Source organism: Saccoglossus kowalevskii, chromosome 3 (assembly GCF_978046115.1).
Source record: "Saccoglossus kowalevskii chromosome 3, keSacKowa6.1, whole genome shotgun sequence".
Classification (NCBI taxonomy): domain Eukaryota; kingdom Metazoa; phylum Hemichordata; class Enteropneusta; family Harrimaniidae; genus Saccoglossus; species Saccoglossus kowalevskii.
The window spans coordinates 7296997-7369085 of NC_140643.1; the positions used below are offsets into that span (position 1 = coordinate 7296997).

The following is a 72089-nucleotide window of genomic DNA, read 5'->3' on the forward strand; positions in this document are numbered from 1 at the left end:
TTGTACCATCTATTGACAAAGCACCTATGTGACATCATAATTACTGTAGGGCAGGAAATGTTTGCGCAATGAAATTTTCATGTGAAAGCAAATTTCGACTAATTCGCACATTTTATTATTTGCGTTCTCCTTGCAGACAAATTACTAGTATTCAACTTTGACCTTTCATTTATACGTGTTTGTCAATAAACTTAAAACAGAATTTTAACAAATAAGAACAAAGAGCATTTATTATTCAATTTCTGTTATAAATTCACACATTAAAAACGAGTGTTACCCTTCCACATTTGTTTTTATAAACTTCTGGTGCTGTCACGCTAAGGGATCAGATTTCAGAACAGTATTTTTCAATTTTTTAACAATGAAATAAAACATTAAATGAATACTACAAAATTAAAATAAATATCCTTGAAATTTTAGCGCAGAGAGCTACCTCCACAAATTACATGAAAATTTAACTGTGCTAATAATTTAAGTGGGTGAAAGCAGTGTGACAACTGTATTTGATTGCAAATTTGTTTATCATCTAGAATATTGTAAATTTCTTGTATTTAGTCATTTTTAGTGACTGACAACTGCAGATAAAACATTATCAATGCTGACTCCTGCCTTTCTTTTTAGCTCCGCTGTCATCGCAGATGACCCAGCGAAGCTGTTGGTATGGGGGTCTCTCCGGCGTCCGTCCCGCGTCCCTTGTCCTGCGTGAAGTTTTCCTTTAAACGACTTCTTCTTCAAAAGTACTTGACAAATTACATTCATATTTGTACCAAATGTACTTGGGGTGGTCCTTTATCAGATTTGTAAAATTCGTGTCAAAATACTGAAATTTGGATTTTTAGTGAATATTTTTGTCATTTTTGGTAAAAAATATTATTTTCAACAAAACAATTTTTTTTTTTTCTCTACTATTTCTCAGGTTTTTGCACACCCACAATTTCTTAAGTTTAGCCTCAATGATGTTTGTCCAATGAAATGCTCTATCCTTATGAACACTATAAAAGTTCATAATTGCAACTGCAAGCAACTGTAACTCAAGTGCAATGTTCTCTAAATGACTGACTATGAATTTTACAACCATAATGCCACTTTACTGATTCGTGTTCCATGATAATGAAGACAGCAGAGCTATTTCAATCGTCAGGTCGCTTGTTAGTCCCCGTACGGATGCAGTCCGAAAACGGGGACTTATGTTTTGACCTCCGTGCGTACGTATCTTAGAAATGCCTGGACCAATCACAATCAAACTTCACACATACATCATACATGATATCATACATATGCACGTCAATTTGTTTCATAATCTGATTCAAGATGGCCGAATGGCGGCCATTTTTGTGCTAAAAAATCATAAAAAGCAACCATTTCTCGGCTGTTTACAGATGGATTTTGCTCAAACTTGGTATATACATTAGACATTATGGGACCTTGATGCAAATAGTTTTGTTTTTCAGATAACATTTAAAAAAGGCCGACTGGCGGCCATTTTGTATTAATCAATGTTGCCATAACTCCAGCTTGCTTTGACTGATTATGTTCAAATTATAAATATTCATTATACATCATGTCATAGATATATTAGTTTGACGATCCTATTCAAAATGGCCGAATGGTTGTCATTTTTGTACTAAAAAATCATCAAATATTAAGCATTTTTGGCATTTATGGATGGATTTCGTTCAAACTTGGTACATACATTAGACATTACGGGTTCCTGATGCAAAATGGCTGTCTGGCGGCCATTTTGTTTTAATGAATGGGTTTCCAGACGCATATGTCTGACTTATTTTGTCTGATTATGTTCAAATTTTTAATATTCATTATACATCATGTCACAGATATACGGATATATTGGTTTGATGATCTTTTTCAAAGTGTGCTATTTTTGTGCTGAAAAAATCCTCGAATATCAAACATTTCTTGCATTTATGGATGGATTTTGTTCAAACTTATAACACACGTTAGACATTACAGGTTCCTGATGCATGTCATTTTATTTTTCAGATTGGATTCAAAATAGCTGACTGGCGGCCATTTTGTTTTAATGATTGGGGTTCTAGAGCCGTAACTCTTAAATGCTTTGACTGATTACCATATATTCAAATTTTATATATTCATTATACATCATGTTATATATATATATATATATATATATATATATATATATATATATACATGTATTCAAAATGGCTGATTTTGAATGCTGTTCCAGAGCAATATCTCTCAATATGGACAAGTACTTGTTTGACGATCAGATACAAATGTCAATCATTTTAATGTTAAAAAAATCATATTCCTGACATGGTTATATTCCAGCTATATTACTATAAACATAACTATATATCTTAAATTTGATAACTAACGGGGACTGTGCCATGCATGGCTTGTTTTTATTTTTATTTTCTTCTGAATGTATATCAAAACGCATATACATTGTTTAACATGTATTTTAGAGGCAGGTGTCTTAAAGGGAGACATGGAATATAAATGGGTGTGGACGGAGTCTATTATTCAAATGAAATTGCCCTCACCCACAGCAACAACAACAGTGACTAAAATCTCCACAAAAACACGAGAAACAGTGATTCATTGCATGATATTTTCTATTTTTCAAACGTGAATGGCACCATGAATGTTCAGGGAAGGCGTAAATAAAAATAGAAATCGACAGCTGGACCATTTACTTTTGCCAAAAACATTGGTGTCAAATTTGCCAGCACAGTAAGCTCCGCCCACCTCGTTTTCAAAATGCCTACCAGGTACTTTGCATATGAGGTTAAATAAACGCCAATAGTGCATTGTTTATATTACGGTTTACAAAGAAATGAATTACAGGAAAGAAAACTCAGTCGAGCTTCTTTGCAGTGTGGAGCAGGAGGTTGTCAAAACCAGGCAGAATATAAATTGTCTGTCTGAAAACACGGACAGTGGTTGAAATCAACTTGTTGAAGCTTTCCACATGGCTGGTATCGAGGGCGGAGGCGTAGTATTTAGCATTTTTCTAAATAACAGAATTCTGAATAAATGAGCGAAAGAGATTCGCTGCCGCCGTGCTGATTGGTAATATGTTTTGTTTCCGGCTTGTAGCGAGGATGATTATTTTTATAATGATCCACGATCTTATTTGACATGAAGCGTGAAACATGACATTCATGTACCATTTCGTATTGCATATGCCAAATGAGTATGGACATGTTGTCGTGTAATTGCTCTGCCAAATTTTGCCATGAATGTGTTTCGGGCCTGCTTTTTTTTAATGGCCTTTTCAGTAGTAGTGTGGCATGTATCATTCTGATTTCCTGCCTCTCTTATCTCAGGTACACATTGACACACAAGTTTCTGTGAATTGTTATTGTCACTGGGCCAATACATTTGTACAGTCAATTTATAGCGTGTCGTTCATTTCATGATGGTGCAAAACAAGATCATCTTCGTTGGTAACTGCATTGGCAATAACTTTGTGTGTTTCATTGCCAATAGCACTTAGACAGGTAGACAGGAAGCTGAATTCCATCAAAATGCATGTCCTGGTTAAAACGAAATTTCCTAAGTTGCGCCATGACCTAAATAATCCGGGTCGTCCAGTAGCAGAAGAATGTTGCAGTTGTCACTGTAAAATTTTGCTATATGAACAAGGAAAGATTGTGTCCCCAATTTTTATGAATGAAATAAAAAAATGAACACCAACGCACGCATGTCAATGTTGTGAATTTTTAGGTCAAATATTTTATTCCTGGCTCAAAACACCAATATCCACAGTCCCGTTGGTGTGGAGGGTCTGTGATATATCCGATAAAAATGCACATTTACGCATTCTTGTTTAATTAGACCGATTAGATTCTTTTTAGTAACCTGTAGTCGTAAGAAGAAATAAATCATTGGCAATGGTAGCAACACATGAATATGAGACTTGAAATTAACCATTTCCTGTATGATAAAAAAAATAGTACGACCCAGTGATCGATTCAAGTCGCTGTTGCCTGTGAGGTCATGTTTCATTTTACCTCGGTCTGAATATTCAGGACAATCAACATGTATATTACTTGAATATACATGTAATCTCAATTATTACAGTTCTCTTAGTTGAGGTAGAAAGTAATCTTGAAGAAACATTGCAATACAGAATGGAAAATAACTAATCTTTCAAAGACCAGGTTTAGAATTATTATTTACTCTACACAACATGGTTTATGTCTGTGAAGATATTCAGTGTACATTGCAGCATAGACCACATCACTCTAGAAGAAACTGTGCATATACCCAACTTGAATTTGGATCGCACAAACTGCCACGTCACCAGAAATTAATTATTTATTTTACTTTACACAGCACAGTCCAGTAACGATACACACAAACAAGAGATTAGCAGAGACGTCAACTATCTGCATACAAGAAACAATTGACAGTTGTTGTTGTTGAATAATCAGTCAAATTAGAATACTAAGCTCCACCCATCCCATGGTACATTAATGTCGGCTTTTAAGTTCTAACAAACATACTCAATAACTCTGTGATTCTGCACTATGCCAGGCATACTGTGATTCTGCACTATGCCAGGCATACTGTGATTCTGCACTATGCCAGACATACTGTGATTCTGCACTATGCCAGACATACTGTGATTCTGCACTATGCCAGACCACAGTCCCTGTGGCCAGACATACTGTGATTCTGCACTATGCCAGGCATACTGTGATTCTGCACTATGCCAAGCATACTGTGATTCTGCACTATGCCAAGCATACTGTGATTCTGCACTATGCCAGACATACTGTGATTCTGCACTATGCCAGACATACTGTGATTCTGCACTATGCCAGACATACTGTGATTCTGCACTATGCCAGACATACTGTGATTCTGCACTATGCCAGGCATACTGTGATTCTGCACTATGCCCGGCATACTGTGATTCTGCACTATGCCCGGCATACTGTGATTCTGCACTATGCCAGACATACTGTGATTCTGCACTATGCCAGGCATACTGTGATTCTGCACTATGCCAGGCATACTGTGATTCTGCACTATGCCAGGCATACTGTGATTCTGCACTATGCCAGGCATACTGTGATTCTGCACTATGCCAGGCATACTGTGATTCTGCACTATGCCAGGCATACTGTGATTCTGCACTATGCCCGGCATACTGTGATTCTGCACTATGCCAGGCATACTGTGATTCTGCACTATGCCAGGCATACTGTGATTCTGCACTATGCCAGGCATAGTGTGATTCTGCACTATGCCAGGCATACTGTGATTCTGCACTATGCCAGGCATACTGTGATTCTGCACTATGCCAGACATACTGTGATTCTGCACTATGCCAGACATACTGTGATTCTGCACTATGCCAGGCATACTGTGATTCTGCACTATGCCAGGCATACTGTGATTCTGCACTATGCCAGACATACTGTGATTCTGCACTATGCCAGACATACTGTGATTCTGCACTATGCCAGGCCACAGTCCGTGATAGAGGGACTGTGGCCAGACATACTGTGATTCTGCACTATGCCAGACATACTGTGATTCTGCACTATGCCAGGCATACTGTGATTCTGCACTATGCCAGGCATACTGTGATTCTGCACTATGCCAGGCATACTGTGATTCTGCACTATGCCAGACATACTGTAATTGTGATATATAGTAGGTAATATTAGGTATTCAAAATAGCTTGACATTTCAGGCAATGGCTCTTTATCAATCACTTTTACATTGTATACTATGATAAATATATTTCTGTGAGTGATTATTTTGTATTATTTGTTTCAGGTCCACTCCATTCTCATTTGGAGAAACACAATGTTGAGTACTTACAGTTTTCATTTCGATGGATGAATAACTTAATAATGAGGGAAATCCCTCTCAAATGTACAATCAGGCTCTGGGATACTTATATGGTAAGTGATAAATTAGTAATAAATTCCTTTCATGTAAGTCTTCTATGACACACAGATATTTTGTAGATCTGTGACAGCAATGTCATGCAAGGCAACTTTATTTGGTTGAGTTCATCATTTATAATATAGCAGATTGCCCAATATCTGTTGCTGATTTATGACCACAGGTCAATATGATAGTGACGCTGTGAAGTATATACCGTATTTATCCGGCTAAGAGCCCATGCCACCACTTTTGATAAAATAAAGGAGTTGAGGTCATATCCTAGCAAACGCCCAGGGGTGTTTTTTCTACACCTGTAATCATAAAATAAAAAAACAAAAACCTATTTTTGTTCGTTGTATTAACAGTTTACTTCCTTGCAGTCTGTTGTGATTCTGATTCAAAATTTAAAAAATAAATGTCAATTGTGTAAAACAAGAAGTGAACGCGAAATAGCTGTGACATAAATAGAGCAGCGCGTTCACCACTGTTTACGTGGTTACATTTATTTTTTCAAGATTTGTTATCAGAAACATAACAGCCAGTGAGTAAAAAAAAACGGAGTGTCTCGTGCCACGCCCGTGGCAGGAGACAATATGGCTACTGCCACGGGCGTGGCAGGAGACAATGTGGCTATTGCCACGTCCCGGAAGTAAATGTACCGACGTTCTATGTGTAGTTTCGGCCGTCATATACAGATTTTTCACTTGTTTTACCATCGGTGTTTGAATAAAATACTTTCACAGTGGTGTCGTTGTCAGAAATAATTTCAATTCGTGCATTTTATACGAAATTGTGAAGTCCAACCATTGACGGAACCTTTGTACGCCCTCCGGTGTTGGGAACTTGGAACACTACGTTTACCTAAAGCCAACCTCGGCGTTTATCAATCTAGTAAAACAAGTGAAAAATCTGTATATGACGGCCGAAACTACACATAGAACGTCGGTACATTTACTTCCGGGACGTGGGAACTTGGAACACTACGTTTACCTAAAGCCAACCTTGGAGTTTATCAATCTAATAAAACTCGCAAATCACGGCGTCGTTATATAACGAAAATACACTATTAAAATAATTTTCTTCAGGAGATACGTTACTTGGTTTCTCTGGAAACTAGTAAATCAAATTACTTCAGAAATGACTAGGTAGTGCCTGCATGAACATGTATTGAGCAATCATTACATAGCCTTGTAATTTAACATGCACTGGTTTAATTTTCCCATTTAGGCGGGGACATTGAATTGTGTAATTGCGTCGATTAACGACTTGTATAACAGCGAAATAGTGTGAAGGTACCACACAGTCAGTTGTAAAAGTAAATGTGGAAATATTGTGGAAATTTACTATGCTAAGTTGCAAGGTTTTTTCTCTAAAAAAAAACAACAGGTCGCAATGACAATGAATACACTATTGATATTAGTCGTGCTACAAGTGTGTTCATGCTCTCTGTTATAAACTCACTTTCAATTATAAAACCTGTTTTATTATTCAGATAAAATAACTTGGGTTTTCATTCGTACAGTCGATGGCCTCGTCGTCATAATTCAAAGTATCACCTGTTGCATATTATTGAATATTGGTAATTCCCAGTTACATTTAACATTAACCATATCTCTGACTGTAAAAAAGAGGAAATAATATATTATTGGTACTATATTAATTTTATTTAAAACTTTAAAAATACGGTAACGACGCCATAATTTGCGAGTTTTACTAGATTGATAAACGCCGAGGTTGGCTTTAGGTAAACGTAGTGTTCCAAGTTCCCAACACCGGAGGGCGTACAAAGTTTCCGTCAATGGTTGGACTTCGCATTTTCGTATAAAATGCGCGAATTGAAATTATTTCTGACAACGACACCACTGTGAAAGTATTTTATTCAAACACCGATGGTAAAACAAGTGAAAAATCTGTATATGACGACCGAAACTACACATAGAACGTTGATACGTTTACTTCCGGGACGTGGCAATAGCCACATTGTCTCCTGCCACGCCCGTGGCAGTAGCCATATTGTCTCCTGCCACGGGCGTGGCACGAGACTCGGCCAAAAAAAAATGTATATTAAAGGAGAAACGGTACCGTTAAAGTCCTAATATAAACCGCATACGTAATAGTAACCGCACCCCCAATTCCCAGCTTCGGGGTTAAAGAGTTCTTAACAAAAATTGAAAACTTGAAAAGTACCTATTACTAACCGCACCCCCAATTCATCAAGACCGTGACTGTCTTCATTGTTTCAACCAGCTGTTCCAAAACGGCATTGTTCCTAATCCTATTCTTTGTTTCGACAACATGCCTAAAATTATTCACACCTATTTATTGTTCAGCGGTGATAAGATGTCAGACAGGCAATGAAACTGCTTTTGTTCTGGCGGCGACCTCTGTCAATACTCTTTCTGAATACGTCTGTGTTTCGTAAGTTTTAGACAATGAGCTTTTATCACCGTAAAAGTGTTAAACTGAGCATTGAAGAATAATTTATCTTTCGAAAACATATAATTTCTTGATTTAAAAAAAAAATCATGCCGTTTTCCCATGGAAATCAAAGGCAAAAGATCGCACTACATTATCGGTAAATCTCTTCCGTGTTGCGTTCACCATGAGGTCGCTGAACTGTCATTAACATATTTAAATGAGCTATGTAATTTAGACACGTGGGCACCATCCAGCATTTTGATTGGTTAATTAGCGACTTGACCTATCCGGTCAATAATACGTCACGTGAGCATTCAAAAGCATGGCGGATATCGTATCGGCTGTTTACATGTGACTGAAATCATTCGCTTACGGGGAAACTAAGTTGAATTTTACTTGCATTTTATAACAATTCAACGAATTTATTTTTCGTGCGTTATTGTAATCACCAATATCAACACTTCGAAAACAAGTAAGTTATTCACTTGAGACCAGCAGCATGGCCGGATCGAGCTACCGCTATGTGATCATTTGCTACTAAGCAGTGCATTCGTGTTTTTATTTGAAACTTTTGTTAGAATATACTTTTCGTTACCAAGAAAATTAAAAAAAAAAAATGCATATTACATTAAAAATACTGAGTATTTTTTGTATCATGTAGAATTTTTTTTTGATTGTAATTTTTCAACATTTCGTAACGCCTATTTTAGAACCAAAATAAGGCCTTTCACTCTTCCCTGACGCCTATTCAAGTTATTGTACGGTGTATTGTTTGTTTTGTGCATGTGTTGTGGACAAAAAATGACCACGCCCATTTAGTGATTGCAATATGTACGTAATAGAAACCGCACCCCGAACTTGAGCTTTTGATCCCAATTTTTAAATTGATACATTGTAATATAAACCGCGGTTTATAATAGGACTTTAACGGTAGTTCTTTTTTTGAAATATGTCGTGGCCCTGAAAGCAAATCTTACAGTATATAGAGAGCCGCGAAGCAAGTGTTGCACTCGTTCGGCTATAGCGTCGTCGACAATGAAACCAATGTTTCAATATTGTAGCAACCCGTATCTGGGAGAGTGGTTTAAAGCACATTGTTTTGCCTTCATAAAATATTTGCGAATCCATAACTTTTTTGCAATGTCACGCCACTGTCCCTCAACACAGTTTTTTTCAATTAGTGGCGATACGACCTGCCTGTCAAGTATGGACAAAATTAGCCAAACCAAACAAAATCAGAGCAGTTAAAAGCCGTTGCTGGTGAAAAACTACCCCAACTTTCAGGTCAATTTTCTCTGTAATGAAAATAGACATAAAAACAGTAAATTTATGCCCACACTCTAGCTGAGTAGAATGAGCTATGTCAGTTCTTTTTAATTGTAGAAATGTAGGGTGAGATGCATTTGGCGCAAATGTATTAAAAAATTAATTTTTGTGGCTGTTACCATAGAAACGGTGGGCCAGAAATTGTTTTCAGATTTTACTTACTACCGGTAACTTGGGTGAAGGTATGACCTGCCTGCCAAGTTTGAGCGAAATTGGCCAAGCCGAAAAAATCACAGAAGAATTAATATGTCAAAACGCTGGAAATCACACACACAGACATACACGCAATAGTGATTTTAAGGGCAATCCTGGCGAAGCGGATCACCAACAAATCGCATAGATTAATAAATATATAGAAATTATCAACATCGAAACACACTTATGGCTTATTATGGTTTCAATGATAATTGCTTAGCAATATTTAATATTCATTCTAATTAGACCTGCACAGATTGCAAATGTGGAACTGTGTCTGTAGCTGTTACTGTTAATACATTATAAATACTATCCATCCAACTTGTGACTTGTCACTGATCTGACAATATATTATATAATTTGCCACAGTATCAAAGTATCACTGCATAAATTAATGACTTTATGACCATATTTTGTTTCTTACAGAGTGAAGGTGATGGATTTGCAAACTTTCATTTATATGTATGTGCATCACTACTAGTTCATTGGTCGGATAAGATACGTAGAAACAGAGATTTCCATGTAAGGAACAAGCTTTGTTGAAGTATTTGTTTGTTTGTTTTTGGCGGGGGTGATAGTATATGGCAAATTTAGGTTGATATATATAAAGATGAATGGAGATATCTGGCCAGCTCTGTTATATGGATTTCAATAAAATCTATGAAATTTAACCGATATGACAATATATAATAGCACTTATTTGATTGCATTGTCCATTATGCTCAGCGTGCAACAAATGTGATACTCCACCTATAGTAAAGTAGATTCCCAATCAGATTAACATAATACAGGTATAATAATCTGTTTGTAAAGTCCTGTTATATCCCACTAGTGGAAACATGTGCTGGTACTCTCCATAGTGAAATATATTTTTTTCTCTTTTTCCCTACAGAGTATTTTATTATTTCTTCAGAATCTTCCAACCAAAGACTGGGACAATGAACAGATAGGAGTCTTAGTGGCCGAGGCATACAGGTGGAAATTTATGTTTGCTGATGCTCCAAATCACCTGAACTTAATTAAGAAATAACTCTATGCCACCGTCTCTTATACAGTCATTGCAAATATTGTATATTTTTTATAGCCTAGGCCCTGAAATAAGTAGTTTTCTTAAAGAGAGTATCATGACATGTGTTGTGTAACCAATGGTGATATTCTGTTGGCTTCGACTGTGACTGACTGGAGAATTAGAACATTCAGTTATGTGTGTATAGTATGTATTTTCTACAGGAAAGGCTACTGTGTTATCCCTGTAATAATGGATATTATCACTGCCTCATTTTTATTTTGAATATTTCTTCAATCTGAAGCATACATTTAGACAAAATGTTTCATTTTGAGTCAGCTGAAGATAGTTCCCAGTATGTGTATGTACTTCCTTGATACAGAGGGAAGATCTTCTCAAAAATCATTTTTTGTGTGTTTTTATTCACAACTGCTACTTCAGGCCACTAAGATGAAATTTTAACACTTTGAATGCCTAAGTAAACTTTTGTCATCTTTCCAAATTTGTTTACATGTTTTGTCCAACATTATGGAAAGATGATGGAATGCATGTGTACTGCATATTTGGTCATACATGAATGAATATGTCTCTAGAAGCACCGCATTACTGGGGCTACTGATGGTGTGAAATGTATGTACTTTCCTGGTCTGCTGGTGATATACAGGTCGCTATGGTAACAACTTGCTGCTAATCTCTGTAATTCACAACCAATCCATATGATTAACACATTGATATTTAAATAACACTATCATAACTATGTATGAACATGGAGGAAGCTTACAAAAACATGAATGTTTCATAGCAATCAGTTTTTAGCCAGCTGTTGGTATGTATTTACAGACAAGCTAGTGAATACAAACTAGTTGAGCTGACTTTGGTCATAGTTCAACTACAACCATGATGTAGATTAGTAGCTTCACAGCCATGTGCATTTGAATCGTAGTGTGCATAGCGTACATGAAGATTGATCGGAGAACAGAATGATGTAATAGAACTGTAGAATGTTCACACATGTAGTTCTGACCAATGTCCAATAAGACTCAATTCATCCTAATGCCTATTTGATCATAGACTATTCTGTATGGTTTTATCTACTGTTTGTAATTGAAGTATGAAACTATGTTTATAAATTGTAAAAATATGTAATTTTGTACATATTTACATTCATGTATACACTACCGTACTTGCTCTATTAGTAGCACATGTGTAAATTACAGGTATTTCTGTAGTCAAAATAAGTAATAATTCTGTGTATAACATATGCAAATTTTGATTTATATGCATTCCTATTGGATATGCGCTTCTAATAGACAAATACAATATCTACTTGTACTGTCTTGAGAACTATCAACTCAATTGTAACAGTGTCTTAGCAGCCAATGCTGTATATTGCTGTCATTTTCCATATGTGGCATCATTCTTACTCGCAAGTGCACTCACTGGGTCTTAGCAGATTTATTCTAATATCCCTAACTCATTTTTAAAGATTACATTTTCCTTTGGGAAGGAAGGAGAATATATACAGTGTATTGTATATGTCAGTTGCGGAGACCATTGTAAGTTAAAGTTGTTTGTATGTTTGTGATGTCAACAAACACAATTATCTATTGTACTTTGTAACATATTATCTTGTAAATAGAATTTCAATTTAACCTTGCCATTAATTTACAGAATCACTTTGTTCATATAAATGTTTTAATTCTTGCCTCCTAGACACATTATGTTAGCTTTCTTTATCAATTCATGAATTTATTTGTCAGTATGATTCTTCTGTGTTGGATTACAATGATAGAATTGTTGGTCTTTAATCTGAAATTATGTTCCATTTCACCACTAAAACACCCATTATAGATCATCAATGGCTAGAGTTGAGCAGTGTTAAATTGAAAAGTGTTGCTTGAGTTGGGAAGTAGCAATGAGTGAAATTGACTAGTGCTAAAGTGAGCAATGTTGTTAGTGCATGAGTTAGGGGGGGACAATAGGTGAAATTGAGCCATGTTTTGGTGCACAAGTTACGGGGTACAATGGGTGAAGTGAGGGCTATTCATGTGCGCTTTCAGAAATTGAATTAGTGTGGGTGACATTTGGTGCCAGCTGTAAACAAAGAGCATTAGTAGACTGTGGGAAGATGGGTTTATTAGCAGGCAGCATTCATGTTCTGGAATGCAAATGAATATATGGTTTAAGAGAAACAAGACAAGGTACTAAACGTATGCTTGCTCGCACTAGCTGTACTATCATTATCCAGAATTCTAGTAGGTGTACATCCATTATAATATCAGTATACTAAGTATGCAGTTATGACACATATTAATGCTGGAGACAGTGGTGCAAGATCTACAACTACTTGAATTAATCTTGATTTTCACTATATTTGTTTGAAAGCTTCATCTTATGTATTTACTTAATAATTTGTATAGACACTGTAGTTTGCATACAATGTTGTATACAGACAGTATTTTACTTGTACAAATGGTCACAGTCATCAGGGTGCTTTAACCCATGTGTGGGTGAAATCTTTGATTGGACATGATTTATATTGGTTTATCAGAATAAACACGATGTACCGGTATAATGGAGAAAGGCATGCATGTCATGGCTGTATGTGCTTTTATCATTCTACTAAAGTTTCATATTATCTATGATTAGTATCAAGCCTATACTGCAATTGTAACTTTCCCACTTTCTTTTAGAAACAAATTTAGATACCTTATTATGTGTGGCTACTGAATTAGCTAAGTAGGTAGTTTATGGTGGAATGCAACATGTATCTACTCATATTAGTTGAATGTAGTAAATTTTGGCCACCATTTGGCACAGAGGTTTTGGCCACACATATACTGTATTTATAAATGCAAGTTCAAACTAAATTAGAAATACGCTGTTCTTGCAACATACAAGTTAATAGTAAATAAATGTAACCATTACCCGGTAAGTATAAAACATTTGTGTAGCCAGAATGGCAAACTGTGGTCGAAACTTCCATCCACTCATCAGGCGTAATATCTACAGGTCATTGGCTTGTGTTTTTCTATAAAGGATTTGGGCAACGCTGTGCACCCAAACAGTGATGGGGCTACAGAAATCCCTCTAAAACACATCAAATTTGCGGTATAACTTATTTTATTCTTTGTACATGAATTAGCTGTCAGGCAAAATGTATCAACACCAAAAGTTAATACCAGTTAACATACTGATATTCTTTGGTTTAAATCTAGGGTGTTGCTCATAAGATTATTTTCTTCTTGCTAGTTATTATTTTAATTCTTATTTAATTCTTTTTTTATACGTCCAATAAAACTTGATGCACAAGAGGCTGATTACACACATTTGAAAAAGCAACTATCAATAGATCAGAAGGATTGATGTCATCAGAGCCAACGCAAAGGCATGATAAACGCTCATGCTTACCACATTTTGAGTACAAGTCTATTACTTCAGTTCTCCTGTCATTCATATCAACCCATTTGATACCATCTTTTTGACTCCCGTGTGCGAAGCACAAAAGGGAGTCTTTGCAGTTACCCTGTCTGTATGTATGTATGTCACTTTTTTTGTTCCACAGTTATCTCAAGAACCACTAATCAAATTTTCGTGAAACTTGGTACATAGATGCTCTGGGATGATGCGCAGAGTTGATTAGGTTTTGGTAAAAATCTATGAATATTAATTACCTAATTTGCATGATAATTAGCTGATTTTTAGCTGTTCCAAGACTGTTTCACTGATTTTTGAAGAACCACTCATTGGATTTCAATGAAACTTGGCACATAGATGCTCTGAACTAATGCGCAGATTTGATTATTTTTGGGTAAAAATCTGTTAATATTATTAATTACCTAATTTACATAATGATTAATCAATTTTCGGCTTTTCCACTCGTATCTAAAGTACTAATAATAACATGTCAATAAAACTTGGTACATATGTCATATGACACTGCACACACCTGATAGTTTTTAGGGTAATATCAGTACATATTAATCACCTTATTAGCATAATTAGTTAATTTTCAGCTTTTCACCTGATATCTCAAGTACTAATCATCACATTTCAATCAGTCTTGCGACATAGATATTCTAGGACTGTGCAGAGACCTGATTAATTTTGGGATAAATAATTGTGCCTATTAATTACCTAATTTGCATAATAAGTTAATTTTTTGCTGTTCTATGGCTGTTGCACTGATGTCTAAAAGCCACTCATTGGATTTCAATGAAACTTTTAAAGAGTACCCATCACATTTCAATGAACCTAGGACTACGCCATATTAGTTTTTGGTAAATATTTATGCTTCTTAATCACCTTATTAATATAATTAATTAATACTGATATCTCAAGTATTGATCATCCCATTTGAATAAAACTTGGTACATATAAGTGCTCTAGAACAATAGACAGCCTGATTAATTTTGGGTTAAAATCTGTTCATATTAATTCTCTAATTAGCATAATAATTAATATTATTTTGGTTCTAATCACATTTCAATGAAACTTAGTACATTGTGCAGACCTTATTAGTTTTACACTTAAATCTGTTCATATTAGTTACCTAATTTGCATAATTAGTTTTCTGCGTTTCCACCAACATCTCAAGTTCAAGTAATTTTGAATTAATTTTCAATGTGTCTCCAATATTCTCAGCACACGGGAGTTCTTTCTAAGCTTTCTTTGATTTCAATTGTCATCAATGCACGCCTCAATCACAGGTCTAGACATTTCAGTGTTTTTACTTTTTGTGTATCATCAGAATACATCGTGAAATTTAACAAATGTTATCGTCCAAGGGAACACAACAGTGAAAAGAATTGGGCCTAATACACTGCCCTGTAGCACACCATACAACAGTTGAAGTGGTTCCGATGATAAACCATCAACACAAACACGCCGGTTGGTATGTTGCGGTAGTATTTTTTCACCGATCATATTATCAATGTTGTATACAAACTGCAGTGTGTTCAGAACACAGCCATTCACTTGTGGCAAGCCAAAAAGTCTAATCATGTGGACCTCTCTAATCCTTGTGCATTTGGCAGAACTCAATTGACAGTACCAGGCCACAATATATAACACAACTTTACCAGCTATATAATCCAGCAAGACAACTTTGGTCATCGTTGTGTGCTACTATTTGGAATAATTCCATCTAGTATGTATCATGCATGTACTGGCGACTCCTTATTGCAACAAAACTTTTTAGCTCCGCTCTTGACAAAGCGAAGCTTTTCATATTACTGATTGTCTGTCGTCATCAACTTTACAATTTCAACTTCTCTTTCAAAACCGCAAGTCAGAATGTTTTCAAATTTGATATGCAAGTACCTTGGATGGTTCTTTCTCGTCAAAATCTCAAATTCTTGGTGAATATTTTTGGTAAAAAGTGGTATTTTCGACTTCTTGTTAAAAACCGAAAGTCTGATTGCTTTGCTATTATATATATACAGTACAGTTCTCGCGGAAGCTTTGGCTTCACTTCAGCTTCACCTTCGCTTCAGCATCGCATCATTATGGCATTGTTATGGCTTCAGCATCGCTTCAATGTCGCGACATTAAAAAGTTAGGCGATTATCGCTTCGCTTCATTGTGGCCTCATTATGGCGACAATGTGGCATCAGCATCGCTTCATCAAACAAAGAAGTACATGTACTGTACTCATTTCCCCCAAACCTCTTGACCGCTTCCGCTTTTGATCGGTCAATTTCCGTTTTATTTTCGACCGTGCAACAATTCGGACTACTAAAAATTTTCTGGTTTTCATAGATCACGGTTACTAGTTTAGTAACCGTGCATAGATGTTGAACAACCGTCAAAAGTTCAAATAATTTTTGTTTTAACTATCTATAATTATATGCACGCAATCTGACCCTTTGACCTAGATTTGGCTGGGATTGAATATTTTATTTTAGACAATATTCCGACGTGACTCACTGCTACAAAATGTATTCAACAGAAGTACAACATGGTTGTCTGGGTTTCTTTTCCTGATTGTGTTGAGTTTACGATTTGTATAATTATTGTTGTTTCCCCCCAAGCAGAAGACAAGCCGAAGGACCATGAAGCTAAATAGAATTCCCACGCATGGACGTGGACTGAGTGAAAGAAAATATTTCTAAGGCTAAAATAAAAATCACCTACTATTACACATCTTTGTGTATTTGTCAATTTTGTATATATTTGGTATGACCGAATGATCGTAAATACCTAGAAAAATCTCGTCTTTCGTTAATAATTTCATTTGTTTGAAATGTCTACCGACCGTAATTTGTTTCCCCAAACGGTCCCGACGTTCGTCATTCAACACAATCAGCATTTATTTATCGCAATTCATGGGGATCATGTCCCGTAATTTGTCGCGGTTAAATAGTCGCCTTGAAATCGATGGAACTTCAACTACTAGTATCCATTTCTCACCTTGAAATAAAAAAATCGAAGAGCATCGGGGGATATATTATTAACCAGTCTTACGAATCGCTAGCTTTATTTTATTCGAATTTATACAATTCACGAGTTTTCGACATTTGTTGGCAACTTCCGCGCTAAAATGGTTGAAAATGTGGGTGTGGTTTTCTCGCAAAGTCCTGTTGATAATACGGACTAATATGGTTCTGTGACCCAGGTCATGCTCCGATCAGGTGACTCTCAGCCAATCAATGATGTTGTAACAAAACATATTTAACGCAAATTGAAGGGTCGTCGTACCATCCAATCTCCATCGTCGATTCACAAAGTTTTTTTGTGTGCTGTGACAGGCTTCGCAATTATTCACTGGAAAACATCGGTATATTTTGACAAACGGATGGGATTTTACCTCAGTTCAAAAAAAAGAAAAAACAAAACAAACAGGGCTGAGATACAAATCAGTTTTGCAAGTTGGGAAATAAGGTAAACCAGACTGGGGTCGATGATTTTCAGTATCGAAGGACTTCCGTGTGAATCATGATTTTCAAATTGTTCATCGGCTGGTGACCAAATATTTACGGCCACACTAAATGGACACGTTTTTTTTCTGAAGCCCAATAAATTATTCCTGCATGTCAAGCGCTATTCGATTTTTTACAGGGCATGGCTCGTTTTCATTCGAAAATATGTTTGTGAGAATACTTTTAAAGTACGTATAGATCGAGCTCAGATCACTGATCGTGACTTAATTTTGAGAATTGGTTGTCAAATTTTACCAGACCGACGCCACCACAACCATCCAATCATATGTTGGAAATGTACGCACTTGTTTTGGAACTTTGTATCAAGATGACTGGCGACTACGCCGACGCACTCGGCGGCGTACGTGTGTGTTGCATGTTTTAGTAGTGGGCATGGGGTCGGACTCGGCTAAAACTAAACGAAACACAGAAAAATACCACCGAAATGAGGAATCTGAATCTGCTCTTCTAGCAGCAAATAAAATGAGCGAAAAAAAGTAAATTTTATAACAAGAACAGTTTCACTTCGTATACAGCAAATTGTGTTGTATCAGAACGACGATTGCATCGTGTGATTTGAATTTATCACGATTTTCCTTCCAGTCAATATGAAACTCGTCACCTTGCCTATTGTAATGTACTTCGCAAAGTTTTTGGTGCCCAATACTCGCAACACTAAAATAATTAAACAAGATATCTTTTTAAAATGTCATTTTACTCTTGACCATATTATTTTATTCGCCTTGAATTTCAAATCGATTACATATCGAACTTCTGTACATGTTTTTGTATACTGCCCTTCTGCGTGCAAATAATGAGGTCATACTCATGTCACAATACTTTGAAGCTGATGCCATGTTGATGCCATGAGACTGCGAAGCTGAGGCCACGATGATGCCACAAAATAGCGAGGCGAACACAGCTTCAATTTTCAATGACGCGAAGCTGATGCCACAATGATGCGATGCTGAGGCGACAATGAAGCCATGCGTAGGCGACAATGATGCCACAAAAGCCAAAGCTTCCGCGAGAACTGTACTGTAGGTACTACAGGTAGACCTCTCTCAGATTTGTTAATTTGATATCTCCAATTCTCTAATTTTAATGATTATTTTTGACTTTTTCAGTAAAAAGTGATAAAATTTCCAACTTCTCGTTCAAAACAGCAAGTCTGATTGCTATACATACTATACATATTGTTGATTTTCTAATATCTTCAGTTCTTTAATGAAATGTGCTTTTCTATCAACGGAGCTATCTCGGTCGACAGGCTGCTTGTTTTTATATCTCACCTAATTTGTGATGTGCGTAGAGTTCATCCAAGGATAAGCACACTTAAAATATTATCATGAAGAAATTGACTCAGAATCCTAAATGATTAGCAAATGCTAAATGATTTCTGTGGACATTTGTAGCCAGTAACAGAATAGGCATATCCACAGCTGTGAACTAATATATGTAACTTTAAAATCTGTGAAATATGGCGATATTTACTCCCTCAACTTGGTATGCAACAGTCCAATTGCAAAAGGGTTTGGTACCATCTTTCATTTTAAAGTCTTTGTAAAGTATGGTATCAACAGTCTCAAAGTCACTTTGGTTAGTCAGTCTATGTCCCTTAGAGCTGGTAGGATAACCATAAGCAATGCCAATATTTTGGGATAGACCTGCTTTCACACAGACAATTGCTGTATCTGTGGAAACCCCAGTACCACGATATTCATCTAACACACATGTTAGGTACATTTCTAAAACTGTTTTTCCACTCGCTAAAGCTGCTTTCGTCTCATTCAGTTTGAAGACCCTTTTACGAACTTCACCTACAATTGCAATATTTGGTTGCATGACTTGTAATTCAGGGAAATCATCAACATTATCAACCAGATCACTATCGCTAGTAATGACAAACCCTAAAGTAACCCCAACCACTTTGTTGGAGTTAGTGTCAACAGCGATTCCCGTCACTCCATGTTCAACCGCTCTACTGACGAGAATTTGGTAGAATTGATGAAGTATACTTGGTGAGACATTGAGATATTGTTTTAATGGAGTGTCAATCATAGTGGTAGTCATCAACTCAGCAGTTCTTTCGGCATATATCTCATCTAATAATTTATATTCCACTCTATGAGCACTATTGTTAGTTGCCCTGAAAATAACAGAAGAACACACATAAGATACTATTCTGGACCAGTTCATTTACTTTAATTTTTTGTCCTAGACAGGCCCAGTCATTGCAATTTTATTGTTTTATATGATAATCCCTTTAGAATCTTCCACATTTATGCGAAATTACCGCGACTGTCTGTTCTTCCTCGCCCTCTATAGTTTTTGTGGTGATAAATATGCTAATGATAGCATGACTTGTAAGCTGCCAACCAATAAGAAATACAGTTTTTGACTCTCGTGTGCGAAGCACAAAAGGGAGTCTTTGCAGTTACCCTGTCTGTATGTATGTATGTATGTCACTTTTTTGTTCCACCGTTATCTCAAGAACCACTAATCAAATTTTGATGTAACTTGGTACATAGATGCTCTGGGATAATGCGCAGAGTTGATTAGGTTTTGGTAAAAATCTATGAATATTAATTACCTAATTTGCATGATAATTAGCTGATTTTTAGCTGTTCCAAGACTGTTCCACTGATATCTGAAGAACCACTCATTGGATTTTGATGAAATTTGGCACATGGATGCTCTGAACTAGTGCGCAGATTTGATTAGTTTTGGGTAAAAATCTGTTAATATTATTAATTACCTAATTTACATAATGATTAATCAATTTTCGGCTTTTCCACTGATATCTCAAGTACTAATCATAACATTTCAATAAAACTTGGGACACTGCACATACCTGATAGTTTTTAGGCTAATATCAGTACATATTAATTACCTAATTTGCATAATTAATTAATTTTCAGCTTTTGATATTTTGAGTAGTAATGATCACGTTTCAATGAAACTTGGTACATAGTTACTTGAGGACTGTGCAGAGACCTAATTAGTTTTTGGGTAAATATTTGTGCGTATTAATCACCTCATTAGCATAATTTGTTAATTTTCAGCTTTTCACCTGATATCTCAAGTACTAATCATCACATTTCAATGAGACTTGCGACATAGATATTCTAGGACTATGCAGAGACCTGATTAATTTTGGGATAAATAATTGTGCCTATTAAGTACCTAATTTGCATAACTAGTTAATTTTTTGCTGTTCTATGATGTCTAAAAACCACTCATTGGATTTCAATGAAACTTTTAAAGAGTACCCATCACATTTCAATGAACCTAAGACTATGCACCATATTAGTTTTTGGTAAATATTTATGCTTCTTAATCACCTAATTAACATAATTATTTAATACTGATATCTCAAGTATTGATCATCACATTTGAATAAAACTTGGTACATAAATTCTCTAGCACAATAGACAGCGATTAATTTTGGGTTAAAATCTGTTCATATTAATTCTCTAATTAGTATAATAATTAATATTTTTTTGGTTCTAATCACATTTCAATGAAACTTGGTACATTGTGCAGACCTTATTAGTTTTACACTTAAATCTGTTCATATTAGTTACCTTATTTGCATAATTAGTTTTCAACTATTCCATCAATATCTCAAGTATAAGTAATTTTGAATTAATTTGTAATGTGTCTCCAAAACTCTCAGCACACGGGAGTTCTTTCTTAGCTTTCTTTGATTGTTTTTCTGTTCGACATTCCGGGTTCCATAACGTCACTGTATATCATGAATAATTAATAGCAATGTATACGCCAGTCATGATAATTTCACATCGAACCACGATTTAAGACAAAACAAATATAAAATTGCCACAGCTGAGCCAGTCTAGTTTTTTCCTACAAAATTAGAGATTATTTTCATGACATCATACTTAAATTTAACAAAGGAGATTTGCGTCAAAATCAAGATTATATGTCATACTTTCATTATTAGGTTACCAAAAACGAAAACAAAAAATGGAGTCATCGTTTAATTTTTTTAAATAACAAATATCATGAAAAATGGTCAAAATTGGCATTTTTTTTACACTGGTTTCCATGGTAATATTATTTATTCATATCTTCACAATTTTGCTTGGTGTCATGTATTATCAATATGAAACCTAATACTTGGGAAATAATTGAGAAAACATTTCAAAAAATATATAAAACATAATATGATATAATTTAGAAAGTTTCCAGGGTGATATAGTTTTCCATTATATGCAATTGGAGGTTCTCTCCCAGAATGCATTGCTTATGTGTAGTGACAGGCTCAGTAGATTGAAATTATAATATCTATCCCATAATGCAATGGTTATATGTGCAGTGACATGCTCAGTAGTGAAATTAAAATTTCTATCCCATAATGCATTGCTTATATGTGCAGTGACATGCTCAGTAGAGTGAAATTAGAATTTCTATCCCATAATGCATTGCTTATATGTGCAGTGACATGCTCAGTAGATTGAAATTTGAATTTCTATCCCATAATGCATTGCTTATATGTGCAGTGACATGCTCAGTAGTTAAATTAGAATTTCTATCCCATAATGCATTGCTTATATGTGCAGTGACATGCACAGTAGATTGAAATTTGAATTGCTATCCCATAATGCAATGCTTATATGTAGAGTGAAATTAGAATTTCTATCCCATAATGCAATGCATTGCTTATATGTGCAGTGACATGCTCAGTAGAGTTAAATTAGAATTTCTATCCCATAATGCATTGCTTATATGTGCAGTGACATGCTCAGTAGATTGAAATTAGAATTTCTATCCCATAATGCAATGCTTATATGTAGAGTGAAATTAGAATTTCTATCCCATAATGCATTGCTTATATGTGCAGTGACATGCTCAGTAGATTGAAATTTGAATTTCTATCCCATAATGCATTGCTTATATGTGCAGTGACATGCTCAGTAGATTGAAATTAGAATTTCTATCCCATAATGCATTGCTTATATGTGCAGTGACATGCTCAGTAGATTGAAATTAGAATTTCTATTCCATAATGCATTGCTTATATGTGCAGTGACATGCTCAGTAGATTGAAATTAGAATTTCTATCCCATAATGCAATGCTTATATGTGCAGTGACATGCTCAGTAGATTGAAATTAAAATTTCTATCCCATAATGCATTGCTTATATGTGCAGTGACATGCTCAGTAGATTGAAATTTGAATTTCTATCCCATAATGCATTGCTTATATGTGCAGTGACATGCTCAGTAGATTGAAATTTGAATTTCTATCCCATAATGCATTGCTTATATGTGCAGTGACATGCTCAGTAGATTGAAATTTGAATTTCTATCCCATAATGCATTGCTTATATGTGCAGTGACATGCTCAGTAGAGGGAAATTAAAATTTCTATCCCATAATGCATTGCTTATATGTGCAGTGACATGCTCAGTAGAGTGAAATTAGAATTTCTATCCCATAATGCATTGCTTATATGTGCAGTGACATGCTCAGTAGATTGAAATTTGAATTTCTATCCCATAATGCATTGCTTATATGTGCAGTGACATGCTCAGTAGTTAAATTAGAATTTCTATCCCATAATGCATTGCTTATATGTGCAGTGACATGCACAGTAGATTGAAATTTGAATTTCTATCCCATAATGCAATGCTTATATGTAGAGTGAAATTAGAATTTCTATCCCATAATGCAATGCATTGCTTATATGTGCAGTGACATGCTCAGTAGAGTTAAATTAGAATTTCTATCCCATAATGCATTGCTTATATGTGCAGTGACATGCTCAGTAGATTGAAATTAGAATTTCTATCCCATAATGCAATGCTTATATGTAGAGTGAAATTAGAATTTCTATCCCATAATGCATTGCTTATATGTGCAGTGACATGCTCAGTAGATTGAAATTTGAATTTCTATCCCATAATGCATTGCTTATATGTGCAGTGACATGCTCAGTAGATTGAAATTAGAATTTCTATCCCATAATGCATTGCTTATATGTGCAGTGACATGCTCAGTAGATTGAAATTAGAATTTCTATCCCATAATGCATTGCTTATATGTGCAGTGACATGCTCAGTAGATTGAAATTAAAATTTCTATCCCATAATGCATTGCTTTTATGTGCAGTGACATGCTCAGTAGATTGAAATTTGAATTTCTATCCCATAATGCATTGCTTATATGTGCAGTGACATGCTCAGTAGATTGAAATTTGAATTTCTATCCCATAATGCATTGCTTATATGTGCAGTGACATGCTCAGTAGATTGAAATTTGAATTTCTATCCCATAATGCATTGCTTATATGTGCAGTGACATGCTCAGTAGATTGAAATTAGAATTCAGCTTAAAATAAATCTAGTAGATATTAAATGTGGTCATTCAGTTGAGTATAATGTATATATGCCCTATTACAGTATGCTATGATATAACTGCATACATACTTGCTTTTTATGTTCAAGTTGATAAAACCAGGGTTGGCATGAACTGTGTGCAATATTTGTCTTAAACGACGAGCTGGGTTGGAACTTCTTGCAAACATTCTGTATGTACACCTGAGAAAACCGGAAGATGATATAAAATGTTAACAAACATAACTGTAAAAAGTAAAAGAAAAACAAAGACAAAAAGTAAACATACTACTGTCCTTATTGGCTAGGTCAATGAGACTTATTGATGTACAAGATACTCATAATTAAATAAACTACGTGTACTGATCAATAATGTCACTAAAATAAGTTACCCATTGGCTGGTTGTGGCACTTGGCAGGGAGAAGTTCTAGCTCCAACAGTATCAACTGTCTACATTTGTTATTTAGGATATTGCTGAGCATGACAAGGGTGGTGGTCCTCACACCATGCATGCACAAAATATGGTAACCATAGGAACAAAGATGGTGACTTGAGTGTTGTGCAGATCCATAGGTACCAACAAGAGATGTTACTATGGCAATACATTGAATGAATCGAAAACTTTGACAAATATTCCAATAAGTCAAAGTCAATAATCAGTACACCTCCTGTCAAGATCAAAATTTGTGATCATGCTTGCCATTGATAGAGCCCATATTGAATTGTGGGAAAACCAGTGCTGTAATGGACATTACATGGATTGAGTTCTCAAAATTTGCCACTATGTTAGTGGTATTACATGTAATGTGTTTTGAAATAATAAATGATTTGTGGATATTCTGGTGGCTATGAAGGGCTATGTTCACTTTAGTGCTGTAATAGACATTACATTATTTTGTTCAAGACTAGGGAATGCAATAATAACTATTGATGTGATTCCTACCCAGCATATCATCAACAGAGAGCAAGTGTACAACAGTTACTATACTGAGTGTAATATAAATGAATATTAAAATTTTTCAGCCATCTTCTGCCACACCAGACTTTTCAGCCACACACATGATTTTTTGGATTGAGTTCTCAAAATTTGTCACTATGTTAATTAACTCATTAACTTGTCCATTACAAGCACAGTTTATTTATATTTATTTACTTATTTACATATAAAACATTAGTGGTCAAAAGGTCCAGTACTGAAAAGTTTGGGTGACAAATGGTGGGCTAAACTTTCGGGACCGAAACTTTGGATTCGTTCACTGTTCCACAATATAAGTACATAAACAAGGACACTACAGGAAGTGATACATACAAGAGTACACAGGTTGAAGAAAATTCCAACCATTATCTCACCATAAACAAACAAGTCATTGACTGTCAAGTCAGCAAGCTACACACGTGGAGCTCCATGCTGCACAGAACCCCCCCCCCCTTTAACTTACCTAACATACATAATTCAAAGCACATATTTCATTCATAAAACAAAATTTTATAGTTTGGGTGTGTTTGAAGTTTTAGTTTTTTGTCATTATTAAAATGAGAATTTATTTGATATTTGAGCTTAACATGACAATTTTGGATTTAGAGATATTTATATTGAGTTTCCATTTCTGACAATATGTTGATAGCATTTTGTGAACTCAAATGGAATTGGGACTATAAAACTAAGTGGTTTGCAGATAGCAGACATGGGAGACTTGTGTTTAAAAGACTTGGTGGTCATTGTGACCTGAATCCAATGATATTTTACTGTCATAGATAACATAGATATTGAATAGAATTGGGACAGAGTCCATCTCCTTGTCTAATTCCTCTACTGATTGTGAAACTGACATTTTGAGCCTGAGTGAGTTCAATGCACCCTGTTGAATTCATTTATATTGATTTAATGATGTTTTACAATGTCCCTGTAATGCCACTTTGAACAAGTTTCATAAAATAAAATGCCATCTGGAAGTCAATGAAACAAACAAACAAAGTTTCTTTGCTGCTTAGATATTTTGTGATTAGTTGTTTTTGTACAAAAATATGGTCCCAGGTGTTGCATTTGGGCATAAATCCAGTTTGTTCTCTGACTATTGTATTGTTTTCTTTTAAAATGTTTCAAAGGCAGTTGCTTAAAAACATGTGTGAAAAATTTACTGACACTAAGACATGTAAATGCCTCTGTAGTTATTTGGGTGATTGGGCATGTAGCTGCTCAGCAGGATTAGATTGAATAACTTTTGTAATTGTTCAATTAACAGGTTCCTGCTGCCTTGATCATTTCGTTGGTAATTTTATCTATACACTTGGAGCTTGTTTTTTCAGTTTAGTTATTGCATTTTGAAAGTCTAATTGTGAAATTCATTTGTTCAAGTTGGATCTTGGTATAGAAAGTAATTCATGATTTTCAAGTTGTAGTTTCAGTGAGTTGTGGGTCGTTCAATTGCTTGTATATTTACTCAGGTTGCTGAAATGTTCAAACCACATTTTCCTATCAACATCATCTGAGTCATTGTTAACTTGGGTGTTTTTAGTTCCTTTAATAGATTCCAATACACACTGAGGTTTCATTTACTAAATTTGTCAAGTTTATTTAATATATCATTTTGCTCTGTCAGATTCCTGCATTTTTCTCTCAGTTTGAAGTTATACAGATTTACTACAGACGATTAATATTTCTCTATTGTGCATTATCAAAATGTTTACTGTTAAAATTGTTCATTAAATGTTGAATATAGAAACTTTTACTCAATACTCCTACCCTAATTTATCACTGTGTGAATGTGTGTTATTTTTATTTTGTTAATTGTTTGAAGATAAAAAGAAATTTGGCAATAGAATAGAATAGATTAATTTATTACTAACAAGAGGGGGCAAGGAGGGATAGCTGGTACAGGTTAGAGGAAATGAAAAATGGCTGTTTACATTTTACACCTTGCCCATTTCTACGAATTTACGTGTATTATTCAAATTACATTATTACAAAAATAAAAACAATTGAGTACAGCTTACGAAAATACCTCTTGTCGACATCCTACTAACAATAGTGTAATCACATTCCCTCGATAAGGACTGTGGTGTAATCAACCACACAACTGCCTTTAGTTTGATGACAAGTGAACTTTCCAGTCTTATCTTCAATATATCTACCATTGGGGGTGATTACGTCAGTAGATAGACATACATTTAATTCTATAAGCGTCCGGCCCTGAGAATACTATCTGAATTAATTTACATTGGCTGGGGGTGTCAATGCTGACACTATCAAATATGTCACTAGAGTCTACTTACGTACGTCACGGACCCAACACACTACGTGATGTAACAGCGATAAATATATCAAAATCCAGATCAGTGAAACGTCAATATATTGTACAAATCACAGGGTCTTGTAACGTTTCTAAGTCAGTATTACCAGGGCGACAAAGTGTCGTGCCGATACACAGGCGGCGTGGGGTTAAATGTCATTACAATGGGTCATAGTAAAGGTCACGGTATCGCTGGTATCATGTGATATACTCAGTACTGTAAAATACTTTATTTTAGCTGGAATTAATTTTCGCTGAAAAGACTTTTTGGGTGTTTTATATGGAATTTATTTTCACTGAAATCTGACCAGTTGAATGTAAAATAAAAGAGAAAAGTATATTCGCTGGATTTTATTTTCCCTGAACTTCATACCTTCAGCGAAAATAGTGATAATTAATTCCAAGCGAAAAAAAAGTATTTTACAGTAATATATTTTATTTGACTCAAATTAATGAATTAATGAATTAACCATGGACAATAATCATACACAAAAAACGAAACACAAATATGAAAAAAAAATGTTAAAACGTATAACACTAGTCAGGGAGCATGTGCATCAATTCTGAAGCCCGTGGGACTTGGGTGGTGAAAGCAAATCACTTATCTATATGGCTTCAGGTGACCCTAATTGATGATAAAAAACATGTTGACAGTCTGGAAACTTGTTGTGTTAGCGGTTTTTAACAAAAGAAGGCAATGCCTATTTTTGCACACTTTTGTTTACGACTGTTGCACATGTACCCCTTGCGTATTTCCTGCCATTAGTTCAAATGGCTCTGTGTGTTGGCAGGTTGGTGGTTAAAGTGAACCATATGTTTTAATTACACTGAGGAATCTCTAAATAACATTGAAAATAAGTTTACACTCTAAGTTCCTGTCCTGCAGATTTTTTTTAACCAGAAAGATCGCCTTATTTTCATTGCTCATTATTAAAGTTAATTGTTAGCACTTGCCAATATATCTCTATATATGAAACCTGTCAATTATTATAATTCTCAGTGTTTTTTTTTTTTCAGAAGACATGTCTATTTATTTATCAAATATATAACTATATATAGCTGGGTTATTAAACGTAACTACTCATAAGGGTCAGACCATTCGATTGGAGGGGGGTCAAATTAAAAAACATTGACATTTCCCCAAAAATCATATGTCTGTTTGGTTTTATGTTGGAAAGCGCTAAAAAAAATAGGTCAATACCTAGTGAACATTAATTTACTTGCCATGATGACCTCATCCCTCAAATATTGAATGGTCTAACCCTGTATACATATAATACACTTTTATTGTAGCCTATAATGACCAATTTTTCTTATGTATGTTTCAGATCATCTATCAGTAGACCGAGCTGTAGATTATAAACCTGAACTTTGTAGAACACACAGCTCCGCTGGGAGTTCCAGTGTCAAAACGTGCACGATATGTAACAGACTTTTCGATGTGCATCATTTGCCAGAAAGCTGGTGGTGCCCTTGTTGGAAAACCTAGTACCTATGAAAAAGTCCTGCAATTTGTTCATGAAAGAGCAAAGTATGGTGATGGTGAATATCCGGAAGTGAGCAGGCGTCTTGGTGATTTGACTGATCAAGATCTTGGATCAATAAATGCTACATGGCACAGAAAATGTTACCAGAACACAGTGCACGTACAGTTAACCAAAAGAGCTAGGGAAAAATTTGAAAAGCAGATGGCAGCAAGAGGCAGTAGAGCACCGGATAGTTCCTCCTCAGACAGCAGTAGCACCTTCACACGTTCCCAGTCTGTTCCGTTTGAGAAAGATGCATGCTTCTTCTGTGAACAAGGAGCATTATATAATAAGCCTCTACATAAAGTTGTTACTGGCAAATTTATGCAGGCCAAGCTCTCAAACGTGCAGTAGAAAAGAGTAGAAATGAGAAGTTTCGAGTCAAACTCAGCACTGCAATAAATCCTGAAGATGCACACGCTATTGACATCAGGTATCATAAGCATTGCTGGGCCATTCATGTGACACATGTGCTACGTCGATCTGAAGAAACAACTAGTCAGCACAGTGCCTTTAATGATTATGCTGCAGAAGTGGAGTTTCTAAGTCTTGTTCAAGGGGAGCTTCTTGATGGTCATATCATCAGCATGGCAACACTTCAGGATGCATATATTAAAATTTGCACAGAAAATAATGTGATGAATCCCATGTTCAGTCGCAAGATGCTGAAGAAACTTCTGCAGAGGGAAATAATGTAAATAGAATTCCACAGACCAAAGCGAGTGAATGAGTCTGAATGTGTAAGCATAAAGTGTGGAAGGGATGCAACTATTCATCTTGCAGAAGATGACACAGAAGAAGGCGATGTAGACATGAAGTGCCTATTTACTGCTGCATCAATTATCAGAAAAGCAATAAGCAAGGCCAGACCATGGACATTTGCTGGGTCGCTAAGTGATGTCGAGAAGGAGAATATACCAACCCAGCTATACAGTTTCTATCGTTGGATAATCCAAGGACCAAAGACATCACTCTCTACTGAGTCCAAATCAACAGCTGTAAACAGGAATGCCATGAGTCTTGCACAAAGTACAATGTCCATGTTCTTGTCCAAGCATCAGGTTAACAGGAAAGAGACACAGAGTCTAAGAGCAGTCAGAGAAATGCCGCAGCAGTTGGCTATTGGCTTAGCCATTCGCCAGGCCATCAGAAGCAAGAAAGTTATCAACATTTTGCATGGTCTGGGTGTATCAGTTGAGTATAATAGACTTCTAAGGATAGAATCACAGATAGCCAACAGTGTTCTTCATACCATGTTGGAAAATGACATGGTCTACCTGCCTCCTGATGTCATTAAGGGAAGATTTATCTTCTTTGCCATTGACAATGTTGACTTTGCAGAGGACACAGCTGATGGGAAGCACACACTCCATGCCACTGCAATGGCCAGCTACCAAAGATGTCAACCAGGTGATGAGGCCAGAAAATTGAAGCTATTGCAGTCAACCACCCATCGCTCAATGAGTGAATTCCCAGACACTCCTTTACTTCAATGCTCTAAGCCACTGAGTCAAACGTCAAGTCCCACATATCCTACATTCACACTTGCTGAAGATCAGGTACAAGAAACATGCTCCCCAGATGCTGCCTGGCTTATGGGACGAATAATTGTAGGATTTCAGTCAAGGCTAACTGAAATCACTGACAATCAACCAGATGACTCCTCAAACTCTGAAGAGAATGGAAGTCATGACAACATTCCTTCCTGGTCAGGTTATAACTCACTGGTGAGCAAACAGTTACCCGTGACAAGAGTGGGTGCACCACCACTACTTCCTGCACCTGCCCATGAATGGACAACTCTGTTGACTATCTTAAAAAATTAAAGCAAGCTCAGCATATAAATGCAAAAGTTGTGGGTCCTGATCGAAAAACAGTTATTTCTTTAGATATGGGTCTATACAAACCAGCCAAGCAGCTTCAGATGGCTTGTGATGATATGGATCATCTAGTACTTCGCACAGGTGAGCTGCATTTTGTTATGGCACAGCTGCGTACTCTTGGAGCATATATTGAAAACAGTGGATTGGACTTCTGCTGGACAGAAGCTGATATGTATGGACCAGCCACTGTAAAACAGATCTTGGAAGGAAGACATGTGAGGAGAGGAGTTGAGGCACATCTGCTGACATTACAAGCCCTGTCCATCATGTACCATGAGGCATTCTTTGAACAGCACCCATACATGGTAGAAGGTCTCACAAGAGCTGCTCAAAACCTCAGACAAGCATGTCATGATGACAATGATATACAACAAGCACATGACAACATGATTACAGAGATGCAGTCACTAAATGTACTAGAGAAAATGAGTGAGTTTGACAAACAGAATGACAAATTACCTCTTTTCATTGTCATGCGTCAGTACATGAAGATGGTGATGGAAATGTTGCAATATATAAGGTCAGTCAGAACTGGCGATTGGAATCTCCACCTCGCATCCAGCACATCATTTGTCAAGTACTTCTTTGCACATAGTATGTTGAACTATGCACGGATGATGCCAGTCTACCTTGCAGACATGGAATCACTCAAGCAGACTGATGCCTATATATATGATGAGTTCCTCAAAGGCAACTGGGTTGTGAATAAAAATCCCCACATTCCATTCTGTGCTATAGGTGCAGATCATGCATTGGAACATGTCAACCGTTCTATGAAAGTTTCAGGAGGCCTGATAGGAATCACTTTGAATCCAAGTGCTCGAACAAAGTTCTTTCTTATTGCACCCAAACTGGCACGTCTTGCTGGAGAAGCTGAAGACATGGCTGGCTATGCCTCAAATACCAAACTGAGTCACCATACTACTTCAGCTCTAGCTGAAAGAAGACAATCAATGATCATTACTGCACTGGATCAAACTATCAAGAGATTCACAAATCCATTTACTGAAGACAGTGAAGACCTCTACAACTTGGTGACAAAGGCAATTATGCCAGAAAAGGTCACCCTTGATCTCTGCACTCAAAGTCAAATTGGCAGCAAGCTTCTTGATGAATTTGTGAGCAACCGCATCAAGACAAATAAGATCAATATATGGGCTCCAATGAAGAAGTGTAAACTCCAGACATGGAAAAGCACAGGAAAACAGGTGAAGCTCAAGGTAAATGAGAAGTTGGTAGAGCTTAAAGAAGACAGGAGTCTCTTTGCTCGCTTGCTGATAGTGGCCAAGTCAAGACCAAATATCAACTTAGGGAAAGCTGTTGGTAAACATGAACTGTCAGTTGTACCAAGATCCACGTTTGCTGCTGATGGACAGATGCTACATTGTTCAGCAAAGAGCAACCTCATGTCTATCATTGTCAGTCTGCTTCAAGAGAGTAATGTTGAAACTGAAGCAGGTGATCTGGATTTGGCTAGGGAGGGCACTTATCGAGTTGCCCTCATTGATGGAATGGCAGAAGTGCAAGCACTGTCCAAACCTGACCATATCAAGAGCTGCTCAGACCTAGGTGACCACTTTTTCTCTCATATTCAAGCAAAGTACAGCTCCATGGATGAAATACGCATTATTTTTGATCGGTACGATGTCCAACATTCACTGAAGATGACAACTCGGAGCAGGAGACAAGGAACTCAAGTTCCAGTAGCCTATCACATAACTGACACCACTAACATAGCTAAAGTGTCAATGAAGAAGTTACTATCACACCAGCAGACTAAAATGGAGCTGACTGGTTATCTAGGTGAGAAGATACTGGAGCATGCTTCAGCAAATAAAGACCATGTTGTTGTCGCTTGGGGGACACAATGCAGGGCAACATTCACAGATAAGAGCTACATAAGCAGTGATCAAGAAGAGGCTGACACAAAGCTTATCCTGCATGCTGCTGATGCAACTACATGTGGTGCAACACGCATTGATATCTGCTCCCCAGACACAGATGTTTTCATCCTAGCTATACGTCGATATCCTGATTTGTGCAAAAACACAAACTTTGTTACTGGACCACGGAAGAACTGCCGAACAATCAAGTTCGGTCAGATATATAATGTACTTGGTCCATCAAGAGCAGCAACACTGCCAGGTCTCCATGCTCTGAGTGGCAGTGATAATACTGGTAGCTTCATTGGAAAGGGGAAACAAAGTTTTTGGAAAGCATTTGAAGCTGCAAGTGATGCTACTGTTTCCGCACTGGCCTCCCTTGGTACAACCACAGGACTCGGTGACAACAACTACTAGGCAATTGAAGAATTTATCTGCAAAGTATATGTCCAGCAAACACCCATCTCAAAAGTTGAGCAGCTGAGATGGTGGATGTTCAAAAAGAAGCAAGCAGAATCAGAAAAGCTACCACCCACTCCAGCAGCACTACATCAAGCAATTCTGCGCTGCCACCATCAGTCTATTGTTTGGAACCAGGATACAGTTGCATGCCCAGATATCCCATCTCCAGAAGATTATGGATGGAAACACAATGAAGGAGGGTGGACACCCGTCATGACAACTGAGCTCCCAGCACCCCAGTCAGTGCTTCACTTAGTCAAGTGTGGTTGCAAGACACAATGTCACTCAGGAAGATGTTCTTGCCAGAAAGCAGGGCTCTACTGTACTGATCTTTGCTCATGTACAGATGAAGAACAGCCATGTGAGAATATAGGAGATGACGACGATGACGAGGAAGACGAAGAAGCGGAGGAAGAATCTGATGAAGATCAATTTTAATAAAAGTCATTATGGTCAACTAAATACACCCTAAGAGTTATTGATTGAACGAAAGTTGCATTCGGCAACCTATATGTGGAAGTATCTTATGAACAAGTCTATGGAATCCACTCATAAAACAAAACTGACTTTGACAGACGTTGTTGGTAAAACAATTTAGCACATAAGTGGAGAAAAATATATGGTAATCATCTATAACAGGTATAACCCATGTTTACATTGCATAATAGCTGATATTATTTAATTTGTTGAATTTCGTTGAAGTCATCGCCTAGTACAATATTGTTGTTTTTGTTATATCTATTAAAAAATTATGTAACACTTATCATGCTTGTCAACATGTGTTTTTATATTGTCTACGGTCCCATTGGCCCATCTAAAGTGGTGGGAGTATTTCACCACAAAAGTCCCACGGACTCACACATGCTCCCTGACTAATTAGAGATGTTGAATTGTTCGAGTTAAGGATTAGTCAGTTACTTCGGCCTCGGGGGATCAGTAGGGGGGGGTACCCTGTTTTTGATATCATGAATAGGTGATTGGGGGGTCACCATGTTTTCCAGAATTCCCACATATATTCATATATTTTTAATTTTGGCGCAGCGTTGTGTTGCAATAATAACAGTAACATTGTTGCGACATTACAGACGCACACAGCGACTGAGCCCAAAAGTTGAAACAAGCGTGTGCGGTCAAAAATTAAAGGCGGCATGTGAATGTTTGAACAATAACAACAATCTACGTTGGGTCCGTGGCTAATGACTGCCAAGTAAATTTCTAATATTTTTATGGAATCTACCATTTTGGGTTTTAATTAATTTATGAATTTGCGGTATGTAATCACAATTTAAATTTTAGCTGTGATTTTCGAAGTTATACCTCTGTTTCGACGTCTACTTTTTAATATTCATATAGATTGACACGTGCTCGTTTCATTCATGATGTGGCCACGATTCGTGGCCTTGCTAATTGAAATGGAGATCGAACAAAATTGTAGACATTGAGTATATATATTTATCACATGCACTTTCGGTATAATAACACCCTTGTGATATTTTTGTTATTACACACTTTGAAAGTGACGTCACACTTTAAGTCTGTGATGTGATTGGCCAATACAGCTAATTTCACCTTCGACTTAAGGTAGCAGGATAGTTTTTTTGCATGAAAAATGTAAACACCTATTATCAGTATAAATTTTACAAGAAACCATACATTCTATATATGTTTGGAAAGCTCTTGACTTGTACTTTCCTATTATTAATATTTTGTGAACATTGTGTTTGTTTTAGCGTCACGTGATTCTGAAAATCAGCGGGGCTGATAATTTAACTAACGTGAATAAAATTTTAATTGTCATTTCTACAGTCATTCATGCGATCAAAAACTTTACACTGTTTTGAAGCAAAGGTCATGAAGTTTAAATCCGTATTTCTATTTTTTGCATTAAGTTTTTTTTTCTTTCCGAAAATCACAAATTTCAAGCACGTTTTTTGGTGTTAAAGTTAGAGTATACCGGTGGTTTGCGCGAGGTTTGTGAAAAAACACAATAGAATTTTGCAAATATGTAAATACGGATATGAAGCCAACATATCCAAGAGTAAGAAATAAGAAAAACCAAACGGCGACATCGTAGCGCTACTCACTGAAACGCTATTTAAAATTAGGTCAACGGTAATTGTCAGAAACCGAACACCGAGAAATCGGCACTTTTATGATTTCAAACTTCAATCAACGTTAACTCCCGTTTTAGCAGCAAAATTTACATGGGCTAATTGTAAATGAAATGCTTTGAAAGTTGTTTTCGAGAAAAATCATGAACCGACATTTATATCTGTGAAAAACTTTGTTTTTTGGCCGTTTTCTTTCACGCTATGGAGTTTTGTGATAACATGCCCGTGGTTCAGAAACGCCTGAGTGCATTTGTTAGTAGACTTGGACCCGAAACTACCATCGAGATGTTTAGCAAGTATATAAAGACAAACGTGGGCATTACAGATATTGTGTGTGAAAAATTAAGAACCAAATATGACACATATGCTTCATTTTGTGTAACGACATCTTTATCAGACTTTCAGACTCTTATGAATGCCGATGCCTGGCCTGAGGGCGTCTTGGTCCGTAAATTTTTCCAGCGACGCAATTGACACCCTTCACATTATAATGACGGAAATTAAAATTGTCTCGTATAATTGTAGATCAATTAAGTCTTGTGTACCCGCTGTCAACACACTGTGTGATAATCATGATATATGTTTTTTACAAGAACACTGGTTGGTAAAGGAAGACTTGGGATTTTTGTCTTCTCTACACAGGGACTTTTATTCATTTGGAGTTTCTGCTGTGGATACTAGCAGTGGTCTTCTTGTGGGGCGTCCTTATGGAGGTACCGCCATCCTGTGGCGTAAATCGCTTACATGCGCAATTGAGATTAAAACGTATGATGATCCAAGGCTTCTTGGTGCGGAATTAACAACTAACGACGATAGTAAACTTTTCTTCCTGTGTGTTTACCTCCCTACAAACTATGGTGACAATATAGACAAATTTGTAGACTACCTGGGTAAAATTAGTGCGATAGTGCAAGATTGTCATACGCCCAATGTTATGATTATTGGTGACTGGAACGCCGATCCTACTACAAACTCCAACTTTGGTGAAGAAATGAATGAATTTTGTAACAATGCTGGTTTAATTATTTCCGACGTTGAATTCATTGGTACATCTAATGCAGCTTTTACTTTTCTCAGTGACTCGCATGGTACAACGTACTGGTTAGATCACTGTGTCTCCTCAGTGAATGCACATCGTTCTATTGTAGACATTAATATTTGTTATGATTATGTCACTTCTGATCACATGCCTGTTTCTATCACGTGTCATACTGAGTCTTTGCCGAGTGTAGCGTCATTTGCTACTGGATCTGAAACCCGTAAGGCAAAAATTAACTGGCCCAAAGCAAGCACTTATAATCTTAACCAGTATCGGCAACGGACGGAAATATGCCTTAAAAACATCGATATTCCGATGGATGCAATTATGTGCGTATCTGATGACTGCTGTCGCAGTGACCACCATGACATGATTACTCGATATTATGGACAAATTATTGATTCTTTAGGAAGTGCTGGTGATGAAACATTTATTAGAAAATCAACCAGACGTTTTGTGGCTGTACCTGGTTGGAATGAAGTAGTTAAAGAGGCACATGACACAGCTCGCAATTATTTTCATTCTTGGTGTGACTCTGGTAAACCTAGTTATGGTTTTGTGTACTAGATGATGCGCAAATCGAGGTCACAATTCAAACTTGCGTTACGCTACTGCAGGAATAATAAGATCCAATTCGAGTCTGATAATCTGGCCAAGTCGTTGATGAACAAAGATAGGCGGATATTTTGAAAAAAGGCGACAATGGCATATAACGCGCCACTTCCATATACTATTGACGGTTGCTCCGGTGAATCTAATATTGCGAACATGTGGGCAAACCATTGTAATACGATTTTAAATTCTGTTAATAATGATATTCATAAAGTTAAAGTGCAGCAATATATTTCAGTTAATCCGTTAGATGTTCCAATTGTGACCGTAAAAGAAGTCGCTACGGTTGTGCAGAGTCTCAAGCTAGAGAAATCATGTGGAGCAGACGGTCTATGTGCTGAGCACCTTAAATTCGATAGCCCAGTGATCTCATTGCATCTGTCAATGTGTCTGTCTACAATGCTTGTACACGGAACTGTTCCAAGACGGTTGATCGAAGTTGAACTGCTTCCAATAGCTAAGAACAAATGTGGAGAATATGACCAGCAAAGATAATTATCGACCCATTGCCATAACTACAGTTTTATCCAAAGTCTTTGAACACATTCTTCTAAACAGATGTCAAAATTATCTTGATGTTTCAGACAATCAATTCGGTTTTAAAAAGAAACACTCGACTGACTTATGTATTTTTACTCTGAAAGAAATTATTAAGCACTACAATTCCCGTGGAAGTCATGTATTTGTTTGCTTTCTCGATGCATCCAAGGCCTTTGACAGGGTCAATCATTGGACCTTGTTTAATAAGCTCACAGAACGCATGGTGCCTGGTTACATTATTCGGTTTCTTATCAACTGGTATGAAAATCAAATGTACTGCGTAAGATGGAGAAGTTCTATTTCCCGCTCATTCAGTGTATCCAATGGAGTTAGACAAGGTGGTGTTTTGTCACCTTCCCTGTTCAATGTGTATATAGATGACCTAAATGTGAAGTTAAATAAACTTTCATGTGGCTGTCTTGTTGGCAACAAATTAATTAATAATATCAGTTATGCGGATGACATGTGTCTAATAGCGCCCTCTATAAAAGGGCTACGAAAACTGCTGAAAACTTGTGAATTGTTTGCTACTGATCATGATATGCTCTATAACGTGTTGAAAACGAAGTGTATGTACTTTCCATCCAAGCTTAAACTGAACATTCTGCCACAGATTAGACTGATGGGCCAGAACATAGAATTTGTCTCGCAGATTACGTATCTGGGTCATAGGGTCACGTGTGACATGAAGGATAATGCAGACATTGATCACCAACGTCGCTTGTTTTGTGTGAGAGCAAACCTACTTCTTAGGAAATTCGTTAAATGCAGCTATGATGTTAAATGTATCTTGTTCAAAACGTATTGTTATAATATTTATTGTTCACAGTTGTGGTGCTTTTTAAACAAAGCGACCCTTAATTCTTTGAAAGTTTCTTATAACAACCTATTCCGTAGACTTTTTGACTATCCATATGACCACAGTGCCAGATCCATGTTTGTTGCTAATCGTGTCAAATCATTTTATGAAACTTACAGGAATATAGTATATAAATTTAGAGAGCGTGCATGCTCGTCCAACAACAGTATATTGACTAGTTTATGGAACAGTGATTTGAGATGGAAGTCAGCCTTGTTGCAACGTTGGAATGAAATGCTGAACTGAGATGCTATGTGCAATTATGTAATAGCAAGCGAACTATCATTTCCTGTTTTTGTTTGTTGTTCTTTCTAGTATTTATTTACTATTATTATTATTATTTTTTGTGTTTGTATGTGTGGATATGGACTTATTAGTCTGAAATAAAATAAAATAAAATAAAATAAAAAAAATAAAATAACGAACGGTGACGTCATTCATTAAAGCTTGGATTACGCAAAGTGGGCGGTTCTGTTTGCAAGTAACAAACAATACAGACACTATATATACACTTGGCAGTTGAAGTGTTTGCAAATACAGTGTATTTATTTTTGGGCCGTTGTGTTTGTAAACTTATTAGTTCAAGCATGCCGCGAGTTTTGGAGTCTCCTGGAGGCAGCTCGTACATACTGGCGAAAGGGCGGACCCGTTACTGGTTGAGGTAACCCCTAATAGCTTGACAGTTTCACCAGAGCGTGCCGTCCCTTTCCAATCGCTCGCATTCCAATGGCAGCTTTTCTATTTATTTCGAAAACTGCTCCCTTTTTTCGGGATGACGGGAAGCTAGGCTGGCTCAGTTTCGATCGAATACAACCTCCTTGCGTGCAAAGAAATTCAAACTGACTGCCTAGACCGTGACGCCTGCGTTCCACTATTGAGATATTGTCTACTTTGCAAAATTGACAAATCTCTTTTTCTAGGGCGCCATTCAACAGTGACATGTCAACGAGTCGAATCTCGCCGTCTTCAAACGATCGGCCGTGACATTCACTCTCACTTTCTTCTTCTACGTCGGAAGGTAACAATATTTTCCTGCGAGATACAGACATCTCTCGAACGTTTTGAACAGGAGTATCACCCACTATATCGAAGTCTGATTCATCGGACTCTCAGTGTCACGGTAAAACTTTCTCCGTCCACTTCATGGCTGACACTGGTTTCGACGAGGAAATCCGTTCTGTACAACCCAGCATCGTCTCTTTCAACATCTTTTTGACCGTATTTTATAGTTTGCAACCATATTTTGTAAAAGGGAGCCCCCTCCCAATGTAACTGCATTAATCCCGTTTTCAGACACCTTTCAATGGCAAAACCAAGAAAAAATATTACAGAAATTTATTGTAAGTTTTTATTCTGTTAACATATAATTACATTGAAGTGGTACATTCATGTACTTTTTGTTTATTCAAAATTTGTTGTTTCAAAAGCGATTGTTTTGTCTTTGCTGTACTTCCTGTCTAGAAAGGCAGCAGTGCACACATCTTACCAGCTGTGTGCATGGAAGGTACTGCTGTGTGTAAACTACAAACAGATATCTTATCAGTTGTTTGTAAATAGCAAATAAAGAAAGTGGCCCAACTTAAAACTATTTACCCTCAGTTCAGTTATGTTGTAAACCATGCATATTAACGAGATGCACTAGTTGGGTGTACACTGGATAAACAAAAACTTGGCCATTTGTTTGCACGCAAGAATAAAATCAGTTTACTTGTACAAGATATTTTTTTTTCAATAAAATAAATACACCCATGTATGTAGCATGCCTTAGGGAGCTATTCGTGTGATTTTCAAAAAAAATGTGAAAAGTGCCAAAAAAACTATTCTGCAAAGTTAGTACTAAATTATGTAACACTAAGGCCAATTTTAATGACAAATTAAAGCCGCAAGCGGCGTCACCGGGGCCCAAGCTGATAAGATTCTGTTTCATAATTAATGAGGTCACATGTTAGACAATCAGCTGCAGGTAGATTGTATTATCAGTAACATGAGGTCGAAATGAAGTTGGTACCATGTATTTACCTGGTTTGGTTATCGAAATATGGTTTTCAGGATATATAATGAGCCATGTTCTTATGCACAATAATGAGATTACATAATCATATATAGCCATTTCTAATGTCAGTTACATCTTTCATTCAATGTCTCCATAATGACACTACTTACATGTCCTGCTCTGCGATAGTGTTTCAGATACGACTGCTATGTATATTAATGAGTTCACATGACCATATATGGTCATCTGTTATTTTTAAACAAATCTCTTGTTCACTGTTGTCATAATAACACAGGATTCATCTTCCTAACTGCGACAGTGTTTTAGATATGACTGCTATGCATATTAATGAGTTCACATGACCATATATGGTTATCTATTATTTTAATCAGATCTCTTGTTCACTTGTTGTCATAATGACACAGGATTCATCTTCCTAACTGCAACAGTGTTTGAGATATAACGATTACGCATATTAATGAGCTCACATGACTATATATGGTCATCTGTTATTTTAATTAAATCTTTTGTTCAATGTTGTCATAATAACACAGGATTCCACTTCCAAACTGCAACAGTGTTTGAGATATGACAGTTATGCATATTAATGAGCTCACATGACCATATATGGTCATTTGTTATTTTAATCGAATCTCTTGTTCAACGTTGTCATAATAACGCAGGATTCATCATCCTAACTACAACAGTGCTTGAGTTATAACAGTTATGCATATTAATAAGGTTAGAAGCCCCCACCCCATGGGTGCCCAGCCACGTGGCCTAACAGTGTGCTATTGGGGCAAAATGATCCATCTGATGACACAAATGCACATACTAAATTAGAAAGTAATCAGACTAATACAAAACTTGTAGTTGCATAATTTCTATTTTCACAAAATCCAAGATGGCGGCCAAACCACGTGACTGATCAAAATAATATTATTTTTCTTGTATGCAGCTAAGGCCAGGCATGGTAAATATAAAAACATCTAGTAGATTGGTTGAATCGTCTCTGAGAAACAAATACCCAAACTTTTGGTCAATTTTGCTTAAAATCCAAAATGGCGGCCAAACCATGTGACTGATCTGAATTTTTTTTTAGATTTCTGAAAGGGCTTGATACATAGATGCCATGAAGCAAAACTGAAAATATTCCCTCAAGTGTTGCCAGAGTAAAAAACTACTTCCTGTTTAGAAGAAATCCAAAATGGTGGCCAAACCACGTGACCAATCGTAAACATTTTTTCAAACATAAATGGTATTCATATATAGAAGCTAAATACTACATATGAGAGCATTCTGCTTGGTGGTTCTGAAGAAGAAGATTTTTGAGTGTTTTATGCCGTTTTTAGGAAAAACAAAATGGCGGGAAAAGTCACATGACCGCTAAAGTTTTTATTGCTGATATTTATTACACATGAGTTGTACTATATACCATAAAAAAATCTAAACGCCTAGACCCTCAGAAAGTGGTCAAACAGCCACTTCCGGTTTTATTTCAATCCAATATGGCTGCCAAACTAATTGACCAATCGAAATTCTGAAAGCATGTTGCACCAGTTCACATTAGGGACTATCAGTATAGAGCATTATCAGACCATTCCGTTCAGCGGTTTTCTCAAACGGCTTGACGAAAAAAGTTACGGAAGAAAGAAAGAAAGAAAGAATTAAAGCCGCAAGCGGCGTCACCGGGGCCCAAGCTGACAAGATTCTGTTTCATAATTAATGTGGTCACATGTTAGACAATCAGGTAGCTTGAATTATCAGTAACATGAGGTCAAAATTAACTTGGTACCATGTATTTACCTGGTTTGGTTATCGAAATAGGGTTTTCAGGATATATAATGAGCTATGTTCTTATGCACAATAATGAGATTACATAATCATATATAGCCATTTCTAATGTCAGTTACATCTTTCATTCAATGTCTTCATAATGACACAAGTTACATGTCCTGCTCTCCGACAGTGTTTCAGATATGACTGCTATACATATTAATGAGTTCACATGACCATATATGGTCATCTGTTATTTTAATCAAATCTCTTGTTCACTGTTGTCATAATAACACAGGATTCATCTTCCTAATTGCAACAGTGTTTAAGATATAATGGTTATGCATATTAATGAGTTCACATGACCATATATGGTCATCTGTTATTTTAATCAAATCTCTTGTTCACTGTTGTCATGATAACACAGGATTCATCTTCCTAACTGCGACAGTGTTTTAGATATGACTGCTATGCATATTAATGAGTTCACATGACCATATATGGTTATCTGTTATTTTAATCAAATCTCTTGTTCACTGTTGTCATAATGACACAGGATTTATCTTCCTAACTGCGACAGTGTTTAAGATATAATGGTTATGCATATCAATGAGTTCACATGACCATATATGGTTATCTGTTATTTTAATCAAATCTCTTGTTCACTGTTGTCATAATGACACAGGATTCATCTTCCTAACTGCAACAGTGTTTGAGATATAACGATTACGCATATTAATGAGCTCACGTGACTATATATGGTCATCTGTTATTTTAATCAAATCTTTTGTTCAATGTTGTCATAATAACACAGGATTCCACTTCCTAACTGCAACAGTGTTTGAGATATGACAGTTATGCATATTAATGAGCTCACATGACCATATATGGTCATTTGTTATTTTAATCGAATCTCTTGTTCAAGGTTGTCATAATAACACAGGATTCATCATCCTAACTACAACAGTGCTTGAGTTATAACAGTTATGCATATTAATGAGGTTAGAAGCCCCCACCCCATGGGTGCCCAGCCACGTGGCCTAACAGTGTGCTATTGGGGCAAAATGATGCATCTGATGACACAAATGCACATACAAAATTTGAAAGAAATCAGACTAATACAAAACATGTAGTTGCATAATTTCTATTTTCACAAAATCCAAGATGGCGGCCAAACCACGTGACTGATCAAAATAACATTATTTTTCTCGTATGCAGCTAAGGCCACGCATAGTAAATATAAAAACATCTAGTAGATTGGTTGAATCACCTCTGAGAAACAAATGCCCAAACTTTTGGTCAATTTTGCTTAAAATCCAAGATGGCGGCCAAACCATGTGACTGATCTGAAATCTTTCTTAGGTTTCTGAAAGCGTTTGATACACAGATGCCATGAAGCAAAATTGAAAATAATCCCTCAAGTGTTGCCAGAGTAAAAAACTACTTCCTGTTTAGAAGAAATCCAAAATGGTGGCCAAACCACGTGACCAATCGTAAACATTTTTTCAAACCTAAATGGGATTCATATATAGAAGCTAAATACTACATATGAGAGCATTCTGCTTGGTGGTTCTGAAGAAGAAGATTTTCAAGTGTTTTTTGCCGTTTTTAGGAAAAACAAAATGGCGGGAAAAGTCACATGACCGCTAAAGTTTTTATTGCTGATATTTATTACACATGAGTTGTACTATATACCATAAAAAATCTAGACGCCTAGACCCTCAGAAAGTGGTCAAACAGCCACTTCCGGTTTTATTTCAATCCAATATGGCTGCCAAACTAATTGACCAATCGAAATTCTGAAAGCATGTTGCACCAGTTCACATTAGGGACTATCAGTATAGAGCATTATCAGACCATTCCGTTCAGCGGTTTTCTCAAACGGCTTGACAAAAAAAGTTACGGAAGAAAGAAAGAAAGAAAGAAAGAAGAAAAAACCGGACAATAAGAATAGGGGCCTCGCCCTTCGGGCTTGGGCCCCTAAAGAAAGAATTAAAGCCGCAAGCGGCGTCACCGGGGCCCAAGCTGACAAGATTCTGTTTCATAATTAATGAGGTCACATGTTAGACAATCAGGTAGCTTGAATTATCAATAACATGAGGTCAAAATGAAGTTGGTACCATGTATTTACCTGGTTTGGTTATCAAAATATGGTTTTCAGGACATATAATGAGCCATGTTCTTATGCACAATAATGAGATTACATAATCATATATAGCCATTTCTAATGTCAGTTACATCTTTCATTCAATGTCTTCATAATGACACTAGTTACATGTCCAACTCCGCGACAGTGTTTTAGATATGACTGCTATGCATATTAATGAGTTCACATGACCATATATGGTTATTTGTTATTTTAATCAAATCTCTTGTTCACTGTTGTCATAATGACACAGGATTCATCTTCCTAACTGCAACAGTGTTTGAGATATAACGATTACGCATATTAATGAGCTCACATGACCATGTATGGTCATCTGTTATTTTAATCAAATCTTTTGTTCAATGTTGTCATAATAACACAGGATTCCACTTCCTAACTGCAACAGTGTTTGAGATATGACAGTTATGCATATTAATGAGCTCACATGACCATATATGGTCATTTGTTATTTTAATCGAATCTCTTGTTCAACATTGTCATAATAACACAGGATTCATCATCCTAACTATAACCGTGCTTGAGTTATAACAGTTATGCATATTAATGAGGTTAGAAGCCCCTACCCCATGGGTGCCCAGCCACGTGGCCTAACAGTGTGCTATTGGGGCAAAATGATGCATCTGGTGACGCAAATGCACATACAAAATTCGAAAGAAATCAGACTAATACAAAACATGTAGTTGCATAATTTCTATTTTCACAAAATCCAAGATGGCGGCCAAACCACGTGAGTGATCAAAATAATATTATTTTTCTCGTATGGAGCTAAGGTCAGGCATGGTAAATATAAAAACATCTAGTAGATTGGTTGAATCGTCTCTGAGAAACAAATACCCAAACTTTTGGTCAATTTTGCTTAAAATCCAAAATGGCGGCCAAACCATGTGACTGATCTGAAATTTTTTTTAGGTTTCTGAAAGGGTTTGACACACAGATGCCATGAAGCAAAATTGAAAATAATCCCTCAAGTGTTGGCAGAGTAAAAAACTACTTCCTGTTTAGAAGAAATCCAAAATGGTGGCCAAACCACGTGACCAATCGTAAACATTTTTTCAAACATAAATAGGATTCATATATAGAAGCTAAATACTACATATGAGAGCATTCTGCTTGGTGGTTCTGAAGAAGAAGATTTTTAAGTGTTTTTTGCCGTTTTTAGGAAAAACAAAATGGCGGGAAAAGTCACATGACCGCTAAAGTTTTTATTGCTGATATCTATTACACATGAGTTGTACTATATACCACAAAAAAATCTAGACGCCTAGACCCTCAGAAAGTGGTCAAACAGCCACTTCCGGTTTTATTTCAATCCAATATGGCTGCCAAACTAATTGACCAATCAAAATTCTGAAAGCATGTTGCACCAGTTTACATTAGGGACTATCAATATAGAGCATTATCAGACCATTCCATTCAGCGGTTTTTTCAAACGGCTTGACGAAAAAGTTACGGAAGAAAGAAAGAAGAAAGAAAGAAGAAATTAAAGCCGCAAGCGGCGTCACCGGGGCCCAAGCTGACAAGACTCTGTTTCGTAATTAATGTGGTCACATGTTAGACAATCAGGTAGCTTGAATTATCAGTAACATGAGGTCAAAATGAAGTTGGTACCATGTATTTACCTGGTTTGGTTATCGAAATGGTTTTCAGGATATATAATGAGCCATGTTCTTATGCACAATAATGAGATTACATAATCATGTATAGCCATTTCTAATGTCAGTTACATCTTTCATTCAATGTCTTCATAATGACACTAGTTACATGTCCTGCTCTGCGACAGTGTTTTAGATATGACTGCTTTGCATATTAATGAGTTCACATGACCATATATGGTCATCTGTTATTCTAATCAAATCTCTTGTTCACTCTTGTCATAATAACACAGGATTCATCTTCCTAACTGCAACAGTGTTTAAGATATAATGGTTATGCATATTAATGAGTTCACATGACCATATATGGTCATCTGTTATTTTAATCAAATCTCTTGTTCACTGTTGTCATAATAACTCAGGATTCATCTTCCTAACTGCAACAGTGTTTAAGATATAATGGTTATGCATATTAATGAGTTCACATGACCATATATGGTCATCTGTTAGTTTAATCAAATCTCTTGTTCACTGTTGTCATAATAACACAGGATTCATCTTCCTAACTGCAACAGTGTTTAAGATATAATGGTTATGCATATTAATGAGTTCACATGACCATATATGGTTATCTGTTATTTTAATCAAATCTCTTGTTCACTGTTGTCATAACACAGGATTCATCTTCCTAACTGCAACAGTGTTTAAGATATAATGGTTATGCATATTAATGAGTTCACATGACCATATATGGTCATCTGTTATTTTAATCAAATCTCTTGTTCACTGTTGTCATAATAACACAGGATTCATCTTCCTAACTGCGACAGTGTTTTAGATATGACTGCTATGCATATTAATGAGTTCACATGACCATATATGGTTATCTGTTATTTTAATCAAATCTCTTGTTCACTGTTGTTATAATGACACAGGATTTATCTTCCTAACTGCAACAGTGTTTGAGATATAACGATTACGCATATTAATGAGTTCACATGACCATATATGGTTATCTGTTATTTTAATCAAATCTCTTGTTCACTGTTGTCATAATGACACAGGATTCATCTTCCTAACTGCAACAGTGTTTGAGATATGACAGTTATGCATATTAATGAGCTCACATGACCATATATGGTCATCTGTTATTTTAATCGAATCTCTTGTTCAAGGTTGTCATAATAACACAGGATTCATCATCCTAACTACAACAGTGCTTGAGTTATAACAGTTATGCATATTAATGAGGTTAGAAGCCCCCACCCCATGGGTGCCCAGCCACGTGGCCTAACAGTGTGCTATTGGGGCAAAATGATGCATCTGATGACACAAATGCACATACAAAATTTGAAAGAAATCAGACTAATACAAAACATGTAGTTGCATAATTTCTATTTTCACAAAATCCAAGATGGCGGCCAAACCACGTGACTGATCAAAATAATATTATTTTTCTCGTATGCAGCTAAGGCCAGGCATGGTAAATATAAAAACATCTAGTAGATTCGTTGAATCGTCTCTGAGAAACAAATACCCAAACTTTTGGTCAATTTTGCTTAAAATCCAAAATGGCGGCCAAACCATGTGACTGATCTGAAATTTTTTTTAGGTTTCTGAAAGGGCTTGATACACAGATGCCATGAAGCAAAATTGAAAATATTCCCTCAAGTGTTGCCAGAGTAAAAAACTACTTCCTGTTTAGAAGTAATCCAAAATGGTGGCCAAACCACGTGACCAATCGTAAACTTTTTTTCAAACATAAATGGGATTCATATATAGAAGCTAAATACTACATATGAGAGCATTCTGCTTGGTGGTTCTGAAGAAGAAGATTTTCAAGTGTTTTTTGCCGTTTTTAGGAAAAACAAAATGGCGGGAAAAGTCACATGACCGCTAAAGTTTTTATTGCTGATATTTATTACACATGAGTTGTACTATATACCATAAAAAAATCTAGACGCCTAGACCCTCAGAAAGTGGTCAAACAGCCACTTCCGGTTTTATTTCAATCCAATATGGCTGCCAAACTAATTGACCAATCGAAATTCTGAAAGCATGTTGCACCAGTTCACATTAGGGACTATCAGGATAGAGCATTATCAGACCATTCCGTTCAGCGGTTTTCTCAAACGGTTTGACGAAAAAAGTTACGGAAGAAAGAAAGAAAGAAAGAAAGAAAGAAGAAATTAAAGCCGCAAGCGGCGTCACCGGGGCCCAAGCTGACAAGATTCTGTTTCGTAATTAATGTGGTCACATGTTAGACAATCAGGTAGCTTGAATTATCAGTAACATGAGGTCAAAATGAAGTTGGTACCATGTATTTACTTGGTTTGGTTATCAAAATATGGTTTTCAGGATATATAATGAGCCATGTTCTTATGCACAATAATGAGATTACATAATCATATATTACATAATCATATATAGCCATTTCTAATGTCAGTTACATCTTTCATTCAATGTCTTCATAATGACACTAGTTACATGTCCTGCTCTGCGACAGTGTTTCAGATATGACTGCTATGCATATTAATGAGTTCACATGACCATATATGGTCATCTGTTATTTTAATCAAATCTCTTGTTCACTGTTGTCATAAGAACACAGGATTCATCTTCCTAACTGCAACAGTGTTTAAGATATAATGGTTATGCATATTAATGAGTTCACATGACCATATATGGTCATCTGTTAATCAAATCTCTTGTTCACTGTTGTCATAATAACACAGGATTCATCTTCCTAACTGCGACAGTGTTTTAGATATGACTGCTATGCATATTAATGAGTTCACATGACCATATATGGTTATCTATTATTTAATCAAATCTCTTGTTCACTGTTGTCATAATGACACAGGACACATCTTTCATTCAATGTCTTCATAATGACACTAGTTACATGTCCTACTCTGCGACAGTGTTTCAGATATGACTGCTATGCATATTAATGAGTTCACATGACCATATATGGTCATCTGTTATTTTAATCAAATCTCTTGTTCACTGTTGTCATAAGAACACAGGATTCATCTTCCTAACTGCAACAGTGTTTAAGATATAATGGTTATGCATATTAATGAGTTCACATGACCATATATGGTCATCTGTTATTTTAATCAAATCTCTTGTTCACTGTTGTCATAATAACACAGGATTCATCTTCCTAACTGCGACAGTGTTTTAGATATGACTGCTATGCATATTAATGAGTTCACATGACCATATATGGTTATCTGTTATTTTAATCAAATCTCTTGTTCACTGTTGTCATAATAACACAGGATTCCACTTCCTAACTGCAACAGTGTTTGAGATATGACAGTTATGCATATTAATGAGCTCACATGACCATATATGGTCATTTGTTATTTTAATCGAATCTCTTGTTCAAGGTTGTCATAATAACACAGGATTCATCATCCTAACTACAACAGTGCTTGAGTTATAACAGTTATGCATATTAATGAGGTTAGAAGCCCCCACCCCATGGGTGCCCAGCCACGTGGCCTAACATTGTGCTATTGGGGCAAAATGATGCATCTGATGACACAAATGCACATACAAAATTTGAAAGAAATCAGACTAATACAAAACATGTAGTTGCATAATTTCTATTTTCACATAATCCAAGATGGCGGCCAAACCACGTGACTGATCAAAATAATATTATTTTTCTCGTATGCAGCTAAGGCCAGGCATGGTAAATATAAAAACATATAGTAGATTGGTTGAATCGTCTCTGAGAAACAATTACCCAAACTTTTGGTCAATTTTGCTTAAAATCCAAAATGGCGGCCAAACCATGTGACTGATCTGAAATTTTGTTTAGGTTTCTGAAATAGTTTGATATACAGATGCCATGAAGCAAAATTGAAAATAATCCCTCAAGTGTTGCCAGAGTAAAAAACTACTTCCTGTTTAGAAGAAATCCAAAATGGTGGCCAAACCACGTGACCAATCGTAAACATTTTTTCAAACCTAAATCGGATTCATATATAGAAGCTAAATACAACACATGAGAGCATTCTACTTGGTGGTTCTGAAGAAGAAGATTTTTAAGTGTTTTTTGCCGTTTTTAGGAAAAACAAAATGGCGGGAAAAGTCACATGACCGCTAAAGTTTTTATTGCTGATATTTATTACACATGAGTTGTACTATATACCATAAAAAAAATCTAGACACCTAGACCCTCAGAAAGTGGTCAAACAGCCACTTCCGGTTTTATTTCAATCCAATATGGCTGCCAAACTAATTGGCCAATCAAAATTCTGAAAGCATGTTGCACCAGTTCATAGTAGAGCCTATCATTATAGAGCATTTTCAAACTATTTGGTTCAGCAGTTTTCTCAAACGGCTCGACGAAAAAAGTTACGGAAGAAAGAAAGAAAGAAAGAAAGAAAAAACTGAACGATAATAATAGGGGCCTCGCCCTTTGGGCTTGGGCCCCTAAAAACCGGACAATAAGAATAGGGGCCTCGCCCTTCGGGCTTGGGCCCCTAATTAAAGCCGCAAGCGGCGTCACCGGGGCCCAAGCTGACAAGATTCTTTTTCATAATTAATGTGGTCACATGTTAGACAATCAGGTAGCTTGAATTATCAGTAACATGAGGTCAAAATGAAGTTGGTACCATGTATTTACCTGGTTTGGTTATCGAAATATGGTTTTCAGGATATATAATGAGCCATGTTCTTAATAATGAGATTACATAATCATATATAGCCATTTCTAATGTCAGTTACATCTTTCATTCAATGTCTTCATAATGACACTTGTTACATGTCCTGCTCTGCGACAGTGTTTTAGATATGACTGCTTGCATATTAATGAGTTCACATGACCATATATGGTCATCTGTTATTTTTAATCAAATCTCTTGTTCACTGTTGTCATAATAACACAGGATTCATCTTCCTAACTGCAACAGTGTTTAAGATATAATGGTTATGCATATTAATGAGTTCACATGACCATATATGGTTATCTGTTATTTTAATCAAATCTCTTGTTCACTGTTGTCATAACACAGGATTCATCTTCCTAACTGCAACAGTGTTTAAGATATAATGGTTATGCATATTAATGAGTTCACATGACCATATATGGTCATCTGTTATTTTAATCAAATCTCTTGTTCACCGTTGTCATAATGACACAGGATTCATCTTCCTAACTGCAACAGTGTTTGAGATATAACGATTACGCATATTAACGAGCTCACATGACTATATATGGTCATGTGTTATTTTAATCAAATCTTTTTTTCAATGTTGTCATAATAACACAGGATTCCACTTCCTAACTGCAACAGTGTTTGAGATATGACAGTTATGCATATTAAGGAGTTCACATGACCATATATGGTCATTTGTTATTTTAATCAAATCTCTTGTTCAACGTTGTCATAATAACACAGGATTCATCATCCTAACTGCAAAAGTGTTTAAGAAATAATGGTTATGCATATTAATGAGTTCACATGACCATATATGGTCATCTGTTATTTTAATCAAATCTCTTGTTCAACGTTGTCATAATAACACAGGATTCATCACCCTAACTGCGACAGTGTTTGAGTTATAACAGTTATGCATATTAATGAGGTTAGAAGCCCCCACCCCATGGGTGCCCAGCCACGTGGTCTAGCAGTGTGCTATTGGGGCAAAATGATGCATCTGATGACACAAATGCACATACAAAATTTGAAAGAAATCAGACTAATACAAAACATGTAGTTGCATAATGTCTATTTTCACAAAATCCAAGATGGCGGCCAAACCATGTGACTGATCAAAATAATATTATTTTTCTCATATGGAGCTAAGGGCAGGCATGGTAAATATAAAAACATCTAGTAGATTGGTTGAATCGTCTCTGAATAACAAATACCCAAACTTTTTGTCAATTTTGCTTAAAATCCAAAATGGCGGCCAAACCATGTGACTGATCTGAATTTTTTTTAGATTTCTGAAAGGGTTTGATACACTGATACCATGAAGCAAAATTGAAAATAATCCCTCAAGTGTTGCCAGAGAAAAAAACTACTTCCTGTTTAGAAGAAATCCAAAATGGTGGCCAAACCACGTGACCAATCGTAAAAAAATGTTCAAACATAAATGGGATTCATATATAGAAGCTAAATACTACATATGAGAGCATTCTGCTTGGTGGTTCTGAAGAAGAAGATTTTCAAGTGTTTTTTGCCGTTTTTAGGAAAAACAAAATGGCGGGAAAAGTCACATGACCGCTAAAGTTTTTATTGCTGATATTTATTACACATGAGTTGTACTATATACCACAAAAAAATCTAGACGCCTAGACCCTCAGAAAGTGGTCAAACAGCCACTTCCGGTTTTATTTCAATCCAATATGGCTGCCAAACTAATTGTCCAATCGAAATTCTGAAAGCATGTTGCACCAGTTCACATTATGGACTATCAGTATAGAGCATCATCAGACCATTCTGTTCAGCGGTTTTCTCAAACGGCTTGACGAAAAAAGTTACGGAAGAAAGAAAGAAAGAAGAAAGAAGAAAAAACCGGACAATAAGAATAGGGGCCTCGCCCTTCAGGCTTGGGCCCCTAATTAAAGCCGCAAGCGGCATCACCGGGGCCCAAGCTGACAAGATTCTGTTTCGTAATTAATGTGGTCACATGTTAGACAATCAGGTAGCTTGAATTATCAGTAACATGGGGTCGAAATGAAGTTGGTACCATGTATTTACCTGGTTTGGTTATCGAAATATGGTTTTCCGGATATATAATGAGCCATGTTCTTATGCACAATAATGAGATTACATAATCATATATAGCCATTTCTAATGTCAGTTACATCTTTCATTCAATGTCTTCATAATGACACTAGTTACATGTCCTGCTCTGCGACAGTGTTTTAGATATGACTGCTTTGCATATTAATGAGTTCACATGACCATATATGGTCATCTGTTATTTTAATCAAATCTCTTGTTCACTGTTGTCATAATAACACAGGATTCATCTTCCTAACTGCAATAGTGTTTAAGATATAATGGTTATGCATATTAATGAGTTCACATGACCATATATGGTCATCTGTTCTTTTAATCAAATCTGTTGTCATAATAACTCAGGATTCATCTTCCTAACTGCAACAGTGTTTAAGATATAATAGTTATGCATATTAATGAGTTCACATGACCATATATGGTCATCTGTTATTTTTAATCAAATCTCTTGTTTACTGTTGTCATGATAACACAGGATTCATCTTCCTAACTACAACAGTGCTTGAGATATATCAGTTATGCATATTAATGAGGTTAGAAGCCCCCACCCCCATGGGTGCTCAGCCACGTGGCCTACCAGTGTGCTATTGGGGCAAAATGATGCATCTGATGACACAAATGCACATACAAAATTTGAAAGAGATCAGACTAATACAAAACATGCAGTTGCATAATTTCTATTTTGACAAAATCCAAGATGGCGGCCAAACCACGTGACTGATCAAAATAATATTATTTTTCTCATATGGAGCTAAGGCCAGGCATGGTAAATATAAAAACATTTAGTAGATTGGTTGAATCGTCTCTGAGAAACAAATACCCAAACTTTTGGTCAATTTTGCTTAAAATCCAAAATGGCGGCCAAACCATGTGACTGATCTGAAATTTTTTTTAGGTTTCTGAAAGGGCTTGATACACAGATGCCATGAAGCAAAATTTAAAATATTCCCTAAAGTGTTGCCAGAGTAAAAAACTCCTTCCTGTTTAGAAGAAATCCAAAATGGTGGCCAAACCACGTGACCAATCGTAAACATTTTTTCAAACATAAATGGGATTCATATATAGAAGCTAAATACTACATATGAGAGCATTCTGTATGGTGGTTCTGAAGAAGAAGATTTTTAAGTGTTTTTTGCCGTTTTTAGGAAAAACAAAATGGCGGGAAAAGTCACATGACCGCTAAACTTTTTATTGCTGATGTTTATTACACATGAGTTGTACTATATACCATAAAAAAATCTAGACGCCTAGACCCTCAGAAAGTGGTCAAACAGCCACTTCCGGTTTTATTTCAATCCAATATGGCTGCCAAACTAATTGACCAATCGAAATTCTGACAGCATGTTGCACCAGTTCACATTAGGGACTATCAGTATAGAGCATTATCAGACCATTCTGTTCAGCAGTTTTCTCAAACGGCTTGACGAAAAAAGTTACGGAAGAAAGAAAGAAGAAAGAAAAAACCGGACAATAAGAATAGGGGCCTCGCCCTTTGGGCTTGGGCCCCTAATTAAAGCCGCAAGCGGCGTCACCGGGGCCCAAGCTGACAAGATTCTGTTTCATAATTAATGTGGTCACATGTTAGACAATCAGGTAGCTTGAATTATCAGTAACATGAGGTCAAAATGAAGTTGGTACCATGTATTTACCTGGTTTGGTTATCGAAATATGGTTTTCAGGATATATAATGAGCCATGTTCTTAATAATGAGATTACATAATCATATATAGCCATTTCTAATGTCAGTTACATCTTTCATTCAATGTCTTCATAATGACACTTGTTACATGTCCTGCTCTGCGACAGTGTTTTAGATATGACTGCTTGCATATTAATGAGTTCACATGACCATATATGGTCATCTGTTATTTTTAATCAAATCTCTTGTTCACTGTTGTCATAATAACACAGGATTCATCTTCCTAACTACAACAGTGTTTAAGATATAATGGTTATGCATATTAATGAGTTCACATGACCATATATGGTTATCTGTTATTTTAATCAAATCTCTTGTTCACTGTTGTCATAATAACACAGGATTCATCTTCCTAACTGCAACAGTGTTTAAGATATAATGGTTATGCATATTAATGAGTTCACATGACCATATATGGTCATCTGTTATTTTAATCAAATCTCTTGTTCACCGTTGTCATAATGACACAGGATTCATCTTCCTAACTGCAACAGTGTTTGAGATATAACGATTACGCATATTAATGAGCTCACGTGACTATATATGGTCATCTGTTATTTTAATCAAATCTTTTGTTCAATGTTGTCATAATAACACAGGATTCCACTTCCTAACTGCAAAAGTGTTTGAGATATGACAGTTATGCATATTAATGAGCTCACATGACCATATATGGTCATTTGTTATTTTAATCGAATCTCTTGTTCAAGGTTGTCATAATAACACAGGATTCATCATCCTAACTACAACAGTGCTTGAGTTATAACAGTTATGCATATTAATGAGGTTAGAAGCCCCCACCCCATGGGTGCCCAGCCACGAGGCCTAACAGTGTGCTATTGGGGCAAAATGATGCATCTGATGACACAAATGCACATACAAAATTTGAAAGAAATCAGACTAATACAAAACATGTAGTTGCATAATTTCTATTTTCACAAAATCCAAGATGGCGGCCAAACCACGTGACTGATCAAAATAATATTATTTTTCTCGTATGCAGCTAAGGCCATACATGGTAAATATAGAAACATCTAGTAGATTGGTTGAATCGTCTCTGAGAAACAAATACCCAAACTTTTGGTCAATTTTACTTAAAATCCAAAATGGCGGCCAAACCATGTGACAGATCTGAAATTTTTTTTAGGTTTCTGAAAGGGCTTGATACACAGATGCCATGAAGCAAAATTGAAAATATTCCCTCAAGTGTTGCCAGAGTAAAAAACTACTTCCTGTTTAGAAGAAATCCAAAATGGTGGCCAAACCACGTGACCAATCGTAAACATTTTGTCAAACATAAATGGGATTCATATATAGAAGCTAAATACTACATATGAGAGCATTCTGCTTGGTGGTTCTGAAGAAGAAGATTTTTGAGTGTTTTATGCCGTTTTTAGGAAAAACAAAATGGCGGGAAAAGTCACATGACCGCTAAAGTTTTTATTGCTGATATTTATTACACATGAGTTGTACTATATACCATAAAAAAATCTAAACGCCTAGACCCTCAGAAAGTGGTCAAACAGCCACTTCCGGTTTTATTTCAATCCAATATGGCTGCCAAACTAATTGACCAATCGAAATTCTGAAAGCATGTTGCACCAGTTCACATTAGGGACTATCAGTATAGAGCATTATCAGACCATTCCGTTCAGCGGTTTTCTCAAACGGCTTGACGAAAAAAGTTACGGAAGAAAGAAAGAAAGAAAGAAAGAAAGAATTAAAGCCGCAAGCGGCGTCACCGGGGCCCAAGCTGACAAGATTCTGTTTCATAATCAATGAGGTCACATGTTAGACAATCAGGTAGCTTGAATTATCAGTAACATGAGGTCAAAATGAAGTTGGTACCATGTATTTACCTGGTTTGGTTATCAGGATAAATAATGAGCCATGTTCTTATGCACAATAATGAGATTACATAATCATATATAGCCATTTCTAATGTCAGTTACATCTTTCATTCAATGTCTTCATAATGACACTAGTTACATGTCCTGCTCTGCGACAGTGTTTTAGATATGACTGCTATGCATATTAATGAGCTCACATGACCATATATGGTCATCTGTTATTTTAATCAAATCTCTTGTTCACTGTTGTCATAATAACACAGGATTCATCTTCCTAACTGCAACAGTGTTTAAGATATAATGGTTATGCATATTAATGAGTTCACATGACCATATATGGTCATCTGTTATTTTAATCAAATCTCTTGTTCACTGTTGTCATGATAACACAGGATTTATCTTCCTAACTGCAACATTGTTTAAGATATAATGGTTATGCATATTAATGAGTTCACATGACCATATATGGTCATCTGTTATTTTAATCAAATATCTTGTTCACTGTTGTCATAATAACACAGGATTCATCTTCCTAACTGCAACAGTGTTTAAGATATTATGGTTATGCATATTAATGAGCTCACATGACCATATATGGTTATCTGTTATTTTAATCAAATCTCTTGTTCACTGTTGTCATAATAACACAGGATTCATCTTCCTAACTGCAACAGTGTTTAAGATATAATGGTTATGCATATTAATGAGTTCACATGACCATATATGGCCATCTGTCATTTTAATGGAATCACTTTTTTAATGTTGTCATAATAACACAGGTTTCATCTCCCTAACTGCAACAGAGCTTGAGATATATCAGTTATGCATATTAATGAGTTTAGAAGCCCCCACCCCATGGGTGCCCAGCCACGTGGCCTAGCAGTGTGCTATTGGGGCAAAATGATGCATCTGATGACACAAATGCACATACAAAATTTGAAAGAAATCAGACTAATACAAAACATGTAGTTGCATAATTTCTATTTTCACAAAATCCAAGATGGCGGCCAAACCACGTGACTGATCAAAATAATATTATTTTTCTCGTATGCAGCTAAGGCCAGGCATGGTAAATATAAAAACATCTAGTAGATTGGTTGAATCGTCTCTGAGAAACAAATACCCAAACTTTTGGTCAATTTTGCTTAAAATCCAAGATGGCGGCCAAACCATGTGACTGATCTGAAATCTTTTTTTAGGTTTCTGAAAGGGTTTGATATACAGATGCCATGAAGCAAAATTGAAAATAATCCCTCAAGTGTTGCCAGAGTAAAAAACTACTTCCTGTTTAGAAGAAATCCAAAATGGTGGCCAAACCACGTGACTAATCGTAATATTTTTTCAAACATAAATGGGATTCATATATAGAAGCTAAATGCTACATATGAGAGCATTCTGCTAGGTGGTTCTGAAGAAGAAGATTTTTTAGTGTTTTTTGCCGTTTTTAGGAAAAACAAAATGGCGGGAAAAGTCACATGACCGCTAAAGTTTTTATTGCTGATATCTATTACACATGAGTAGTACTATATAACATAAAAAAATCTAGACGCCTTGACCCTCAGAAAGTGGTCAAACAACCACTTCCGGTTTTATTTCAATCCAATATGGCTACCAAACTAATCGACCAATCAAAATTCTGAAAGCATGCTGCACTAGTTCACATTAGGGACTATCAGTATAGAGCATTTTCAGACTATTCAGTTAAGCAGTTTTCTCAAATGGCTTGACGAAAAAAGTTACGGAAGAAAGAAGAAAGAAAGAAGAAAGAAAGAAGAAAGAAGAAAAAACCGGACAATAAGAATAGGGGCCTCGCCCTTCAGGCTTGGGCCCCTAATTAAAGCCGCAAGCGGCGTCACCGGGGCCCAAGCTGACAAGATTCTGTTTCATAATTAATGAGGTCACATGTTAGACAATCAGGTAGCTTGAATTATCAGTAACATGAGGTCAAAATGAAGTTGGTACCATGTATTTACCTGGTTTCGTTATCAAAATATGGTTTTCAGGATATATAATGAGCGATGTTCTTATGCACAATAATGAGATTACATAATCATATATAGCCATTTCTAATGTCAGTTACATCTTTCATTCAATGTCTTCATAATGACACTAGTTACATGTTCGGCTCTGCGACAGTGTTTTAGATATGACTGCTATGCATATTAATCAGTTCACATGACCATATATGGTCATCTGTTATTTTAATCAAATCTCTTGTTAACTGTTGGCATAATAACACAGGATTCATCTTCCTAACTGCAAAAAAGTTTAAGATATAATGGTTATGCATATTAATGAGTTCATATGACCATATATGGTCATCTGTTATTTTAATCAAATCTCTTGTTCAACGTTGTCATAATAACACAGGATTCATCACTCTAACTGCAACAGTGTTTGAGATATAACGATTACGCATATTAATGAGCTCACATGACTATATATGGCCATCCGTTATTTTAATCAAATCTCTTGTTCAATGTTGTCATAATAACACAGGATTCATCTTCCTAAATGCAACAGTGTTTAAGATATAATGGTTATGCATATTAATGAGCTCACATGACCATAAATGGTCATTTGTTATTTTAATCAAATCTCTTGTTCACTGTTGTCATAATAACACAGGATTCATCATCCTAACTACAACAGTGCTTGAGTTATAACAGTTATGCATATTAATGAGGTTAGAAGCCCCCACCCCATGGGTGCCCAGCCACGTGGCCTAGCAGTGTGCTATTGGGGCAAAATGATGCATCTGATGACACAAATACACATACAAAATTTGAAAGAAATCAGACTTATACAAAACATGTAGTTGCATAATTTCTAATTTCACAAAATCCAAGATGGCGGCCAAACCACGTGACTGATCAAAATAATATTATTTTTCTCATATGGAGCTAATGCCAGGCATGGTAAGTATAAAAACATCTAGTAGATTGGTTGAATCACCTCTGAGAAACAAATGCCCAAACTTTTGGTCAATTTTGCTTAAAATCCAAGATGGCGGCCAAACCATGTGACTGATCTGAAATCTTTTTTAGGTTTCTGAAAGAGTTTGATATACAGATGCCATGAAGCAAAATTGAAAATAATCCTTCAAGTGTTGCCAGAGTAAAAAACTACTTCCTTTTTAGAAGAAATCCAAAATGGTGGCCAAACCACGTGACCAATCATAATAGTGTTTTCAAACATAAATGGGATTCATATATAGAAGCTAAATACTACATATGAGAGAATTCTGCTAGGTGGTTCTGAAGAAGAAGATTTTTTAGTGTTTTTTGCTGTTTTTAGGAAAAACAAAATGGCGGGAAAAGTCACATGACCGCTAAAGTTTTTATTGCTGATATATATTACACATGAGTTGTACTATATACCATAAAAAAATCTAGACGCCTAGACCCTCAGAAAGTGGTCAAATAGTTACTTCCGGTTTTATTTCAATTCAATATGGCTGCCAAACTAATTGACCAATCGAAATTCTGAAAGCATGTTGCACCAGTTCACATTAGGGACTATCAGTATAGAGCATTATCAGACTATTCCGTTCAGCGGTTTTCTCAAACGGCTTGACGAAAAAAGTTACGGAAGAAAGAAGAAGAAAGAAGAAAAAACCGGACAATAAGAATAGGGGCCTCGCCCTTTGGGCTTGGGCCCCTAATTAAAGCCGCAAGCGGCGTCACCGGGGCCCAAGCTGATAAGATTCTGTTTCATAATTAATGAGGTCACATGTCAGACAATCTGGTAGCTTGAATTATCAGTAACATGAGGTCGAAATGAAGTTGATACCATGTATTTACCTGGTTTGGTTATCGAAATATGGTTTTCAGAATATATAATGAGCCATGTTCTTATGCACAATAATGAGATTGCATAATCATATATAGCCATTTCTAATGTCAGTTACATCTTTCATTCAATGTCTTCATAATGACACTTGTTACACGTCCTGCTCTGCGACAGTGTTTCAGATATGACTGCTATGCATATTAATGAGTTTACATGACCATATATGGTCATCTGTTATTTTAATCAAATCTCTTGTTCACTGTTGTCATAATAACACAGGATTCATCTTCCTAACTGCGACAGTGTTTTAGATATGACTGCTATGCATATTAATGAGTTCACATGACCATATATGGTTATCTGTTATTTTAATCAAATCTCTTGTTCACTGTTGTCATAATAACACAGGATTCATCTTCCTAACTGCGACAGTGTTTTAGATATGACTGCTATGCATATTAATGAGTTCACATGACCATATATGGTTATCTGTTATTTTAATCAAATCTCTTGTTCACTGTTGTCATAATAACACAGGATTCCACTTCCTAACTGCAACAGTGTTTGAGATATGACAGTTATGCATATTAATGAGCTCACATGACCATATATGGTCATTTGTTATTTTAATCGAATCTCTTGTTCAAGGTTGTCATAATAACACAGGATTCATCATCCTAACTACAACAGTGCTTGAGTTATAACAGTTATGCATATTAATGAGGTTAGAAGCCCCCACCCCATGGGTGCCCAGCCACGTGGCCTAACATTGTGCTATTGGGGCAAAATGATGCATCTGATGACACAAATGCACATACAAAATTTGAAAGAAATCAGACTAATACAAAACATGTAGTTGCATAATTTCTATTTTCACATAATCCAAGATGGCGGCCAAACCACGTGACTGATCAAAATAATATTATTTTTCTCGTATGCAGCTAAGGCCAGGCATGGTAAATATAAAAACATATAGTAGATTGGTTGAATCGTCTCTGAGAAACAATTACCCAAACTTTTGGTCAATTTTGCTTAAAATCCAAAATGGCGGCCAAACCATGTGACTGATCTGAAATTTTGTTTAGGTTTCTGAAATAGTTTGATATACAGATGCCATGAAGCAAAATTGAAAATAATCCCTCAAGTGTTGCCAGAGTAAAAAACTACTTCCTGTTTAGAAGAAATCCAAAATGGTGGCCAAACCACGTGACCAATCGTAAACATTTTTTCAAACCTAAATCGGATTCATATATAGAAGCTAAATACAACACATGAGAGCATTCTACTTGGTGGTTCTGAAGAAGAAGATTTTTAAGTGTTTTTTGCCGTTTTTAGGAAAAACAAAATGGCGGGAAAAGTCACATGACCGCTAAAGTTTTTATTGCTGATATTTATTACACATGAGTTGTACTATATACCATAAAAAAAATCTAGACACCTAGACCCTCAGAAAGTGGTCAAACAGCCACTTCCGGTTTTATTTCAATCCAATATGGCTGCCAAACTAATTGGCCAATCAAAATTCTGAAAGCATGTTGCACCAGTTCATAGTAGAGCCTATCATTATAGAGCATTTTCAAACTATTTGGTTCAGCAGTTTTCTCAAACGGCTCGACGAAAAAAGTTACGGAAGAAAGAAAGAAAGAAAGAAAGAAAAAACTGAACGATAATAATAGGGGCCTCGCCCTTTGGGCTTGGGCCCCTAAAAACCGGACAATAAGAATAGGGGCCTCGCCCTTCGGGCTTGGGCCCCTAATTAAAGCCGCAAGCGGCGTCACCGGGGCCCAAGCTGACAAGATTCTTTTTCATAATTAATGTGGTCACATGTTAGACAATCAGGTAGCTTGAATTATCAGTAACATGAGGTCAAAATGAAGTTGGTACCATGTATTTACCTGGTTTGGTTATCGAAATATGGTTTTCAGGATATATAATGAGCCATGTTCTTAATAATGAGATTACATAATCATATATAGCCATTTCTAATGTCAGTTACATCTTTCATTCAATGTCTTCATAATGACACTTGTTACATGTCCTGCTCTGCGACAGTGTTTTAGATATGACTGCTTGCATATTAATGAGTTCACATGACCATATATGGTCATCTGTTATTTTTAATCAAATCTCTTGTTCACTGTTGTCATAATAACACAGGATTCATCTTCCTAACTGCAACAGTGTTTAAGATATAATGGTTATGCATATTAATGAGTTCACATGACCATATATGGTTATCTGTTATTTTAATCAAATCTCTTGTTCACTGTTGTCATAACACAGGATTCATCTTCCTAACTGCAACAGTGTTTAAGATATAATGGTTATGCATATTAATGAGTTCACATGACCATATATGGTCATCTGTTATTTTAATCAAATCTCTTGTTCACCGTTGTCATAATGACACAGGATTCATCTTCCTAACTGCAACAGTGTTTGAGATATAACGATTACGCATATTAACGAGCTCACATGACTATATATGGTCATGTGTTATTTTAATCAAATCTTTTTTTCAATGTTGTCATAATAACACAGGATTCCACTTCCTAACTGCAACAGTGTTTGAGATATGACAGTTATGCATATTAAGGAGTTCACATGACCATATATGGTCATTTGTTATTTTAATCAAATCTCTTGTTCAACGTTGTCATAATAACACAGGATTCATCATCCTAACTGCAAAAGTGTTTAAGAAATAATGGTTATGCATATTAATGAGTTCACATGACCATATATGGTCATCTGTTATTTTAATCAAATCTCTTGTTCAACGTTGTCATAATAACACAGGATTCATCACCCTAACTGCGACAGTGTTTGAGTTATAACAGTTATGCATATTAATGAGGTTAGAAGCCCCCACCCCATGGGTGCCCAGCCACGTGGTCTAGCAGTGTGCTATTGGGGCAAAATGATGCATCTGATGACACAAATGCACATACAAAATTTGAAAGAAATCAGACTAATACAAAACATGTAGTTGCATAATGTCTATTTTCACAAAATCCAAGATGGCGGCCAAACCATGTGACTGATCAAAATAATATTATTTTTCTCATATGGAGCTAAGGGCAGGCATGGTAAATATAAAAACATCTAGTAGATTGGTTGAATCGTCTCTGAATAACAAATACCCAAACTTTTTGTCAATTTTGCTTAAAATCCAAAATGGCGGCCAAACCATGTGACTGATCTGAATTTTTTTTAGATTTCTGAAAGGGTTTGATACACTGATACCATGAAGCAAAATTGAAAATAATCCCTCAAGTGTTGCCAGAGAAAAAAACTACTTCCTGTTTAGAAGAAATCCAAAATGGTGGCCAAACCACGTGACCAATCGTAAAAAAATGTTCAAACATAAATGGGATTCATATATAGAAGCTAAATACTACATATGAGAGCATTCTGCTTGGTGGTTCTGAAGAAGAAGATTTTCAAGTGTTTTTTGCCGTTTTTAGGAAAAACAAAATGGCGGGAAAAGTCACATGACCGCTAAAGTTTTTATTGCTGATATTTATTACACATGAGTTGTACTATATACCACAAAAAAATCTAGACGCCTAGACCCTCAGAAAGTGGTCAAACAGCCACTTCCGGTTTTATTTCAATCCAATATGGCTGCCAAACTAATTGTCCAATCGAAATTCTGAAAGCATGTTGCACCAGTTCACATTATGGACTATCAGTATAGAGCATCATCAGACCATTCTGTTCAGCGGTTTTCTCAAACGGCTTGACGAAAAAAGTTACGGAAGAAAGAAAGAAAGAAGAAAGAAGAAAAAACCGGACAATAAGAATAGGGGCCTCGCCCTTCAGGCTTGGGCCCCTAATTAAAGCCGCAAGCGGCATCACCGGGGCCCAAGCTGACAAGATTCTGTTTCGTAATTAATGTGGTCACATGTTAGACAATCAGGTAGCTTGAATTATCAGTAACATGGGGTCGAAATGAAGTTGGTACCATGTATTTACCTGGTTTGGTTATCGAAATATGGTTTTCCGGATATATAATGAGCCATGTTCTTATGCACAATAATGAGATTACATAATCATATATAGCCATTTCTAATGTCAGTTACATCTTTCATTCAATGTCTTCATAATGACACTAGTTACATGTCCTGCTCTGCGACAGTGTTTTAGATATGACTGCTTTGCATATTAATGAGTTCACATGACCATATATGGTCATCTGTTATTTTAATCAAATCTCTTGTTCACTGTTGTCATAATAACACAGGATTCATCTTCCTAACTGCAATAGTGTTTAAGATATAATGGTTATGCATATTAATGAGTTCACATGACCATATATGGTCATCTGTTCTTTTAATCAAATCTGTTGTCATAATAACTCAGGATTCATCTTCCTAACTGCAACAGTGTTTAAGATATAATAGTTATGCATATTAATGAGTTCACATGACCATATATGGTCATCTGTTATTTTTAATCAAATCTCTTGTTTACTGTTGTCATGATAACACAGGATTCATCTTCCTAACTACAACAGTGCTTGAGATATATCAGTTATGCATATTAATGAGGTTAGAAGCCCCCACCCCCATGGGTGCTCAGCCACGTGGCCTACCAGTGTGCTATTGGGGCAAAATGATGCATCTGATGACACAAATGCACATACAAAATTTGAAAGAGATCAGACTAATACAAAACATGCAGTTGCATAATTTCTATTTTGACAAAATCCAAGATGGCGGCCAAACCACGTGACTGATCAAAATAATATTATTTTTCTCATATGGAGCTAAGGCCAGGCATGGTAAATATAAAAACATTTAGTAGATTGGTTGAATCGTCTCTGAGAAACAAATACCCAAACTTTTGGTCAATTTTGCTTAAAATCCAAAATGGCGGCCAAACCATGTGACTGATCTGAAATTTTTTTTAGGTTTCTGAAAGGGCTTGATACACAGATGCCATGAAGCAAAATTTAAAATATTCCCTAAAGTGTTGCCAGAGTAAAAAACTCCTTCCTGTTTAGAAGAAATCCAAAATGGTGGCCAAACCACGTGACCAATCGTAAACATTTTTTCAAACATAAATGGGATTCATATATAGAAGCTAAATACTACATATGAGAGCATTCTGTATGGTGGTTCTGAAGAAGAAGATTTTTAAGTGTTTTTTGCCGTTTTTAGGAAAAACAAAATGGCGGGAAAAGTCACATGACCGCTAAACTTTTTATTGCTGATGTTTATTACACATGAGTTGTACTATATACCATAAAAAAATCTAGACGCCTAGACCCTCAGAAAGTGGTCAAACAGCCACTTCCGGTTTTATTTCAATCCAATATGGCTGCCAAACTAATTGACCAATCGAAATTCTGACAGCATGTTGCACCAGTTCACATTAGGGACTATCAGTATAGAGCATTATCAGACCATTCTGTTCAGCAGTTTTCTCAAACGGCTTGACGAAAAAAGTTACGGAAGAAAGAAAGAAGAAAGAAAAAACCGGACAATAAGAATAGGGGCCTCGCCCTTTGGGCTTGGGCCCCTAATTAAAGCCGCAAGCGGCGTCACCGGGGCCCAAGCTGACAAGATTCTGTTTCATAATTAATGTGGTCACATGTTAGACAATCAGGTAGCTTGAATTATCAGTAACATGAGGTCAAAATGAAGTTGGTACCATGTATTTACCTGGTTTGGTTATCGAAATATGGTTTTCAGGATATATAATGAGCCATGTTCTTAATAATGAGATTACATAATCATATATAGCCATTTCTAATGTCAGTTACATCTTTCATTCAATGTCTTCATAATGACACTTGTTACATGTCCTGCTCTGCGACAGTGTTTTAGATATGACTGCTTGCATATTAATGAGTTCACATGACCATATATGGTCATCTGTTATTTTTAATCAAATCTCTTGTTCACTGTTGTCATAATAACACAGGATTCATCTTCCTAACTACAACAGTGTTTAAGATATAATGGTTATGCATATTAATGAGTTCACATGACCATATATGGTTATCTGTTATTTTAATCAAATCTCTTGTTCACTGTTGTCATAATAACACAGGATTCATCTTCCTAACTGCAACAGTGTTTAAGATATAATGGTTATGCATATTAATGAGTTCACATGACCATATATGGTCATCTGTTATTTTAATCAAATCTCTTGTTCACCGTTGTCATAATGACACAGGATTCATCTTCCTAACTGCAACAGTGTTTGAGATATAACGATTACGCATATTAATGAGCTCACGTGACTATATATGGTCATCTGTTATTTTAATCAAATCTTTTGTTCAATGTTGTCATAATAACACAGGATTCCACTTCCTAACTGCAAAAGTGTTTGAGATATGACAGTTATGCATATTAATGAGCTCACATGACCATATATGGTCATTTGTTATTTTAATCGAATCTCTTGTTCAAGGTTGTCATAATAACACAGGATTCATCATCCTAACTACAACAGTGCTTGAGTTATAACAGTTATGCATATTAATGAGGTTAGAAGCCCCCACCCCATGGGTGCCCAGCCACGAGGCCTAACAGTGTGCTATTGGGGCAAAATGATGCATCTGATGACACAAATGCACATACAAAATTTGAAAGAAATCAGACTAATACAAAACATGTAGTTGCATAATTTCTATTTTCACAAAATCCAAGATGGCGGCCAAACCACGTGACTGATCAAAATAATATTATTTTTCTCGTATGCAGCTAAGGCCATACATGGTAAATATAGAAACATCTAGTAGATTGGTTGAATCGTCTCTGAGAAACAAATACCCAAACTTTTGGTCAATTTTACTTAAAATCCAAAATGGCGGCCAAACCATGTGACAGATCTGAAATTTTTTTTAGGTTTCTGAAAGGGCTTGATACACAGATGCCATGAAGCAAAATTGAAAATATTCCCTCAAGTGTTGCCAGAGTAAAAAACTACTTCCTGTTTAGAAGAAATCCAAAATGGTGGCCAAACCACGTGACCAATCGTAAACATTTTGTCAAACATAAATGGGATTCATATATAGAAGCTAAATACTACATATGAGAGCATTCTGCTTGGTGGTTCTGAAGAAGAAGATTTTTGAGTGTTTTATGCCGTTTTTAGGAAAAACAAAATGGCGGGAAAAGTCACATGACCGCTAAAGTTTTTATTGCTGATATTTATTACACATGAGTTGTACTATATACCATAAAAAAATCTAAACGCCTAGACCCTCAGAAAGTGGTCAAACAGCCACTTCCGGTTTTATTTCAATCCAATATGGCTGCCAAACTAATTGACCAATCGAAATTCTGAAAGCATGTTGCACCAGTTCACATTAGGGACTATCAGTATAGAGCATTATCAGACCATTCCGTTCAGCGGTTTTCTCAAACGGCTTGACGAAAAAAGTTACGGAAGAAAGAAAGAAAGAAAGAAAGAAAGAATTAAAGCCGCAAGCGGCGTCACCGGGGCCCAAGCTGACAAGATTCTGTTTCATAATCAATGAGGTCACATGTTAGACAATCAGGTAGCTTGAATTATCAGTAACATGAGGTCAAAATGAAGTTGGTACCATGTATTTACCTGGTTTGGTTATCAGGATAAATAATGAGCCATGTTCTTATGCACAATAATGAGATTACATAATCATATATAGCCATTTCTAATGTCAGTTACATCTTTCATTCAATGTCTTCATAATGACACTAGTTACATGTCCTGCTCTGCGACAGTGTTTTAGATATGACTGCTATGCATATTAATGAGCTCACATGACCATATATGGTCATCTGTTATTTTAATCAAATCTCTTGTTCACTGTTGTCATAATAACACAGGATTCATCTTCCTAACTGCAACAGTGTTTAAGATATAATGGTTATGCATATTAATGAGTTCACATGACCATATATGGTCATCTGTTATTTTAATCAAATCTCTTGTTCACTGTTGTCATGATAACACAGGATTTATCTTCCTAACTGCAACATTGTTTAAGATATAATGGTTATGCATATTAATGAGTTCACATGACCATATATGGTCATCTGTTATTTTAATCAAATATCTTGTTCACTGTTGTCATAATAACACAGGATTCATCTTCCTAACTGCAACAGTGTTTAAGATATTATGGTTATGCATATTAATGAGCTCACATGACCATATATGGTTATCTGTTATTTTAATCAAATCTCTTGTTCACTGTTGTCATAATAACACAGGATTCATCTTCCTAACTGCAACAGTGTTTAAGATATAATGGTTATGCATATTAATGAGTTCACATGACCATATATGGCCATCTGTCATTTTAATGGAATCACTTTTTTAATGTTGTCATAATAACACAGGTTTCATCTCCCTAACTGCAACAGAGCTTGAGATATATCAGTTATGCATATTAATGAGTTTAGAAGCCCCCACCCCATGGGTGCCCAGCCACGTGGCCTAGCAGTGTGCTATTGGGGCAAAATGATGCATCTGATGACACAAATGCACATACAAAATTTGAAAGAAATCAGACTAATACAAAACATGTAGTTGCATAATTTCTATTTTCACAAAATCCAAGATGGCGGCCAAACCACGTGACTGATCAAAATAATATTATTTTTCTCGTATGCAGCTAAGGCCAGGCATGGTAAATATAAAAACATCTAGTAGATTGGTTGAATCGTCTCTGAGAAACAAATACCCAAACTTTTGGTCAATTTTGCTTAAAATCCAAGATGGCGGCCAAACCATGTGACTGATCTGAAATCTTTTTTTAGGTTTCTGAAAGGGTTTGATATACAGATGCCATGAAGCAAAATTGAAAATAATCCCTCAAGTGTTGCCAGAGTAAAAAACTACTTCCTGTTTAGAAGAAATCCAAAATGGTGGCCAAACCACGTGACTAATCGTAATATTTTTTCAAACATAAATGGGATTCATATATAGAAGCTAAATGCTACATATGAGAGCATTCTGCTAGGTGGTTCTGAAGAAGAAGATTTTTTAGTGTTTTTTGCCGTTTTTAGGAAAAACAAAATGGCGGGAAAAGTCACATGACCGCTAAAGTTTTTATTGCTGATATCTATTACACATGAGTAGTACTATATAACATAAAAAAATCTAGACGCCTTGACCCTCAGAAAGTGGTCAAACAACCACTTCCGGTTTTATTTCAATCCAATATGGCTACCAAACTAATCGACCAATCAAAATTCTGAAAGCATGCTGCACTAGTTCACATTAGGGACTATCAGTATAGAGCATTTTCAGACTATTCAGTTAAGCAGTTTTCTCAAATGGCTTGACGAAAAAAGTTACGGAAGAAAGAAGAAAGAAAGAAGAAAGAAAGAAGAAAGAAGAAAAAACCGGACAATAAGAATAGGGGCCTCGCCCTTCAGGCTTGGGCCCCTAATTAAAGCCGCAAGCGGCGTCACCGGGGCCCAAGCTGACAAGATTCTGTTTCATAATTAATGAGGTCACATGTTAGACAATCAGGTAGCTTGAATTATCAGTAACATGAGGTCAAAATGAAGTTGGTACCATGTATTTACCTGGTTTCGTTATCAAAATATGGTTTTCAGGATATATAATGAGCGATGTTCTTATGCACAATAATGAGATTACATAATCATATATAGCCATTTCTAATGTCAGTTACATCTTTCATTCAATGTCTTCATAATGACACTAGTTACATGTTCGGCTCTGCGACAGTGTTTTAGATATGACTGCTATGCATATTAATCAGTTCACATGACCATATATGGTCATCTGTTATTTTAATCAAATCTCTTGTTAACTGTTGGCATAATAACACAGGATTCATCTTCCTAACTGCAAAAAAGTTTAAGATATAATGGTTATGCATATTAATGAGTTCATATGACCATATATGGTCATCTGTTATTTTAATCAAATCTCTTGTTCAACGTTGTCATAATAACACAGGATTCATCACTCTAACTGCAACAGTGTTTGAGATATAACGATTACGCATATTAATGAGCTCACATGACTATATATGGCCATCCGTTATTTTAATCAAATCTCTTGTTCAATGTTGTCATAATAACACAGGATTCATCTTCCTAAATGCAACAGTGTTTAAGATATAATGGTTATGCATATTAATGAGCTCACATGACCATAAATGGTCATTTGTTATTTTAATCAAATCTCTTGTTCACTGTTGTCATAATAACACAGGATTCATCATCCTAACTACAACAGTGCTTGAGTTATAACAGTTATGCATATTAATGAGGTTAGAAGCCCCCACCCCATGGGTGCCCAGCCACGTGGCCTAGCAGTGTGCTATTGGGGCAAAATGATGCATCTGATGACACAAATACACATACAAAATTTGAAAGAAATCAGACTTATACAAAACATGTAGTTGCATAATTTCTAATTTCACAAAATCCAAGATGGCGGCCAAACCACGTGACTGATCAAAATAATATTATTTTTCTCATATGGAGCTAATGCCAGGCATGGTAAGTATAAAAACATCTAGTAGATTGGTTGAATCACCTCTGAGAAACAAATGCCCAAACTTTTGGTCAATTTTGCTTAAAATCCAAGATGGCGGCCAAACCATGTGACTGATCTGAAATCTTTTTTAGGTTTCTGAAAGAGTTTGATATACAGATGCCATGAAGCAAAATTGAAAATAATCCTTCAAGTGTTGCCAGAGTAAAAAACTACTTCCTTTTTAGAAGAAATCCAAAATGGTGGCCAAACCACGTGACCAATCATAATAGTGTTTTCAAACATAAATGGGATTCATATATAGAAGCTAAATACTACATATGAGAGAATTCTGCTAGGTGGTTCTGAAGAAGAAGATTTTTTAGTGTTTTTTGCTGTTTTTAGGAAAAACAAAATGGCGGGAAAAGTCACATGACCGCTAAAGTTTTTATTGCTGATATATATTACACATGAGTTGTACTATATACCATAAAAAAATCTAGACGCCTAGACCCTCAGAAAGTGGTCAAATAGTTACTTCCGGTTTTATTTCAATTCAATATGGCTGCCAAACTAATTGACCAATCGAAATTCTGAAAGCATGTTGCACCAGTTCACATTAGGGACTATCAGTATAGAGCATTATCAGACTATTCCGTTCAGCGGTTTTCTCAAACGGCTTGACGAAAAAAGTTACGGAAGAAAGAAGAAGAAAGAAGAAAAAACCGGACAATAAGAATAGGGGCCTCGCCCTTTGGGCTTGGGCCCCTAATTAAAGCCGCAAGCGGCGTCACCGGGGCCCAAGCTGATAAGATTCTGTTTCATAATTAATGAGGTCACATGTCAGACAATCTGGTAGCTTGAATTATCAGTAACATGAGGTCGAAATGAAGTTGATACCATGTATTTACCTGGTTTGGTTATCGAAATATGGTTTTCAGAATATATAATGAGCCATGTTCTTATGCACAATAATGAGATTGCATAATCATATATAGCCATTTCTAATGTCAGTTACATCTTTCATTCAATGTCTTCATAATGACACTTGTTACACGTCCTGCTCTGCGACAGTGTTTCAGATATGACTGCTATGCATATTAATGAGTTTACATGACCATATATGGTCATCTGTTATTTTAATCAAATCTCTTGTTCACTGTTGTCATAATAACACAGGATTCATCTTCCTAACTGCGACAGTGTTTTAGATATGACTGCTATGCATATTAATGAGTTCACATGACCATATATGGTTATCTGTTATTTTAATCAAATCTCTTGTTCACTGTTGTCATAATGACACAGGATTTATCTTCCTAACTGCGACAGTGTTTAAGATATAATGGTTATGCATATTAATGAGTTCACATGACCATATATGGTTATCTGTTATTTTAATCAAATCTCTTGTTCACTGATGTCATAATGAAACAGGATTCATCTTCCTAACTGCAACAGTGTTTGAGATATAACGATTACGCATATTAATGAGCTCACGTGACTATATATGGTCATCTGTTATTTTAATCAAATCTTTTGTTCAATGTTGTCATAATAACACAGGATTCCACTTCCTAACTGCAACAGTGTTTGAGATATGACAGTTATGCATATTAATGAGCTCACATGACCATATATGGTCATTTGTTATTTTAATCGAA

General features: G+C 36.1%; 2 protein-coding genes across 2 annotated transcripts in view; one reads left to right on the forward strand and one right to left on the reverse strand.

The window, feature by feature from the left end:
• LOC100378480 (TBC1 domain family member 22B-like) overlaps nt 1-13431 on the forward strand; it is a 42991-nt gene extending 29560 nt beyond the window's left edge. Inside the window, exons 9-11 of the mRNA XM_085496710.1 lie at nt 5782-5909; nt 10261-10356; nt 10727-13431. Of these exons, the coding sequence (XP_085352836.1) occupies nt 5782-5909; nt 10261-10356; nt 10727-10864 (362 nt within the window). The 3' untranslated portion in view covers nt 10865-13431. The remainder of the gene's footprint in view (nt 1-5781; nt 5910-10260; nt 10357-10726) is intronic.
• Nucleotides 13432-18456: 5025 nt separating this feature from the next.
• On the reverse strand, nt 18457-27532 carry LOC146747453 (uncharacterized). Its single transcript, XM_085496711.1, has 3 exons — nt 27394-27532; nt 24213-24323; nt 18457-19909 (listed from the first exon to the last, which is right to left on the reverse strand). The coding sequence occupies exons 2-3, from the start codon at nt 24308-24310 to the stop codon at nt 19225-19227; spliced, it is 783 nt and encodes a 260-aa protein (XP_085352837.1). The 5' UTR covers nt 24311-24323; nt 27394-27532; the 3' UTR covers nt 18457-19224.
• Nucleotides 27533-72089: the final 44557 nt, after the last annotated feature.

Coding starts and splice junctions, on each gene's coding strand:
- LOC146747453 (XM_085496711.1), bottom strand. CDS start 24,310: ATGTTTGCAAGAAGTTCCAACCCAGCTCGTCGTTTAAGACAAATATTG. Junction 19,910..24,212: donor AACTTGAACATAAAAAGCAA/GTATGTATGCAG, acceptor TGTTATTTTCAG/GGCAACTAACAATAGTGCTC.